Below are 70442 nucleotides of genomic sequence, written 5' to 3'. Positions count from 1 at the left end.
CACAGTGTGGTTTTCCCATTGAGGCCAGAGCCAAAATGAGATGTTCATAGAATAAGTGGTGAAATCCAGGTGAAGTCTATGGTTTACTTAACCCTATGGGACCAATGCTGATTTTGTCATTTTGAGAAATGCAGCATACTCATGGAATACGTTAACATTAGGGGAAGTGGGGTGAAGGGTTCATAGGAACGCCCTGTACTTTCCTTTGGAACTCCTCTGTAAATCTAAAATGATCCAAAATAAAAGTTCTAAAATATGACAGACTTTAATACCACAGCCCCCTCCTGTACCTCCACCACCAGGCACGCTCCTGCCTCGGGGCCTTTGCACGTGACACCCCGCCCCCAAATGCTCACATGGTTGTGTGACCATCCGAACTTCCCCTAGGTCTTCACTCAGTCAGTCTTCCTGGCCAGCCTGTCTGAACAGCACCCCACCTCCTCCGCGTCTTCCTCCCTCTGTCTCACTTTTCTTCATGGCACGTGTCACGTGCTTTGCATGTTCTTACCCGTGACGGTTACTGCCTGTCTCACCTACCAGGACAGCTCCTCTGTCGAGGCAGATCTGTTCGTCTTGCTCACAGACTCCCGGGGTCGAGCACAGCACCTGCGCTTAGACGCCACGTTCTGTGAACGAAGGAAGGAAGGAGGGACCGTGCGGGCTCAGCACTCTGTGCACTGAGCTTGTTATCACACTTCCGTGGGGAAAGCACCGTCTGACAACCGACATGGATCTGGAAATTCTGGGAAAGGAGGGATCACCTCCTAAGGTCAGGAAGTTAGCTGCCGGGATTCATGTGAAACCCCTCCTGGGGCCTCCAGCTGCTGGTTCCCACGGGAGGACCTTGGAATCACCACTGCATCGTCGCAAGAGGAAACCTGAACAGACTGAAAAATAACCCCTGTTCTCGGGGCCACGGAGACCAGAGGGTACAGGGCCCGGGGGCCACGGGGAGCGGAGGGCACAGGGCCCAAGGGCCAGGTGGGCATGGGGGCCCTTCCCCGGAGCAGAGCCCCAGGGGCAGGCACCGCTGTGGGAGCCGGAGTGGGCGCGGCTGTGACTGGGGGAGCTGGGGGCTCCGTGTAGGCGGGCCTGGGAGTTCGCCCTCCTGGGGCCTTGCCTCCAGGAGCTGGACCGGGTTCCCACAGCACAAGTCAGAGAAGATCCCCTCGGCCCTCGGCCAGGAGAGGGAAAACATGTTGAAAAACACCAGAACACTCTGTTCTTCACAAGACCCGTTCTCGGGGAAAACTAGGTGACCAGAGCCTAACCAGCCAAGGTTTTATCGGAGACTAACCAAGCGGGGGGAGGGCAGTGCCCACAACCAGCCAGCTCCAGCCATCCTGTCCTTAAGGGGTGGGGGAATAAATACAGCCTGGGGAGCAAGAAATAAACCCGCCTTGTTCATGGTGACGTGATCATCTATGTGGAAAATCCGGGAGGAAAAAGGCATGGACCCCCGAATATATATATAAAACACGTGTCTCTCCTTCCAGCATGGGCTCTAAACTCTCGCACAAAGATCAGCCACCTGGACTTTCCTCTTTTTTCCTCTCTCAACATAGAAATCTCCAAGATAAAAATGCCAATTCTGAGATGCAAAAATTAAGGCTGCCTGGGGCACTTTGCAAGTATCGGGGAATAAATTATTCCTATTTAGACTCTGTGGCACAGAAAGAAATTTGACCTGATTCCTTTAAAAGAATGATTTCATAAAACTGATCCAAGTGTCTAGAAACTGCCAACCTACCCTTGAATCTGTTAGACCCTCTGAATGAACCCAGACAGGAGCACCGGGGAAAGAAGCTGGTTTGTGACACCTTCTGTGGCTTCAGGGACAGAAGTGACCTTGACATCTGCATCACAGAGATTCCTTAAAAAACTGAAAATAGACTTACCCTGTGATCCAGCAATCCCACTCCTGGGTACATATCCAGAGGAAGCTCTAATATGAAAAGACACATGCACCCCAGTGTTCACAGCAGCACTATTTACAATAGCCAAGACATATAAACAACCTAAATGCCCATCGAAGGATGACTGGATAAAGCTGTGGTATATTTATACAATGGAATACTACTCAGCCATAAAAAATGAAACCATAACGCCATTTGCAGCAGCATGGATGGACCTGGAGATTGTCATACTAAGTGAAATAAGTCAGACAGAGAAAAACACATCTCATAGGATGATATCACCTATGTGGAATCTAAACAAATAACACAAATGAACTTATTTATGAAACAGAAACAGATTCACAGACATAAAAAACAAACTGATGGTTATCAGTGGGGAAAGGAGGTGGGGAGGGATAATTTAGGAGTTTGGGATTAGTAGATACAAACTACTGTATAGAAAACAGATAAACAGCAAGGTCCTACTGCAGAGCACAGGGAACTGTATTCAATACCTTGTAACAGCCTGTGATGGAAAAGACTATGTGCACAACTGAACCCCTGTGCTGTGCACCAGAAAGCAGCACAGTGCTGTAAACCAGCCGTAGCTCAATTAAAAAAATAAGGCTTCATTTGCTCTTCTGTCTTTCTCCGTCCTTCTCCAATATTCCTCAAAGCCGACTGTAATTAGCTGGAGAAAGCCACGCAAAGCTGCCTGGGATCAAGCACTCCTCCCTCCCAGACGTAGACGCCTCCTCACACACGGAAAGAAAAGAAAATGGATGGAAGCGCCTCCGCCACGCTGAACTGGCTCACCAGCACTGTGGGTCCAAGGGGCAAATACAGACCAGATGCGGGCAGGCTTGGAAAGGGCACCAGCTGGAGAGGACGGTGGCCTGGGGCCGCTGCCGTGGAGGACACTGCCTGCGTTTTCCTTAACACGCAAGCTTGAGTCGAAGGCAGGGCCCAGGACAGTCCCAGGAGAGGCTCCCGGCCTGCTCACACGCAGCCCTCCTCCCCCTGGGCTCCGCCCGCCAGGCCTGTCCTGAACTCCCCCTGGCGTCCCCGTGTCACTGCCATTCCTGACATCCCAGACCCCAGACCCCAGACCCTGCCGCCACCCACGTCCCGCTCTTCCTTGGAAGCTGGCCTCCTGCCTGCAGCGCCCATCAGACAGCCCTTCCTCACTGAGGCCTGGCGGCGGGGCCCGCTCTCCCCAATGTGTCCGCAGCGTCCAGGCTGGCGAACACAGACGCAAGGGCTCTGTGGGGTCCAACACTGTGCGTGGAGGACAGAACACAGGTCTTTGGAAGATGCTCGACTCCCCCATCCCACCCCTTCCCGCAGCCCCTCCTCCTCCTGACCCCAGGACAGCTCTCCGAGGGTCCTCCCCTGTCTTTCTCTCCCCTCCTGGTAGGCTGTTCAGTGACCCTACAGCAACCAGGTACAGCCCCAGGGCGCAGAGGAAAGGGCGCCAGCCCTGGACCCCGACGCCTCTGGGCGGTTCTGCCTCTGGAAGGTGCCTCTCTCCCAAAACACCAGCCTTCTTCTGCCCCAAACTCCATGCAGAGATGGAATCTTCACACTGCAAATTACAAGCCTATCCAAATGCTGGGATTTGCATTCAGACCGACTCATCCCCGAATTGTCAGGCGTGAGCCAGGCCCTGGAGCGGCTCCAAGGGGACTCGGGCAGCACCCTCAGGGCTGTGCTGCCCCAAAGTCCCACCCCAGCCCAATCCCAACCAGCGCCAGTCAGATGGGCCCACTCTGGCCAGGGGTGCCCACCTCCCCAGAGTGAACCCCCCAGCCAGGGGCAGCCAGGCCAGTCCAGATGCAGATGTGGGAGCCGGGCTGGGGCTGCTCACCTGCTCCAGCCCAACCCGGGCTGATTCTGTCCACCTCCTGGCCCCAGCCCAGCGCCCACTGCACCTGACGTGCAGGGTTTATCCCGGCCCTTCCCAGGCCGGCCTGCACATCACTCCTCTGCTCTTGTTCTCTGGAATAACTTGTGCTTCCCTCTGGTATTTTGGAAAGTCACACGAAGAAGTCCCAAACGGGTCATTTAAAGTGAGTATTGTCCTAGTCGTCCAAGCTCTTTGCTTTGAAAACAGATCAATAACCTGGAAGAACAGAATGCCCTTTGGCCCCACTGGGCCTTACGGCCAGGGCAGCATCTGTACTGTCAGGGGGAAGGCCTGCATGTCTCCCCCCCTCACCCCGTCAGCCCCGCCCATCTGCCCCCCTCACCCCGTCAGCCCCGCCCACCTGCCCCCCTCACCCCGTCAGCCCCGCCCACCTGCCCCCCTCACCCCGTCAGCCCCGCCCACCTGCCCCCCTCACCCCCTCAGCCCCGCCCACCTGCCCCCCTCACCCCGTCAGCCCCGCCCACCTTCCCCCCTCACCCCCTCAGCCCCGCACACCTGCCCCCCTCACCCCGTCAGCCCCGCCCACCTGCCCCCCTCACCCCCTCAGCCCCGCCCACCTGCCCCCCTCACCCCGTCAGCCCTGCCCACCTGCCCCCCTCACCCCCTCAGCCCCGCCCACCTGCCTCCCTCACCCCCGTCAGCCCCGCCCACCTGCCCCCCTCACCCCGTCAGCCCCGCCCACCTGCCCCCCTCACCCCCGTCAGCCCCGCCCACCTGCCCCCCTCACCCCCGTCAGCCCCGCCCACCTGCCCCCCTCACCCCCTCAGCCCCGCCCACCTGCCCCCCTCACCCCGTCAGCCCCACCCACCTGCCCCCCTCACCCCGTCAGCCCCGCCCATCTGCCCCCCTCACCCCGTCAGCCCCGCCCACCTGCCCCCCTCACCCCCTCAGCCCCGCCCACCTGCCCCCCTCACCCCGTCAGCCCCGCCCACCTGCCCACCCCCACCTCACCCCCCACACCTGCCCACATCCATATTTCTCCTCCATCTGCTCTGCCACCTGCTGTGAGTCTGTGACCCTTCCTGTGGGCGGCCCACCTGTTGGTTCCTGACTGTGCCTTCTGTTCCCCACTCCCCCTGGGTCACGGCAGGATTATTTTCGGGCTGACTCATCTGCCCCGCTGTCTGGCAGCCATCCGCCCTGGCCCAGCTCCACTGGGAAGCAACTTCCACTCAGGGATCTGGGGGCCGGCCCCGCCCACGCACCCCGGGGCCCCACCCTGACGCGGGGCTGCCGGCCCTTCGGGGGACCCTGCATCTGCTTCGGGCTGTACCCGGGTCAGCTGTCCGCCCATCTGCTCTGAAGCCCCAGTGTGCTCGCCGTGGAATCGCTCCCTCTGTCACAGCGTATGGTCCCCAAGGCCATGGCTCAGACCCAAGTTCACAACCACGTGGCCTTTAATGTCCTGTGAACCAAGACAAAGTGTGGAGCTTTAGGACCTACACCAGCCTGTGCACGCGACCGGCAGAGTCCCCGAGGCAGGGCCTGGGCCCCCATCCGGGTGTGACTGTGTGGACCGAGGAGGGACCTGGGGCAGGCTCTGCAGGGAGGGGTGGCGCAGCGAGGGGAGAGACGCAGTACAAACGATCAGATACCAGGGACATGGTAGTTCTATTTTTTATTTGATTTTTTCCAGTTTTATCGAGAAATAATTGACCTGCATCCCTGTGTAAGTTTAGGGTGTCCGGCGTGAGGCTGTGACTTACATACGTCGTGAAATGATCATCGCAGTAAACGTAGTGAACATTCATCCTCTCGCGTAGATACGAAAGTTAAAATACGCATCTTCCCTGCTGGTGAGGGCTCCTGGGACGTCCTCTCTCCACAGCCTTCCCGCAGGCAGGACAGCAGCGCCAGCGCCAGTCCCGTCAGCACCTCACGCCCCGGCACTTCCGTATCCTGTGGCTGGAGGCGGGGACCTGTGACCACCTTCCCTCAGTTACCCTCCCCTCCCCCCCACCTCTGGTAACCACAGATTTAACCCCTTTTCCTATCAGTGTTGTGGGTTTTACACGTTATGTTTGTAGATTCTGTCTAAGGAGATCATACAGTGTTTGCCTTTCTCTCTGACTCATTTCACTTACTTTCACATGGTCCCCTCAAGGGCCATCCGTGTTGCTGCAGGTGGCAATGCTTCCTTTTTCTCCCGGCTGAGTAACATTCCATTGCACGTACACACCGCATCTCCTTCACCCACCCGTCCACCGGCGGGCACCTGGGTTGCTTCCACGTCTCGGCTGTGGCAGACAGAGCTGCAGGGAGTGTGGGGGTGCAGACAGCTAGTGTTTTCATCTCCTTTGGATAAACACCCAGAAGTGGTAGCTCTATTTTTAATTTTTTGAAGAATCTCCATACTGTTTCCCTTGGTGGCTGCACCAAATTACATCCCCACCAACAGTGCACAAGGGTTCCCTTTTCCCCACACCCTCGGCGACTCTCCTTGCTTGCTGTCTTTTTGACGACAGCCGTTCAGACAGATGCGAGGCGATGCCTCACTGCGGTCCTGATCTGCGTGTCCCTGATGCTCAGGGGTGCTGAGCGCTGCTTCAGGCAACTGTTGGCCATCTGTGCGTCTTCTCTGGGAAAAGTACCTGTTCAGCTCCTCCACCCACTCTTTGATTGGATTGTTTGTTTTTCGCTATTGAGTTGCATGAATTCTTCGTGTGCTGGATATTAACCCTTATCAGAAGTGTGGTTTGCAGATTTTTTTTCCCTTTCCATAGGTTATATTTTCGCTGTGACGGTTCCCTTTGTGGGCAGAAGCCTTGTAGTTCGATGTAGTCCAACTTGTTTATTTTGTATCTGCTTGCTTGTGGTTTAGGTGGGATTTCCAAGAAATCATTATCAAGACCCATGTGAAGGAGATTTTTTCCCGTGTTTTTTTCTATAAGTTTCACAGTTTCAAATCTTACACTGAAGTCTTCAATCCATTGTGAGATAATTTTTGTGCACTTCCATTCTTTTACATGTGAGTGTCCAGCTTCCCCAGCACCGTTTACTGAAGAGACTGTCTTTCCTCCAGTGCATATGCGTGGCTCCCTTGTCAAATACTAGCTGACTTTACAGGCTTGGGTTTATTTCTGGGCTTTTGATACTGTCCCAGGATTATTTTAAAGTAAAATACATAAATTCCAGAGGATTTCTCACTTCCAACACGATTTAGGGCAGGCGATGTAAGAAAACTTCTAATGAGCTGATGGAATAATGGTGAATACTTCCCTGCCATAATAGGAACATAGAGGCAGTCACTACACTCTTTGGTCTCTTTTATTAAAGAGCAAGTGCATGATTTTACCTCATTTCTCCGCTTCCCCGATGGCTCACGTGGGGAAGAGGAGGGCTCACCGAGGTCCCCGTGTGTTTTTGGAAAATCCCAGGCCCCCTTCTCAGTCACTGGGACCCAGGACAGGGGCACTGGGGCCCAGGTACAGCGCTGTGACCCCACAGGACGCCTGTCCTCTGCATGTCAACCAGCAGAACATCTTGTTCATGTCTGCACTGAACCCAGAGTCACCTCGCTGCCTCGCTTTCCACGGGCTCACAAAAGCCAAGCTCAGCCAATCCCAAGAACGGAACAAGCATGATGGGTTTCTTCGCCCCAAACAGAGAGCCTGGCACACCCAGCAGGACTGCCACCCGGCCCCGGGCACACGCAGCCCCAGCTGACTCCTGGCTGTCTCGCCACTGGTGCCGAGAGCTGCAGGCTCCCGGGAGGGTGAAAGAATGCTCTAGAATGCACGGGCAGTCACAGCTGGAGAAGTCATTGAAATGCAATATCAGCCCCCAAATGGTCATCAGTTACTCTTTGAGACTTATGAATGGTTAAAGAAATGGAATCCACCTTCAGGAAATAATGTTTCTTTCTGTCTCATCCTATCCCATCCTCCCCTAGAGGCTGTGCGGTGGTGGAAAACCAGGGCTGTGGCCATGAGCGGCCCGCAGCATCCCTGAGAGCCGCGGGAGGAGGAAGGGTCCCAGCGGCGCGGGGCTTCAGAGGGGAAGCCAGAGGAATGGAGGCCGTGTCGGCATGTGGGGCCAGGAGCCCCACTTCCTGACTGCGGTCCACCTGACAGTCCCTACGCCCAAGGAACATGTGACAAGCTCCACCCCTGCTCCCGCGCCTTCGCCCCACAAGCACCTGTGGAGTCCCGGTCACGTGCCAGGTGTCCAGCCAGGTGCTGGACAAACACACCCACGGAAACACATGGTCTGCTCTCTTGCAACCAAAGCAGCAGGAAAAATCACCTCTCTATGACCCAAAGAATATTCTCTACAAATGTGATGAATGTCTTGAAGAAAAGTAAAAGTCGCTGTGAGAGTATAACCAGGGGGCCCTCGCTGGCTGTGGGGAGGTCTGTGAAAGCCTTCCGGGACATCCTCGGGGGAGCAGGGGAGGCGGCCAGGCTGGGAAGTGGCGCTGGGGAGGAAGCAGGCACTCCAAGAGGACAGGGGAGCTCGGGAAGACCCCAAGAGGGGCCTGGAAACAAGCACAGAACAAAGCCCAGAGTGGCTGGCGGGGCCACCAGGCACCGGTGGGCAGGGCTCTGCACCACCCACAGCGTCCACACCGGGAACGGGGCCCCGCCCAGCCTCATGCAGCAGAATGGCTGCAGTGAGCGCGGGATGGATGTGCACAACTCACATCATCTACACTGGGAATCGGGCAGCGGGACGGAGGGTAGTTAAGTGTCTGTGAATCTGCACAACTCACATCGTCTACGCTGCAGTGACAGAGGATGGACAGGAGGCCAAGGAGCAGATTATGAGGGGCCCTCTCGCCCTTAGGAATGTGTTTAGCTGCAAAGACAGGACAAGAAAGCCAAGGAAAGTGGCCACACAAATCTGAACTTGCTTCTCCCAGGCAGATGGCCAGGTTGGGCTCGAGGGGCTGCCCCCCACCCCTGGCTCGTGCACCGGCGGCGCGCTGAGCTCTTCCTCCCGCCCCGAGACGGCTCTGCACCTCCAGGTAGCACTTCCTCGTTCCCGACCAGGAAGGGCTGGGGGGCCTGCCCTTTCCTCCCCGGAAACCTTTCCTCCTCGGGGAGGGACGGAGGGAGAGGGCACGTGCCGGGGCAGCTGGCATCGCGTGTCTCCACGGCCTCACTTGGCCCAGTCGGGACCTGGGGCCTTAGAAGTCAAAGGTCTCAACCTGTCGTCCATCGAATATGGTCCCAAACAAGGCACATCACTAGCACACTTCTGACGAGTGTGCAGGCTTCCCGGAGAGGATGGGCACGGCTCTGGCCCCGAATCCAGCTCCCTCTGGTTGTGCAGATTCTTGAGGACTTGAGGGAAGGGCCTACGTGCCTTCATCCTTGCAGCCGGCGCCTCGTACCATGCTAGGCACTCATTTCGCATCTGTGCCCAGAGCAGGTGCGCACCATCTGCCAGCGGGCGCCGCGTCGGGTCCCAGAGTGGAGGCTCTTGGCGGTTCATCTAGACGCATCCCAGGGGCAGGTCAGTCTCACCAGAGATTCTGCCGGCACCACCCCTCCAGAAGGAGAGGCCCCTGACAGCCCGAGTGACAGCGTGCCAACAGTGACACAGCTCATGCTCTGTCAGTCCCTTAGAGCAGAGGGAGAGGGGCCAGTAAACCACACTCCACCAAGCTGCCGACCTCACGTTGCCTGGAGAACACGGAGATGTGAGGGACTTGCACAGTTCCCTTTCCTCTCTGCCACAAATGGCAGAATTTAAACTCATTCCAGGATGAGCGTGGCCGTTACACTGTGAGAAAGTGTATTCCGCAATAAACAGAGGCTACCAGGTCCTCATCTTGCCCTCCTGCTTCTTCCCCCAGAAGCCCTGACGAGTCTCCCCCAGGGCTGCCAAGTCGGCTTCACCTGCGAACGTTGGCAGAGAGATGACGGCCAGGGCTCCACGTCCGTAAACCCCGAGCCTGCGCAGAGGGTGAGTGCAACAGGCTGTGCGGGGGCACCATTTCCTTTCTAATAGTCCATAAAACGTAAGTCTTACGTGTCTTGAGAAAACATGATGTCGTAGCAGGTGACGCAGTGGGAGGTCGGTCTCTAAGCTCTGACCGTCCACTTCGCTGTCCCCAGCTGACTCTTCTGTTTGCAATGAGACCACAATTAAATGCAGGGTTCAGCTGCGAAGGTCAAGGATAAGCAAGCACTGTCTGAAAAGAAAATGACAAATCTACAGAAAGCCGGAGTAAAATCAGGTGAAGCCGCCCTGCATCAGGTAAATATGGCGAAAAATCAAGTCGGTAGCATCAAAGGAGAAACATAAAATACGGGGTTAGCTGCCATTAGTTGCTTGGGCAGAAACAGGTGGAAGACAGATCGCTGGTTTCCTGTCTCAAAGTGGCGATAATACTGGTGACAAGGCTGCGGAGTCCCTTGTCCTTGTCACCGTCACTGACTTGCAGGGTTGGGTAACTTACGCAGTCTCACGGTGCGGGGGAGGGGGCGGCTCTCTGAGAGGGCGCTGTCCACGCCAACCCCAGGGCCATCCTGCAATTGAACACCACCTTGCTCCCCAAAGGACAGAAGGAGAGACGCCCTTGCAGTCTTCTCCCCCCTCACTCCAACAGTGAGAATAACAAAGGGCAACGCTGAGCACGGGTGTCTTTCCGCTTGCGCCCGCTTCAGTTCCTCTCGTCAGTGTTGCACGCTTTTCCGAGCGCAGGTCTTTTGCCCCCTTAGATTTATTCCTGGGGATTTTATTCCTGTTGATGCCACTGTAAATGGGACCGTTTTATTAATTTCTCCTTCTGACAGCTTGTCGATAGTGCATAGTGTATAGAACACATTTTAAACATGGGCAGAAAACCTGCATAGACGTGTTTCCACAGAAGACATCCGGGCGGCCACCGGGCGCAGGAAAAGAGAAAAGGAAGTCAAAGCCACGAGGTACCACCTCACCCCGGTCAGAACGGCTGTCACGGAGAGACAGCAACCGACCAGCGTGGCGAGGGTGCGGGGCAAGTGGACCCTGTGCCCTGCTGGTGGGAATGCGAATCGGTGCAGCCCCGTGGAAAACAGTGCGGAGGGTCCTCAGAAAGTTAAAAATGGAACTGCTATACAACTCAGCCATCCCAGGTCTGGGCATTTTTCTGAAGAAAACGAAACACTAATTAGAAAAGATACGTGCCCCTGACGTTCACAGCAGCCAAGACACGCGAGCAGCCTGCGGCGGCCACACCATCAAAAGCGGACAGTGGGGGCGGGCGCAGCCCAGCGGGGGTGCGCGTGCTCAGCACGCACGAGGTCCTGGGCTCGGCACCCAGCACCTCCATGAGAAAATGAACTGGGGAGTGTTCCTTCTACACTTTCCAGGGAGAGAATGTGAAGAATTGGTGTTAATTGTACTCTTGGTAAAATGTTTTGGTAGAATTCTCAGGTGAAACCATCTGGGCCTGGAGATTCGTTCCGGGGGTAGACATTTAATTACCAACTGAACCTCAATGACAGTCACGGGGCCATTCTGAGTGTCCCCTCCCAGTCCGCAGAGTGTGTGCTTTTGAAGGAGTTGGTCCATTTCCTGGAAGGTGTGTGTGTGTCTGTGTGTCTCTGTGCATGTGTCTCTGTGTGTGTGTGTCTGTGTGTGTGTCTCTGTGTGTGTGTTGGTCTGTGTCTGTGTCTGTGTCTCTGTGTGTCTGTGTCTGTGTGTGTGTGTCTCTGTGTGTGTGTGTGTGTCTCTGTGTGTGTGTGTCTGTGTGTCTCTGTGCATGTGTCTCTGTGTGTGTGTGTCTGTGTGTGTGTCTCTGTGTGTGTGTGTGTCTCTGTGTGTGTGTGTGTCTCTGTGTGTGTGTGTGTCTCTGTGTGTGTGTCTGTGTGTCAGCACCGGTTCCCCTGTGAGGACCACAGATCTGCGGCAACACCCCGTTTCAGCCCCAGGAAGGAACAGCAGCATCCACAGTTTCTGTCTCGGTGTTGCCCTTTGTCAGTCTTGCTAAAGATGTCCTGAATTTGTGGATATTTTCAGGAAGCCAGATTCTCGCTGAGTTCACTTCATTGTTTTTCTGTTTCAGATTCCTCGGTTCCTGCTCAGGCCCCCACGACGTCCCTCCGTCTCGTGGCTCTGACTTCGGCCCTTCTTCTCCGGGCTGACTGAGACGGGTCTCAGACTGTTAATCTGAGCATTTTCTAGTGTAAGTATTAGTGCTGCGAAGTCCCTGTCGCCGCTGCCCTGGCTGAATCCCACACGTCCTGACACGCTGCACTTCAATTTTCCCTCAGTTTGACGTGTGTTTTAATTTCCTTTGGGACTTTTCCTGAGACCTGTGGGTCACAGGGAAGCGTGCTGTCCGGCTGTTTCCCTGTTACCTTTCTGTCGCTGATCTCTTCTTTCGGTCCGTTTAAGTCGTAGAACATACTCGGGCCGTGTCTGTTCTTTCACACCCCTAGGGCCTCGCCCCCAGCAGACTATGGTCTGTGTTGGAAAACGTCCCTTGAGAGCTTGAAAAGGTATGGACGTCCTGCTGTTGCTGGATGGGGGGTTCCATCAACGTTCACCACGGCTGATGCTTGAGGCTGACTTTAAATTCTTCTGCTGTCTGTCTAGTTGGTCTGTCGGATGCCAAGAAAGGGCCATTTGCAGTCACACCTGTGGGTCCACCTGCTGCCCTCAGCTCCCACACGGTGGCCGGCCCATCCTGGCCCCTGCTGCTCACCGCACACACGCAGAGCCGACAGGGCTTCCTGAGGGCCCGGCTCGTAGCCACCATGTAACGCCCGTCTCCTCCTCGGGGACCTGCTTTGTTCTGAAGTCTGACTTACCTGTACCGGCACCCTGTAATCTGACTCTCACACGATGTCTGATGCTAACACAGCCTCGTTTCTTTCTGACAGCGTTTGCGCGATGTGTCTTTACGGTCACTCTGCCTCCGACCTGCCTACGTCGTCACACTGACGTAGATGTCTTGTCTGCAGTGCAGGGTCTGGTCGTGCTCTGTAATCTACTCTACCAGTTCCTGCCTTTCGCGCATTTAGACCCATTACCTGAGCCCTGTTCTCAGGGCACAGGCCTGACACTGTGTTTCTATCTCTGGTTTGTCACTGGTTACCGTCTGCGTCTTGGTAAGATCGGGCCGGGGAGACAAAGCACCCAGCTGGGTGGTTAATGTCCGCGGGTGTGTGCGTGCTTGTCTCACAGCTCTGGAGGCCGGGGCGCCAAAACCAGGTGCCGGCATGACCATCTCCCAGGGAGGCCTCGCCCAGACGCCCGTGTCCCTCTGGGTCCCACCCGCAGGGGAGGGGCGGCTCCCGGCCCCGTAGCAGGGCGCCCATCCCAGCGAGTCTCCACCCCCAGGGCCTTGTTCCTCCCACAGACCCCGCCCCCGAGCACCATCCCATCAGGGTCTAGACCCCAGTCGACGTGCGGTGTGGGAGCGGCGGGGACGCAGACACTCAGCCCGCCGCAGACCGTCTGTCTTATTTTTCCTGAGCTCCATGGGTGACTGAGACATCCTTTAGGAGCCCACTTCTATTATGTCTGGTGTTCATTCACACGGCTCGCTGGTGGCTGTCGGAGGTGCCCCGCTGCACGACGTCAGTTTGCTGGTGTGGCCACCTCACCTGCTCGGGGACGTGGACAAAGCTCACTTCACATTCCCTGAGTGTCTTCTCACAGTCACAGTTTAACCACCTTCCGCACGGACTCTACGTAAAGGTAGAACCACGTGAGACAGTGGCAACGCTTCTGTTTCAATCATCAAACATATTTCACAAAACTCAAGAGGGGAAGGAGAGCCGACTGTATTTACCCATATTTTTGCCCTGTGTTCCAGCTTCCTTCCCAGTGTCCCAAGGTTCCTTCCTTTTCGTTTCCTTTCTGTTTAGAGAATTTCCTAATGGTCATTCCTTAGGACGCATCTTTGGAAAACGCAGTCCTCTGTGTCTTCAAGGTACGTCTTCCCCCACAGCTTCATAGAGACGTAGCTGACGTGCGACGCTGTGTGAGGTCAGGGTGCGGACCTGCTGGTGTGACGCACTTCAGTACTGCAAACTGACGCCCTCCACAGCACCCACTACGCTGCGCACCTGCCATCGCTTTCTGGGGGTGAGAGCATTCAAGATCTCCACTCTCAGCAACTTTCGAGTATGAACCACAGTATCATTAACTACAGTCACTGTGCTATTATACATTAGCTCCCCGGAGCCTGGTCACCTTGCGACTAGAAGTCCGCTCTCTGACCAGTGTCCCCCCACCACCCCACCCCCAGCCCCCGGTAACCATATTCTAGACTCTGTTTCTGTGCGTTTGGCTTTTTCCGATTCCACGTTTAAATGACAGCATCGAGCATTTTTCTTTCTCTGTCGGTCTTGTTTCACTGAGCATAACGTCTCCAGGTCCTGCCATGTTGGTGCAAACGGAGAGCTTCCTTCTTTCTCATGGCCGATGTTCTGTTATAAGATGCTGCATCTGTATCCATCCATCGACTGCCTGCACTTAGGTTGTTTCCACATTTTGCCACAAATCTGAGTAATGCTGCAATGAATGTGAGGGGTGCAGCTGTCTCTCTGAAGCCCCGTTTTCATTCCCTTTGGGCATGTGCCAGCGAGCGGGGTTGCTGGGGCTTGAGGTAGCTCTAGTTCTAGGTTTCCACGGAACCACCAGACTGGTTTCCATGTGGCTGCACCACTGTTTGGAAACATATTCTTCCCGTTTTTACTTCTTCCAAATGTGTCCTGATACGATCTGCCTGGATATGTGCTTTCATTCGTGAAGAGTGGCTTCGGTGGACACAGAATTTGTGGATGGCAGTGCTTTTCTTTCAGCATGTGAAAAGCCGAGACAAATACAATCCCATAAAAACCCCAGCACGTTATCTCGTGGGTGTTCACAGACCGATTCTGAAGCTTCTATGGAAAGACGGAAGACCCGAAATCACCAACTCCGTACTGAAAGAGGGCCAGGTCTGGGGACTGACACTCCCGACCTCAAGGTTTCCTGTAACGCTGCTGTCATCAAGACGGTGTGGTCTTGGTGAAGGAGCAGACAGATAGATCGATGGCACGGATACAGAGCCCAGAAGTGGACCCACAGGAATAATGTCAACCGGTCCCTGAAGAAGGAGCAAAGACAGTTCAGTGAGAAAGGACAGTCTTTGCAACAAATGGTCCTGGAACAACTGGACATTCAAGTGCAAAAAAATAAAAAGACTAGACACAGACGGTACACCCATCACAAAAATTAACTCAAAACGCATCACAGCAACCGAGACACGGAAACACCCTAAGTGCCCATCACGTGTGAATGGATACAGACAGCGTGAGATACACACACCAGCGTATTATTCAGCCATAAAAAGGAAGCCCTGCCACCTGTGACAGCTGGGATTGGCCTTGAGGGCTCTGTGCTAAGGCCGCCCACCCCAGGCTCCCTCCAGGCGCCCCACTGAGGTGCGCGGGGCAGCGTCATGAAGGGGGACTCCGCAGGCCCACGTCGCGAGGAGGGTCGCAGACTCGCGGTCCAGCAGGGCCTCGGTCTCCAGACGCCAAGGCGCCCTGCTGCTTCCTCTTCCACACGGTGTGGCTCAGGCGAGAATTCATGCCACGAAACGTCTGGATCCATCATTCCGAAAAGTGAGCCGCCCTGACGTCACAGGCACTTTGCTTCAGTGTCTGGACGTTCCCCCTTTCCCCGCACCTGCAACTGCACTGCCTCGGCACCTGTTCCCACCACACGGCCCAGGCACAGACGCACCAGGGAGGGCAGACTGCATCTCCGCATCTGGCCGGGCACCTGTCTGTCCGGCTGTGGCCGGAACATGACACCCGGCTGACAAATGCAGCCTCAGCCCTTTGTTCCACCCGGTGCCCCCGAAGTACAGGGATCCAGGCCTCCGTCACATTAGCCTTTCGAGACACGTGGCAGATCCCAGAACCCAGCAGGTGACGCTCAGCTCAACACGTGTGCCTCCCACACAGGGATCCCCTGCCTGCACATTCCAGGACTCGGGGGGAGCCTGGCAGGCGCGTGTGCACCTGTGTGTGTGTGTGCACCTGCGTGTGCATGTGCACCCGTGTGCGCACACCTGTGCACATTTGTGTCTGTGTGTGTGTCAGTGAACCTCTAGCCAGGAGCCACTTCTGACCCCGTCTCAGGGCCCTGAGGTCCCTTTGGCCTCGGAGCGGCGCATTCCCAGCTACAGTCTGGTCTCCCTGGGGCGGGCCCTTCGGGACGCCTCCGGCTGGGCCAGCACCCGCCCTGACGTCCTCCAAGGTGGCAGGCACTGTGCCCCACCCAGTGTGTGGATACTTCGGGTGGCCTCACAAAACCGAGGCCGTGGGGCACCTACCCCAGTGCAGTTGCGTAACACCAGGCACCACGGAGGATAAACATACGAGACCACAGGGACTTGAGCGACGGGGGCAGTTGTGCGACCTGGCTGGTGTTTGATAACTGGTTAGAACTTCAACAACTGGAAAAAGAGTTGGGGTGGAAACAGCCTGAACAGAAGGCTCAAAGAACAAGGCAGGCCGGGAAGGGGGTGAGGGAGTGCGGCTGAGCCCGGGTCCTGGGGACGTGGCTCCCCGAGCAGGGGGCGGCAGAGGGTGGACACCACCCCCCTTTCCCGGTCCAGTGAGTGTAAGTCCACGTTGTCCCCCAGCGATGGGGTCAGGAGGAGTCTGAGCCAGGGCCTCGGGCACTGGAGGGGGTCCTGGACGCCGTGGGGAAGGGAGATTCGGAGTGGCCAGAACCCAGAGGAACTGGCCGCTGGGCTCTCCCACCTCGGCATGGCCCCTGGGCTCCTCCACAGGCTCAGCCTCCCCGCTCTCCGCACACCAGCCCCGGAAGACTCTGCGAAACAGTCGATTGCCCAGGACCCAGAGATTGCCAGCTGGGGGTCAGGGTGGGGGCCGGTCTGCAAGCTTCTCAGTGGCCGGCCCTGCCCCCGGAAGCTGCCGCCCAGGCCGCCTCCCTGCGGGCGGATTCTAGAGTCTGAGTGACTTGGCGGAGAAAGCGGGGGGGGGGGGGGGGGGGGGGCAGGAGAGCAGGAAAGGCTTCCTCTTCTGCGCTGACGGCTCCCCAGGGAAGCCCCGAAGCCCTGGAAGCCGCCAAGAACGAGGCACAGGCACCAGCTCTCAGACCCAGCGATGAGTCACATCCTCTCTTGGAGGCTCAGCCCTGCTCTCTGAGGAGGCAGCTCGCAAGGAGGAGGCAGCTCACAAGGGCTGCCCGGGGCTGGAGGGCGGCCCGCCCCTCGCCACACCCACCCGAGGCCGGATCGCACAAAGAGCCTCTGTGCTCCCGCCCGCTGCTCACATGCTGGTCTTCGGTTGTGCTGTCCAAACAGAAATTTAAGTTTTGAACAGTGTCAATCGGTTAAAAACGGAAAGAAACGGAAGAAAAGAAACGAAGCCGAAACGACAGAAACTCAAAGCCAAATTCTTGGTCAGTGGACCCTTTTTAAGACTGTGAGAAAACGGAAAAGGCTCCCAGAGATTCCTGTGGTCACATCCAGCGACCACTGATTTTTGTACATCTTGTTTTTCTGATGACAGAGCAGAGTCAGGACCCAGGGGCACAGTGACACGAACAGCTCTCCTCTCACAAAGCCCAGGGGACAAGTCCTGGTCTTTGCAGTCAGGAGGGAAACCCAGATGGAAAGGGGAGCGGCCCTGGGCCGGCAGATGGGGCCTTGCCCCCACACTGTCCCCGCACCGTCCCCCGGGCTCCAATGGGTGGTGCTGCCGGGATGGCCGGGCACTGCGTGGAAGGAGGCTCCTGCTGAGCGGCTCTCTGGCCACGGCCACAGAGAAAACTGTGTCCCTCCCCCGGGCTGCAGAGGCTGCAGGCAGTGTCGGCTGGAAAAGGAGGGTGGAGCGTGATTCATCCTGAGCTGAAAAGTGACTCAAAAAGGAAATTGCCTGATGCGCGGGGATGACACGGTTCACCATGCCCGCCATGACCAGGCCTGTCTGTCAGCAGCCTCCCGTGCACGCGGGGCTCCCTCGGGCCGCGCCCGCCGCCTGGTGACTCAGAGGTGTGCCCGGAGGCCTGGCTGACCACCACCCAGCACGGATCGCAGGGACTCCAGGAAACCATCAGACACAGGGCAGCACGGCAGGGCGGCTGCGGTGTCAGGGGAGGGGCTCAGGAACGAGGAACAGAAGGAGCCCGTGTGCCAGGAGCGCGCAGAGCCTGTGTTCCCACCTCCGGCCGCTGCTCCCAAGTCACACGCAATTCACATGCACCCCCCCCCCCCCCGGTTCACAGGCAAATAGGGCAGGAGCTCACTTTGTTCCAACAGCCGACGCCTTCTCTTCTCCTCCCTTCCCTTTCTCTCTAAGGCAAGAGGACTTTCACTCCTTAAACCTTAAAACAGCTCAGATACTCCATGAGCTGCTTTCAGTCTGAAAAAGAAAGACGAGGGTAAACTGATATAATATTGTAAATCAATAAGTTACAATCAATAACTTATAAAAAGTTTTAGAATAAAAAATAAAGATTAGGGTCAAGTACATGAACTTACTGTGTCGGTAAGTCACAAATGGGCACATGTCCCCATTTTATATAGTTCAGTCCAACAGACTATGAGGAAGAGAAGCCACAGCTTCTTCAAAAACTGCTGTTCCTCCCCAGAAGGCCTCACTGGCAGCCCGGGGGGTTAGCTTGCCGACCAGGGCCCGTGACCTCTTCCTGCTGCTCCCAGGTGGCCTGGGAGGCGCTGGTGGGCGTCCCCATCCTCACCCCACGCTCGGCATGACAAGTCGACCTCTGGGCAAACTCACGCCACACCAGCTTCGTGGGGTCACTGCAGAGAGTGCCACGGTCCCCAGACGGCCTCCTGAGGACTCTCCGCCCTGACTCCGCACGACGTGGACACTGAAGGTCAGTCCAACAAAGCCAGACTTCTCATACCTCATTTTTAGTTTATTGCAGCAAAATGTACACACAGTGAAATGCTCTGAACGCAGGGAATACAATCTGATGTTTCGATCAGTGTTCACCCCGAGAAGCCACCGCTCCACACAAGACAGAGAAAGCCACCCCGTCGAGAGCTCTCGGCCCCTCTCTGGACAACGCCTCCCGTGCGGAGGGAACCACGTCTCCGATTTTCAACACCAAATACTATTTTACCGACTTGACCTCCACACGGTGGGGCCATGAAGCACACACGCTCTGGGGCCGACCCCCGCCCCAGGGGCGAAGAGCTTCGGCACGGGCTTCATCCATCAGTGCTTTCTTCCATTTCCGAGTAACTAATGCAAGGTTTTGGCAGACGTTCCCTTTGTTGGCCATTCCTACCTCCTTGTCCTTCTTGTTGACATGTCTTTTCACCCGATGTTCATTTTTAACCGATGGTCATTTTATGTATACACACATGTAATTTATGTTTTGATAGAAGTTCTTTGTCAAAAGCATACATTGTAAACAGGTTCCTTCCAGTCTGCACTTTGCAATTTCACTTTTTCCCTTTGTGTTTAGAACTTTCTCTGTTCTCCTGAAGAAATACTTGCCAACTTCAAAAATGCAAAGCCACTCTCCCTCGCCATCTTCTAGACGTCGTAGACGCTTCGTCTGACGGACAAGTCTGAGAGACTCAGGCCGTGAAACCCGGATGCAGCCGTGCCCCAGCGCCAGGCCTTCTCATTCACAGTCTCGATTTCTCTTTCCTGCAGAATCTCTGGATTCCAACACAAGTGACACACTTACCAAAGGCCCATCAGGAAAGCAGTTAAACTGCCCCCTCCCAGTTTTTGTCCCCCGGACGCAAGCCCGGGGACATGTTCCAGAGTGAAGGCACAGAAACAGGCGGCGTCTTGGGCTCCGTCTGCCTGCTTTTCGGCTTTCTTTTGCCACGAGGGTTTTTTATTTTTGCTTTATTTTAACAGCAAAAAGCAGCTGTTCAGCAAACACATAACGTGGAGTGTCGGCATCTTTCTTGAGTAACGGTCTCCGCATTTTCTGTCCTGTGAGATTCCAGACCCTCGAAAATCATTTAGTAAGTAGAACGCTCTTCCTTCCCGCAAATCCACCCGCTCAGCGTTTACTCTAGCATGAAAGCCGTCGCCGGTTATCAGACAAACACACAGGAAGAGTTCGGCTGAGAACAGACGCTCCTCCCGCCAGTGACCGCATTTATTCACGCCATAAACATTGCAGAAGCGGGCCCTGTATTGTGAGCCAGACGCTCGGGTAACTCAGCTGAACGACTGTCTTTTACTGCCTTCAGTTTAGAAACGCAATTGGGCTTCTCTTCCCTGAAACTACGCGCACGCATGTGTCCATGCCATACGCGCACACGGACACACGTGCAACTAACGCTCTCTGGCTGTAGACCGTCACCTGCAGATTATCAGAAAGCCGTTAATTATTATTCTGCACAGGGTTTTCAAGGAGTCTAGATAAGAGATGTAAGTGCCTTAAGAAAAGCACGTTAGCTACTTGGCATCTTGCACAATAAATTACATCGCGAAATCTTCACACGTGTCTCCCCTGGAATAAATCCACCATGTAAAAAAGCAGGAAAAATGCTGGGGAAAAAGGCAAAATGAACGTCTGATCACACTCTTCTCCCGGCCTGAGTGCAGGCCAGCTGAACCCTTGTGATGGTCTCAGGGCGGAGCCCTGCACGTGCGCTCCCTCCGTGACTAGTAACGCGGCTTTCCTGTCTAGAATAGTTTCGAGGAGATTCGAGTAAGAAATGATTCTCTCAAAAAGGCAGGAAGCAGTTTGAGAGGCTCTTCACGGACGTGTCTGTACTGGAGACTCTTCCTTCAGGGCTGAGCCTCAAGCTTCCAGCCATTCTACTCTGACCAGCAGATTTTCGGGCTTTCTCCGCAGACGAGAAGAAGACGGCTCAGGGGACGCCAGCGCCTTCTGCAGCAGGGACGTGACAGTGATCAGAAATGAGCTCAGGTGATGAGCATGTGCTTTTTTCCTAAGACTGTTCACGTGAGAAATGCTAGAAACGTCAGAGAAGCACGAGTAAGACCAAAAAGTCACAAAATTTGAGTCGGGGAGTAGAGAGGATGACACTGCCCTGCATTTGAAAGCGAGTTACATCGCGCCCCCAGGGCTCTGGAACCGAGACCAGACTGCCCACAACGTAAGAGACGTCTTTGCCCAGGTTGCCCCAGCAAGAGGAAACCGCACCTGGCAGCATCCTCAGGGGAGAAGACTCATGCACACTGGTCCCTGGACTCCAGGCTGATGCGCAGCGCCACCTCCCCACCGGCCAAGAACCCAAACCCAGACTCAGAACGCACAGTTCATGTTTCCCACCCTGGGCGCAGCCTCGTCTGTGCCGTGGTTGTGACACGCATGCTCTTTTCCTTGGGACAATCTAAACCCTCTGCCTGCCCCTCTGCACACTTTCTTTGACTTTTACATTTGCAAGTGCATATTCCAAGGGAGATGTTACTTTTAAACCAGCAGAGCAATTACGACGCAGGATGGATGCTCGACACAAGAGTGACTGGACGAGAGCCGTGGCCTGGGAGCAACGCAGGTTTACGCCGACGGTCCACGCACAGCTGCCAGGTGTCACGTCCTTGAGCGCTGCTAGGCCCTAAATATTTGTCTGATTCTGGTACATAAGGAAAGCCTTCATCAGTTTCTCTTGCACGTTCCTAAAGACCAGTTGGCTCTGACTAGGGCAGAAAACGTGATATTTCAAAGATTATTTGGCCCTTTTGGCAAAAGAATAGCCTTTTTGTAAATGGGAGTTTGTCAAAGGGGAAATCTGGATCGAACGCCCAAGTCAAGATGTGATTCCGTGTCCAGTTCCCCTCCAGGTGCTGACACGCTTGGGAAGTACGACCACGATTACGTCAGGTCACGGCGAGAAAACCCCACAGACGGTGAAATGAGAACCTGGAGTGCGAAGACGTGCGGTTCCCGCTGGAAGAGGGTGCGCCGGGCCGAGCTGCCCCGTCCTCTTCCCCTGCGGCTGAGATGCCGGCAAGCCCCGTCCAGCCCGCCCTCCGAGGGGCCATCCTGCGTTCCCTGCACGCCACCACTCCCTCGGCTGGACAAACGTCGGGGCTTAGGAGAGGGCGAGGGTAAATTCAGTCCACAGCAGCACGTGTTTCTTGAGCTCCCACCGTACCCCCGACTCTCGCTGGGAGCCAGGCAGGGAGCCGGGAGGCGGGCGACTTGGAGGCGAAGCACAAGACCCTGGAGACATGGGTTGGCACATCTGTCTTCAGAGCCGCGTCCCAGGGTCACTGCCCTCCTTCCCCGCCCCTCAGGGGGTGCAGGCCCCGCGGGCCTCCAGACCTGGGCCGCCTCCCTAACGGCTAGGACTCCCACCTCCCCGCCTCGGCCACCCCCGGTGAGAGCCATGCACCACGTTACCAGGTCTAATCCCAGCAGCAAAGCACGCTCTCTGAGTGTTCCAAACGTATGTGCTCATTTTAAGGAAGGAGATGAATGCACCAAATGGCCAGCAACTCTGCCTGCTGGTTGGTCAAGGGAGTGCTCCCAGCGCCCTTCACATGGGAGCCTTCGGCTCCGGGAGGCAGGTCTGCAGGGCCAGAGACCCCAGGGAGCCTCAGCACAGCTGCTGGGAGCCGGGTGGGCTGGGCGGGGGAGCTTTGCAAGGGGAACGTAGGGGCTCCTACTGGACGCAGAGGTGGCAGTACCGGGTTTCGGGGGTGGCCCGGGGTGCCTGATTTGGAGAGAGCAGCACCATGGGGACAGCGGTCGCAGGTCCCCTGGGTTCATTCCAGGGCTGAGGAAATGCAGGGAAAGCGCCCTCCTGGGCAGTGATGCAGATCGGGGGGGGCAGGCGTCCCACCTCCAACAGGCAGGGCAGGTACAGAGGGCACACGGACACACGGAGACTCAGGAGGGGCTGAGGGCTCGTCCGGCAGAGACCCCCAGCGGGAGGGGAGACAGAGCCCCTGACGAGCAGCCTTGGAGGAGACGCAAACTGCGGCCACGTTTTACAAAATGGCTCAGAACTCATGCTGAGCTGATTGTGTCACACGAAATAAACACACCGACCCCATGGCTGTGCTCCGTCAGGGAGACAGGATTCTGCCCCCACAAACAGGCCGTCAGGAACCCGCGATCCACACCCTCGTGGCTGGATGCGAGGAACGGTCGGACAGAGCTCCCGTTTTGTAGCCCCCCAAAACGCGACATGAATTTTCCAATATTTCTTCTGCCGCCGAGTAGGAAGCGTGTATCCGAGCGTACAGGCACTTAAAGTGCATTTAAGCACCGCCGCAGGACGCACGCCCGGCGGCCGCTGCTCGGCCGTCACAGGAGAGCGTCGCGCAGTGTTTTCACTATTGTGATTGTTGAAGTACAGTCAGTTACAATGTGTCCATTTCTGGTCCCTGGGAGCTTCCTTCAGTGCCTCCCATGGCACCTGGCATCGAGATGGACTATGTTTCAAAAACCAATCTATTAATTAATTTAAATTACATAAACTCACTGATACTTACTGTACCTTAAAGTTTCAAGATAACAACAGAGCAGGTTACGTTTGAAAGACACAGAATCCAGTGGCTGCTCTTTCTATTCCCTTCCTTTTCTTTTTTTAAGGTTTTTCTTGGTTGGGGGCGTGGTAATTAAGGTTATTTACTCATTTATTTTAGAGGCAGTGCTGGGGATTGAACCCAGGACCTCGTGCGTGTTAAGCATGCGCTCTACCACCGAGCTCGACCTTCCCCATCTTTCTGCTGTTTTCTACGCTCTTGTTCCAAGAGTCCAGGAGACAAAGGTCAACAGAGAGAGAAGAGCCGGAGGTAGTCAGCTGTGGGGACTTGCTGACTTGGAGGAGAAAGTCCAGGATTCCGCGTGTTTAACGTGGCGCTCGAAGAAAGAGGGAGGGGACGGAGGTGGAAGGCGCAGAAGTTTCCTGTGCATCGTGGGGCCGGACCCAGCGCCTCCGGGAGAGCCTTCCGGCCAGCGTTCCCAGCGCGGGTCAGCTCCCTGGCGCTCCTCACTTGGCTCTGTCCAGAGGACAGAGCTTTTAGAAGAATTAAGAGATGCCTCAGGTTTCAGCTGGTGTTTATCAGCCACTCCGGAAAGTGAGGACTTTGTGTGAAAATCATCTCTTTGAAGGAGTCCCAATACCACTCATCTCTCTTTTGGTGTTTAAACTTGAGTCTTTTTTTTTTTTTAATTCAGCTTTATCGAGGTACAACTGACAAATAAAATTGTAAGGGATTTAAAGTGTACACTGCGGTGGTTGGATGCACACACACCCTGAGAAAGGACTTCACTCACCTGATCAATTAACACCCATCACCTCAGGTTTATCTGTGTGTGTGTGGAAACACTCGAGTTCTGCTCTTCTGGCAAAGTGCAGAGATACAATGCAGGTTTCAACCACAGTCACCACTTACACACGCTCCTCGGGACTTACTCGGCTTGTAACTGCAAGTTTCCACCCTTCACCAGCCCCTCCGCTTCCCCACTTCCCCAGTCCCTGGCAACCACCATTCTACTCTGTTTCCATGATAAACTCAAGTCTAAAATGGAAAGAAAATAACCCACCAAATGTAAACAACTTAAATGCTGGTCTTAAGACAAAGTATCTACAAGAAGCAGTTATGTTTAGAAACTGTGTTATTAATAAAATAGAAAGTTCTATTTACTAATAATAAACCACTCCAACTTTATGTATTTTTTTGAAGAGTCAGCCATTATTTGATATTCTAAACCCTGTAAATTTGGGATGGGCTGAAAATGCAATCCACCAACTAAAAGTGCATTATAATAAGAGAAACATTACATTGTATTTACAAGTAACAGAGGCAGGATTTGAACCTGGATCTGATTCACCAGCCCTTGCTGATTCCAATAGAATCAGCTGTCTTTCTTAGTTGACAGGTTGTAACAAATTGATCTACTCGAGTTACAATTCCCAAACTGTGCATTGCCCTGGTGGACTGACCTGGGACCTTGGTGGATTGACTTGGGGAACTTGGTGGACTGACCTGAGACCCTGCTGGACTGACCTAGGAACTTGGTGGACTGACCTGGGGAGCTGGATGGACTGACCTGGGGACCCTGCTGGACTGACCTGGGGAACCTGGTGGACTAACCTGGGGACCCTGCTGGACTGACCTGGGGACCCTGCTGGACTGACCTAGGAACTTGGTGGACTGATCTGGGGAGCTGGATGGACTGATCTGGGGACCCTGCTGGACTGACCTGGGGAACCTGGTGGACTGACCTGGGGACCTTGGTGAACTGACCTGGGGAGCTGGGTGGACTGACCTGGGGAGCTGGGTGGACTGACCTGGGACCTGGTGGACTGACCTGGGGACCCTGGTGTGCCCTCAATCCCTGCCCAGCTCAGCCCCACCGACCACTTGCCCACCAGGAAGGCGCCCAGGCACTGAGCGCCTGCGCCCTCACACTGCTGCTCCTGGGTGTGACACCTTCCGCAGGCACGTTCTCACACACCGGTGGTCTGTGTTATAACCAGCCAGCACGCAACCTTCTTAAGTCAGTCCAGGTCGAATGAAAGGCCCTTTTAGTGCTTACTGTCAGCTTTGCATTTTGCCTATATTGTATTTCTGAAATTTATTATAAATTTGGGGTACAAAATAATTTCTTTTAAAATGAGTAATAAATTGCTGTTTGAAAACAAGATATTTAGAAGAAATTGTGAATACAGACGTGATATTACTGGTTGGCTGGCTATGAAATCAGCTCTGTCAAATGAGCGGGTTTGCTACCTGCAGAGAACCACAGGGACAAGATGTGAAATGACACAGTGGCCACTGACCTTCCAGCCAAGTCGATGGCAAGAAAAGATGGCAAAATATATCCAAAGATGGGAGGAAAAAGACCTAGTCCTCAAGGCATTTGTACAATGAAAGTTTACAAAATAGCTGAGGGTCCCTGCCTGGGGTCCACCTACAGCAGAGCACACTGGGAAGCATTAAAAAAACTTTTTTAATGTGCAAAGATTTCATGGCTTAATATTATTGAGAATGTATACAAAGTCCAAACCTTGTTAAAATGAGTTTGTAGGACTGTTCAAATTTGCCGCACAGACCTTAAGAAAGAAATTGTCGGTTTATAAAGAGCTTACTAAAGCTTCCGGACGTTGTAATGAGAGTGACAGAGGGTCAGACAGCCATACAAACACAGCCAGAGCTGAGCAATCCAGAAAGTTATGACACCTGCTGAGTCAGTTTGACGTTTGGGCTACGTGACATCTTTACAACCACGCACAGGTGTCTCCTTTCTGGTATTTTCATATGAAATCACACGCAGACAACGAATACACATTATTTTGCTAAGCTTTTGACATCTATACAAGAGAAGAAATAATTCTAAGAATTTATGATAACTTCAAAAGCATCACCTGTAAGTTGACAGAAGTGCCGTATGCATCCATTGTGTTGCATCACGAAGCACACCAGGGAGAAACGCTCAGGGGGCCTTTTAAACCCTCCAGGAAGACGGACTTGGCTGTATGTACAAAGACGTGTTCAAACACTGTTAACACGATAGCATCTTTCAAAACCACTGAACAGTGACACACCAATGGTCATTTTTACTGGCTATCGTCTTTAAATTTCATACTTTTCCTTGGGTAATGATTTCGTTTGGCAGTAAAGAGGGTCTGGCAGCTGGAAAGTTTGAAACATTCAGAACTTGAGGTTGTATTATCTCTGGAATGAAATGTCGCTTCCTGAGGCGCTGCCTGTGCAGGTGAGCGGATGGCATCCAGGTAAGACAGGACAACACAGTCAGTTACTGACTCTGCTCCCGGCCCCGTGTGGGATGCGTGTGCTGGGTACCCCTGGCGATCACGGGTCTGAGAGCAGGGATTACGGACCCCAGCCCTTTGCAGCCAAGGAAGCAGGTGTAGGTCCCCTGTCCCCGCCAGGGTGGCTGGGTGAATGTGGAGCGGGCACCAGCCGGGCCCCCACCCACCCCATGCCCTCTGCCTCCCTCCTCCGCAGGGTGACCTCCGCAGGTTGACCTCCGCAGGGTGACCTCTGCAGCGTGAGGAGGGCTGGACGCTGTCAGCTAGTAGTCAGTCCCCAAGGTCTGAAAAAGGGCAAGTAGCCACTCCTCCTCCAGTCCGACCCCCGTGAGTTTCAGGACGTTCTTGAGGAGAAAGGGAAGAGATCCAGCTGGCTGGACGGCACGGCGTGGCCTTCGTGGTGGTGAGAACCACTCACACGTCCCTCTGTGTTGCAGCAGAGAAACAGGCAGAACAAAGGCAGGTGAGAGCCACCAGCCATCCAGACCCCTTGGTGGGGCAGGGGAGGGGCGGCCACCGGGACAGAGGCCTGGCCCCCGGGCTGGGGTGGCATCTGGGCGCAGGCCACTGGGGCATCGCGTCGGAGCTACGGGTCCAGGGTGGGCCTTTTCAATGAAAGCCCCTACAGCGGCAAGGACAGTTCTTGGGACAGAATGAGGAATCAGTATTCGTCACAGCAGGTAGCCAACCCAAGGAAGCCGGGATCCTGTGAGAGGACCCTCCAAACGAGGCCAGCGCGGGTGCGCAGGTTCACACAAGGGCCACAAGGGCCAAAACGCTGTTCACATCGGACCTCACACAAGTTGCACAATGTCACACTGGTCACCCTCTCTGTTCATGAAATGGAACTACTGGCATCCTCTAGGTTAGTTTAAAAAAATTTTTTCAGAGTTCTTTCTATTGAAGTACAGCTGGTTTACAACGTGTTAATTTCTGGTGTCCAGCACAGTGATTTAGTTATATACACACACACACACATACTACATATAAAAGAGATAAACAACAGTGGCCTATAATGAAAAAGAATAGGAAGAAAATTAAAATCTTAAAAACATTCAAGTGTCTTTGAAAACGTACATACACGCCTTTTCCACTGTTTGGACAGGACGGTGCTTTGTGCCAAGTCAGCTTTACGCTCCCATCTGGAGGTGTTTGTTTGTCTTTCCTTTGGTGCCTTAACAATTGTCCCACAAGTCCCTCCCAGATACACTGCTGGCTCTCATCTAAATAATTAAGGTGCTGATAAGAATTAACAGAGCAAAGATAAAAGGCCACCATTTGTTGCTTGAGGAAGAGAGCGGGGAGGAGGAACCAGCCACGGGAGTGAGTAATGTCGCTGAACCCGGGGTTTTGAAGTCAGAGCCTCCAAGGAGGGTGCAGACACTCCTCAACGTCCATGAGCCACATGCACACTTCACAGAGACCTCCACTGATGGAGAATATTCTCCTGCTGTAAAACGACCCGCAGAAAAACACCACGAGCCTTCTTATGAATGAGCCCAGTGCCCGCGGTCCCAGGGGCTGTGAAATAAAAAATAAATAGATGGAATTGAATAAACACATAAATGTCGAGCAACCTGGCTTCGCCTTAAACAACTTTTCCTTGTGTGAAAACTTTCAGAAAGGATCTGCTGTGAAGTTTACGTGAGCGCTCGCCCGCCGGGCGGTTCTGTAACATTTTAACCGACAGTTACATGGAATGGGGACTGCGTCCAGTTACAGAAAGTCCCCAGGGCCGTGTGCTCCCACGCCATCCTCAGGTGCACACACACAGGTGCACACACACACACATGCACGCACACACATGCATGCACACACTATATATACTTAAAAACTTAAGTGTACTGAAACACTGATGAGAATTCAGAAGCATCTCTCCCGCCCCTCTTGGTTTTTAAGCCCTGATGCGTGTTTAGACACACAACAGGCACTATTTACTCCAGGCTGGCAGACCCGCAGGGATGGGGGCCCTGCCTGCAAACCGAGGATGGGGAAGAGTTACAGATAAAATACGACTTGATCCAAACCCTTGCCCATAGCAGACGCCGAAGCCAAACCAAAACTGCTTTGAAGGGCATAGTAAGAAGAAACTGGGCTAACTGTGGGTTTTGCTGCTTTTAAACGATGGTTAGCCTGCACGTCTGCCCTTCTGAGTCCCTGTCATAGCGAGGCGCTGCAGGAGGCCCAGGCCACCCAGAGCTGCCCGGGAACGCTCGCGAGTGCCCACTGCACACCATGCACAGGCCGCCCACACGCAGCGCCTCGGGGGTGCCTGATGCGGGATGCCTCCAGCCCCGGCGGGACAGGGCGCAGCGTTCCGCCTACGACGCCGGTAGGGGAGTGGGCTTCCCACATTCCCTGTGCTTTCCAGTTCCCTCTCTTATAGAAAAGGGTCTTAGCGCACGGCCCTCTTCTCTGAGAAGTCTGTGGCCACAGTTACAAATAATGAGCTCTTTGCCACGACGAGCGTTTTGTGGGAATCCATGGCTGGCCAGGGCCCCATCCACCACCCTCAGAAGCACTGAGGGGTCAGCAGAGGGACGGGGCCTCCATCAGGGAAACGGAAGCTCAGCACAGCGCTGGCAGAGTGTGACGGTCACTCCCAGGCGCCTCCACACCGTGTCCGTGAGGTTGGGGCACTCACAGCCCCAAGGACCAACCCGGCTCTGGGACGGCGAAGCATCGCTGGGCCCAGCGGGCATCTGACGGCCACCCGCCGGCACCCAGAGCAGGGGTCACACTGGCCCAAAGCCTCCCCTTCCCTTAAACGATAGTAAGTGAATTAATGTAATGGAACAGTTATTTGGACAGTGCAGATCCACAAAGTCGCCCCTGTCAAAAGCGAGGCTTTGGGGAACAAAGACGGTTCTGTGTTTAAATTCTCTTCAGCGCCAGCCCTGCCCTCACCAGTCCAGCGAGGCTGTTGGACTGACCACGGCGACACTTCCCCGTCAACCCGCTCACCCCACGAAGCCGCGGCAGGGGCGGCCCTTCTCAGCACCAGACCCTCCTCGCCCCCCTCACAGGTGGCATTTTGGAAAGCCAGCCTCCTGTCACAAACTCCACGACTTACCCACTGTGACACGTGGAATCTGAATAGCCTCTGAGCTATTAAGGAAATCCAACTTGTAACTAAAAGCAGCCCCAGAAGGCAATCTCCAGGCCCAGTTAGTTTCCCGGAAGAATGCTACCAAACCGTCACAGAAGAATTAACACTAATTGTACAAAGTCTACCAGAGAAAATAGAAGAGGAAAATGTCCTTTCCAACTCATTCACTGGAATCAAAGCCAGACAGAATCGTGCAACAAAAGAACAGAACAGACTGACATCCTTCAAGGATACAGACTCAAAATCCTTAACAAAATTGTCATAAATAAAATCAAAATTACATAAAATGAATTATAGACCACAATCCACTGTGGAGGCAAGGCTGGTTCAATACTTGAAAACAGATCTAGATTATACACCATATGAACAATCTAACGAAGGAAAATCACGTGGCCGTATTAACTGATGCAAAAAGAAGGATCTGATAAAATTTGACATCCAACCATGATAAAACCTCTCTGAACTCTAGGGGCACAGGAAAGCTCCTTCAATTTCATCAGGAGCATCTGCAAAGATCCTAGAGCCATCAGCGTCCTGATGGGAAAAGACAGTCTCCCCGTAAGTCAGAGACCAGGGCAGGGGGCCCACTCTCACCACCTGGTTCAGCAGAGCTCAGGGAGTTCTCACTGAAATAAGGCCAGGATGGAAAAGAAAAAGCCCCAGGTTGGAAAGGAAAAAATTAAAGATGTCCCTAGGTACAGATGACAGGGTTGTCTGCTTGTAAAATCTCAAACAATCTACCAGAAAACCCTTGGACATCCACGAATCCAACCAGTTTGCAGGACACAAGATGGACATGCAAAGTCAGCTGCATTTCCTCATACTGACAATGACCACATGGACAGCACAATTACAAAGAGAGAACAACTTTCAAAGCACGCCCTTTGTGCCAAACCGAGAAGGCTCTTACAAGAGAAACCTAAGATCTAAAAAGCGGAGACGCACCTGGTTCACACATCAGAGGACTCAAGCTTTAAAGGTCCCAAATTGCCCCAGATCAGTGTATATGTTTCTCATGCTTCCTATCAAAGTTCCAGGAACATTTTTTTGTAGATATAGACTGGGTTATTTTTAAATGTACATAGAAAGGCAAAACAAAGACACTAGCCAAAAAAAAAAAAATACACTTGCTAAAACAATTTTGTAACTCCCAAAACTCCACAGTGAAAAAACAAAAACGCTTTCATTAGAGAACAGGTAAAGGACAGGAGCAGAAGTCTCACAGAGGAGGGAGTGCAGGTGGAACACAAGGGCACGAAAAGATGTCCTAACGTTACCCGTCATCAGGGGAATGCAGATTAAAACCACAAGGAGATGTGCCCCTCTACACCTGTCAGAATGGTTAAAATGAAGACCAATGACAGTGCCGAATGCTGGCAAGGACGCAGAGAAACTGCTCCCATGCTGACAGCAGACAGGGACGCACAGGGAACATCTACCCTCGCACACGGTCGGCAGCTTCTTGAAATGACAAAACTGCACTGATGGAGAACAGATTCATGCTTGCCAGGACTTGAGGACGAAGCAGGGCCAGGAATGTGGGCCGAGCAGAGAAAGGCAACAGGAGGGACGTCTGCGGTGACGGAGACGCTCCGTGTCTGGACGGTCTCTGCGTCCTGGTGGCGATGTTGTGCTACAGTGTTGCGAGATGTAGCGCTGGAGGAACTGACGACAGGGCCCCCATCCTCCACGCTGTTTCTCATCACTGCCTGTGAATCTCCACTTATTTCAAAGCAAAGATTTTCATTTAATTAAAAAATGGTATTCTGCCCTGGTGCAAATCCTTCAGACTCAGCTTCATGGAGTAACCTTGGCCAGGACCTTGGCAACAAGCATCAGTGGTGTTCTCTGAGTCATTACGGACGCTTCTGTCTGCAAGTCCATAGAACCCCTGAGTCAGTCCCCAGACGAGGAGGACCTCGGAGGCGAGGTGCACAGACACTGCAGGGATATACTGAGATGTGGGTTCCTTCCACTTGACGTTCCTCAGTATGTCTGTGACGACATTCAGCCTCAGCCGTCAGATCCAGAGGGACACGAGGGCTGCTGCGTCCTGTCCCACCCCCACCCCCAACCTGGTCCTTCTCTTGGAGAAAAACTCCTGCTTCCAGACGCGATTCCCCCACCCCACCAGCAAGCTCCCTCCTTATCTTACTGGCCAACGTGGGTGGCGAGCCCTCTCCCCACAAGGCTGGTGGTCCACTATCCAAGCTGTCAAGCGGGTGTGTGCAGACTGGACCGTTTCGGTCCCGGTTGCCATGCTGACACCTGCAGGATCTGTGGCAACACCCCCTCACTCCTGGTACCGATACACTGACAATTCGTGTCCTCCCTTCTCTTCTCTTTGTAGGTCTTGCTAGAGGTTTGTCAGTTTCGTTGATCTTCCCAAAGAAAAGGCTTCTTGCTTCATGGTTTTCTCTGTTGTTTCTGTGCTTCTAACTCCACTGACTTCTGTCTCTTCTGTCTGTTTCCTTCCTTCTGTTCGCTTTGTGTTTACTTTTCCGGGTTCTCGAGCGGAAGCTTAGATCATTGACTTGGACATTCCCCTCTTTTCTGACATAAGCATTTAGCGCTACACACGCCCACACGTTGTAATATGTGGCATTTTCATTTTCGTTCAGTTCGGTGGACGCTTCATTTCTCCTGAGACTTCCTCTCTGACCCACGGGACGTTTAAAAGTGCGCTGGTTAGTTTCCAAGTGTTTGCGGAGACCTTTCCATTTCTGATTTCCAGTCTGGTTCCACTGTGGGCAGCAAACATTCTGTATGATTTTACCTCCGCTCCACTCACCGGTTTTGTCTTCCGGCCCAGGATACGGTCTCCCTCGCTGTGCTGACTAGATCCTGCGGGTTGGTGGTGGTGCTGCGTTCAGGGTCTGCTCCCCCACTGATGCAGCCCTGTTGTTTGGTGCACACACGTGTGGGATTGCTACGTCCTCCCGGTGGCCTGACCCTCGTGTCATAATGTCACAGGTCATTTTTTTTGCTTTGAAATCTACATTAGCTGGTATGAATATAGATTTGACAGCTCCTTTCTTTTGATTAATGTTCGCATGATACATCTTTTTTCCTTCTGTCTACCTATATCATCGATTTGAAATGAGTTTCTTATAGGCAGTATATCATTAAGTCATTTAAAAAAAATCACTGCCAATCTCTTTTAGTTCATGCACTGAGATCATGTAAGTTTAACATAATTACTGAATTGTTAAAGCTTAAGACTGTCACTTTATTTGTTTCTGTTTATTCTGGTTTTCCCTTCTCTTGTTTTCCCTGTTCTTCCATCCGGTGGCTCACTTAAACCCATTTTTAGAATTCCAATGGCAGCGCACCCTTTTGAACGCCCTCCCAGTGACGGGTGTACAGAAATTCCCACAGTCTCCTGGGGCAGCCAGTTTACATTTGAGTGAAGTGTAGAAAGGCTGGGTCCCTTTTCTATACCTTTATCCTCCGTCACTAAGAGTATTATTGTCTTAAGTATTTCTGCTTCTCACTTAAAGCTGTATCGAGAAGTTTTATAACTTTTGCTCAAACTGTCAAGCATAACTTAAACAAGTCAATAAGAGAAGGAAAACACACTGGATTTTCCACACTTTCACTCTTCCTCCTCCGTCCTGGCCTGTCCCTGGTCCCCCAGGGGCTCCAAGTACTCAGTGCTCGAGCTTTCGTTAGTCGCTCTGGCCCCCCTAGCCGGGCTCCCCTCTCGGTGTCTGCTGGCGTGGGTGGGTTTGGGCAGAATCAGTGGTTACTGTCGAAAAGCTCTCTGTCCTGCCAAGCTCCCCTCGCTGGTCCTTGTCTGCACCTCCAGATTCCGGATTGTCCTACCCCCAGTCTGTGGTACGAGAAGGAGAGAAACCAGGGCACCTACTCCGCTCTGCTCACAGGTGCCGGGTCCCCACCCGACCTGCAGTCCCCACACTTCAGAGTCTCCTTCTGTGTGTTAGCTGTTCGATGCCCACTGATTTCAGCCTCATGCACCCCATGGGAGGAAAAGGAGTCTAACTCATCCTCCCAAGAGCAGAAGTGCGGCTGTGACAGCCCAGCCTCTGCAGCCAACACCGGGGATGACGAAGACACTTCCCTCCTTCCATGCGGCTCAGCGTGGGAGGGGCCCTGACACTGTCCCCAGCTCACAGCCGCCACTCACCCCCCGTCCCGTCCACTGTCCTTTTGTCAAGATGGGGACAGGGTTTTGGTTTAGCTTTTTGATTGTTTGGTTTAGTTTGCTGTTTTTCAAACAAGGGTCACAGCATTTCTGAGCAGTAAAGACTCAATGTTTTCCCAGTTGTAGAGTGAATTCCCAATTTTTTTGAATGAAGCTGAGAGGCATCACATAAATAGGTCAATAATTCAACCAGACTACCCTAAACAAGTAACCCTAGTTCATTAATAGCTCAGTCCAGCTCCCCCAGACAAGAAAGTCACATAAACAACAGGCAAATAAGCAAGGAGAACGTGAATAAATAAGTGGAGTCCTTGAGCTGAGGTGCCCTGGGCCTGGGGTCCCCAGCTACCAGCCAGCACCACAGGCCACGCGCCTGGCTGGGGCTGCCTCTGCTGCCTCCTTCACTGCCGCCTGCGTGTCCGAGGGCAGGATAAGTTACTTGTTTTTTCACTAAAATGTGACTAGTGAACGTCTTGTATTATTCACATCTCATAACAAGAGGCTCCCACCAGAGACACAGACTCCTCCCACTGCACAGGTGAGAGAAACATCCAGCACAGGTGACAGGTGCCTCCTCATCTCACCAGATTAGGAGAACTCAGCTTAACAGAGATGTTTGTGGTACTCAAGGTGCTAGACTCCACAGAGAATTTTTTAATTGAGGCCCCTCGGGGAAGCAGGATAGACTCCCGGGGGCCTTGCTGACTGAGCCATGAAAGTGCCTGGCCCCTCGTGCAGGTCCTGGGACCGGGGTTCACACTCCACGGGGCTCGGTGCCTCATCACAAAGGGAGGACACTCGGGCTGGACGACGACTCCTGTGCCTCTTTCCGTCCGGGCGCCTGTTCCTCAGGGCCACTCGGAACGTCGAGATCCACCAGAACCAGTGCTCCCGGGAACCGCCCATCCCGGGAGGCTTCCCCGCGCATCAAGCGGACTCTGCCGGGTCAGGGGTGGGGCCCGACGATGCCGAGGAGCCGGGGGCTATGAGCGCAGGTCCCGCGACGCCTCACCATGCAGGGCGCCCAGCCGAGCAGCCGCGGCGGCACAGACTGCAGCCTCTCCTCCGGGCACCCACAGCCGTCGGCCCAGGTTCCGTCCCCACGCGGGCGCACCTGCAGAGGCCCTGCGGCGCCCCCCCCGCCAGGCCCGAGCGGTGGCCGTGGCGCACGCGCCGTGCTCGGGGCCCGCATCCTCCCCTGCGCGGGGGTCCAGCCTGGACCAGGCTGAGGGCCCGGGAGGGCGGCGCGGCCGGCCGGCCGGCCGTGACAAGGCCCCGCCCGCGGAGCCGGGGCCAGTGCGGGGCGGCGGGCAGGACGGCCCCGAGCTCGGCGTTCTCCAGCGAGGCCGGGTGGCCGGGCCGGGCCGGGCCGGGCCGCCAGGCGCCCGCTGCCCGGACTGCGGAGAGCCGTCCAGGGAGCGCGCGCCTCCGAAGGCCACGCCGAGCTTCCCAGGCCGGGCGTGGGTGGGAGCGCCTCCTTCCTCCCCTGGGCCCCGCGGGGGCGCCGCACGCCCCTCCCGCCGCGGCAGGAACCCCCGCGCAGACAGCCAGTCTGCGGCCGGCGGCCCCACAGAGGGCCGCTCTGTTCCCGGGCCCGAGGCGCGCTCCGGCCTTCAGGGCGCGCTGGGAGGAGGGCCTGAAAGCCGTGTTTTTTTTCCCTAGAATACACAGCGCTCTTCTCTCCTCAGGGGTGCAGGGACAACGGGCCCTGAGCAGACTGCCAAGCGCAGCCGAGTCAGAAAGAACATTCATCTCCCGGGGCCGGGGCGGCTGGGCCGGGGCTCCGGACGGACTCCGAATACTTCAATAAATCATAATGAAAGATTAAAATAAGACCGCGTTTGCTAAACACGTCTGGAAGGAGGCTCTCGGGCGGCTATTTTTTTCCTACCAACTGCTGCTGGGAGAGTCCACGGGGTTCTTTGAATCCAACAGAAAATGTGTTTGTTTGAGGTGGGAGACGGAAAAAAGCAGTTTGTGCTTGGAGTCTCGGTTTACATGGGGTTTTGAGGTCAAAGGAAATTCAGTTGGTAAATCTAAGTGTGTATGTTGTATTAAGTGTAAAAAAACAGCAATAAAAAAACCAACCAAGAATACTTCTCCAGGACATGTGAGTTCTTATAACAAAAACGGCTACTGACAGGTACCCCGTCATTTGTTTTCCCTTTCACTGAAGTATCAGAATCAATTTCCTTAAAAAATCTATGAAAAAAGCCATCTTTCTTTTAGGAAATAATGAAACTCGCTTGTGAGCACTGTTGACCACCATGGACACAGAAGCCTGGAGCTGGCCGAGGACACAGGAGACACCCCAGGTCGCGGCGCCCTTCTCCAGAAGCAAGCATTCCCAGTTTGTTTGGAGCAGGAGGTGAACAGAGTGAGAGCAGAGGCCCCTCTAGCCTGGCAGCCGTCCCTCCGTCCCTCCGTCCCTCCATCCCTCTGTGAAGCTGGCCCAGCTTCCCGGGGCCCCGGGGTATCGCCCACCTGCACCACCACCTCTGTTTGCAGCCCAGGCCCCGCCACTGCCTCTGAGTCAAGACCAGGACCGGGGCTCTTCCCTCCACTGTCTGTGCCCCGCTCCCTTTAGGAGCTGAATCGTGTCCCCTAAACAGTCATGTCCTAGTCCTACCAGCCAGGACCTCAGAAGGGGACTGTTATCTGGAGATGGGGTCCTTAAAGAGGTAATTATGGTAAAATGAGGTCACTGGGTGGGTCCTAACAAAATGAGTGGTGTCCGTGTAGGAAAAAGAGATTTGGACCCAGACACCCACACCATGGGAGGACGCACTGAGAAGACAGCCATCCCAGCCCAGGAGAGACCAGCCCTGTTGGCACCTTCTTCTGGGACGCTCCCTCCAGAGCTGCAGGGACAGACATCTGTGCTGCACTGTCACTGTCACCCTGGCAAACGATCACATCCTCTCCTGCTCCGTGACACATGGCTCCAGGCCGCCAAAAAGAGGCGTCAAAACTCGTTCATTGGTGAGTCAGTTTGCTGTATATAATGCATAATAATGTAAACTGTGCAGTGGCGTGTGTGCAATGACACTGTGTACAATACATTTAGATGCTATGAATTAATACATTAATATACTGTATAATTAATGTATAATATATTACATAACATATTCTATACTGTAGTGTAACAATGCATTCTATGTGATACAGATAGACTTGCACATTGTGGGACACAATATGCATTACACGGCATAATATTAAATGTATACAAAAACGAAGTATGAGCGTGAACAGAGCTCCTATTTTATGCAAACCATGAAAATGTACTCGGTTCTAAAAACTTTCCAAAAGTAAGATGCTTATAAAATACTTCAAATAAAAACTGTAAAAATCAAGCTGCCTCCACTGGACTTGCACTTCTGGGAAGATGTAAGGGACACGTTTTCTTCCTGCTAAGTATGAACAAAGGCAGCGAAGAGTCTCTACACACGAACAGAAAGGCAGAGAGGAGAAGGCAGACAGCGGAGACCTCAGGACCCAAGGGGAAATGGGGGTGAAGTCCTTGGGTTTCTTTTTGCCTTACATCCCAGCCCCGGAGCTGCAGATCCCGGCCACCCAGGAGTGCAAACAGGCGCGAGCCGGAAAAGCCCCCAGAGAAGCCTGCGGTCTCAGCACAGGACCAGGAGAGGGGCAGCCGGACAGCACGGGAACGTCTAGACAACGCCCGCTGCGCTCCCTCCAAACCTCCAAGGGAAACCGCGGCCCTGGCCCCACCAGCAAGGGCCGAGCAAGGGGGGACCTGCTCCCCAGGCCATCCAAGTGCAAAGAGTTGCCCCGGACGCCTGGCCAGGGTGTGTCGCAAAAGGCCGGGGAGTGGGTGGGCTGAGAACTCATCCCCAACGGGGGCATGGAGACCCCTCCTCCCTGAGGTAAGGAGGAGTCCCTCCGACTCCCTATGGAGTGATGTCAAACTTTCATCACCCCAGGCAGTGACAGCATAGTCCGAGCAGGGAGCAGTGACACGGCACCCCTCTCCATCCAGCCAGGGTGGAGGCCAGAAGCCCCACTCCCACCCAGCAGCATGAGAAGCCCTTCCTCCCGCAGGTGCCAATCAAGTCCAGAGGGCGGCCCTGGGCTTCTAGCTCACCTGGCAGGGACCAGGCCGAGGCCCCTTACCCCTGCTGGAGTGATGTGAGAGGAAGTCAGATAAAAATAGTTTTCATGAACTTGCAGATTCTCATTATGTAATACCTAACATGTCCAAATTTCAGCTGAAAATCACTCATCCTACTGAGAATCAGGAACATCTCAACCTGAACACAAAATAAGACAGTCTACAGACAGCAGCACCACCACGCCAGCACGCGGGGATTATGTGGCAAGGGTTTTACAGCAACCATCAGAAACGTGCTTCAGTGAGTAATTACAAACACACTTGAAACAAATAAAAGAACAGAAAGTCTTAGCAAACAGAAGATACAAAGGGAAACAAAAGGAAATTTAGAACAGAAAAGTAAAATAATTGAAATTTTTTTAAACTCAGTACACAGACTCAACAACATGAAGACAGAGGAAGAATCCATGAGCAGGACAACAGAAATTACCCAGTCAAGACAGTGAGAAGAAAAATTAGGAAGGGGGGAAGAAAAACGGACGTCACAGGCCCTGCAGGTGGGAAAAAACCTCGCATTCATGGCAAGAGTCCCTGGAAGAACGGGGGACGAGAGCGAGTCTGAAAAACTATTCAATGAAATGATGACTAAAAAATCTCCAAATTTGGCAAAAGACATAATCCTAAAGATTCAAGAAGCTGAGAAAATGCCAAACAGGATAAACTCAAAGACATCCATTCCAGAAAACATCACGGCCAAGTGACGAAAATATGAGAACAAAGAGAAAAATCTTGAAAATAGCTGCAGGAAAGAATACCTTTTCTCTGCGGGAAACACAGTCTGAAGGGGAGTGAGTTCTCTCCAGGAATTAGAGTCCACAGCACTCTTGACACAGCGGAAGAAACGCGCTGTTAATGCAGCCCCCGTATGCGTAAGACACCTTCCAGGAAGACGGGAATTCAGGACTTCCTCAGGCGAAGAAAAAAGAGGAAGTTACTGCTCACAGACCTAGCCTGACCGAGGAGCTGGACGAAGTTCTCCGGGCAGAAAGAAGGCTCTAGAAGAAGAGCCTTGGGCAGCAGGAAGTGAGAACAACGGAAAGAGTAAAACCACGTGTCCAGGCGATGCGCTGCGCCTCGCCTGCTGAGTTCTCTAAATTACTCTTAGTGGTTGAAACAAAAGCTGCAACACTTTCTGATGCGGCTCTCAAAGTACGTGGAGGGAAGATTTAAGACAATTGTATTTTAAGCGAGGTTATAAATGGGGCAGAGAGGGAGGAGGAGTCTCCAAATGTTACTCAAAGTGGAAAATATTGGCACCAGGAGCCTGTGGTTAAAACAACAACAACTTCTATAAAGAAAGAGATACATTTAAAAACACAGAGATAAATCCAAATGGAAGTCAAAAAAAAGTGTTCAACTAACCCAGAGAAAGCCATGAAAAAAGACACAGAGAAAAGAAAATAAACAAACAGAAAAGGAAAATAAAATGGTAGCTTTAAGGCATAACAATGAATAATTTCATGAAATGCAGTGGTCTAAATACATCATTTAAAAGACAAAGATTGGCCCAGTGGGTTGAAAATTATGACACAACTACATATTGCCAACAAGAAACGATACAGAAAAAGACATACCATGCAAACATTAATTAAAAGAGATAAGAGAGTTATATTAACATCAGATAAAGCAGACTTCCAGCAAAAAAAAAAAAAAAATTACCAATGACATTATGATACGAGGGTCAGGCCACCGGGAGGACGTAGCAATCCCACACGTGTGTGCACCAAACAACAGGGCTGCATCAGTGGGGGAGCAGACCCTGAACGCAGCACCACCACCAACCCGCAGGATCTAGTCAGCACAGCGAGGGAGACCGTATCCTGGGCCGGAAGACAAAACCGGTGAGTGGAGCGGAGGTAAAATCATACAGAATGTTTGCTGCCCACAGTGGAACCAGACTGGAAATCAGAAATGGAAAGGTCTCCGCAAACACTTGGAAACTAACCAGCGCACTTTTAAACGTCCCGTGGGTCAGAGGGGAAGTCTCAGGAGAAATGAAGCGTCCACTGAACTGAACGAAAATGAAAATGCCACATATTACAACGTGTGGGGCGTGTGTAGCGCTAAATGCTTATGTCAGAAAAGAGGGGAATGTCCAAGTCAATGATCTAAGCTTCCGCTCGAGAACCCGGAAAAGTAAACACAAAGCGAACAGAAGGAAGGAAACAGACAGAAGAGACAGAAGTCAGTGGAGTTAGAAGCACAGAAACAACAGAGAAAACCATGAAGCAAGAAGCCTTTTCTTTGGGAAGATCAACGAAACTGACAAACCTCTAGCAAGACCTACAAAGAGAAGAGAAGGGAGGACACGAATTGTCAGTGTATCGGTACCAGGAGTGAGGGGGTGTTGCCACAGATCCTGCAGGTGTCAGCATGGCAACCGGGACCGAAACGGTCCAGTCTGCACACACCCGCTTGACAGCTTGGATGAGTGGACCAATTCCTTGAAAAGCACAAACTCCCACGACTTACCCTCTGACACGTGGACTCTGAATAGCCTCTGAGCTATTAAGGAAATCCAACTTGTAACTAAAAGCAACCCCAGAACGTAATCTCCAGGCCCAGTTAGTTTCCTGGAAGAACGCTACCAAACCATCATAGAGGAATTAACATTAATTGTATAATTCTAGAAAATTCTAGAATTGTCTATTCTAGAAAAATAGAAGCACCAAGTCACTCCCACCAAGTGTGAGCCACTGCCAGGGGCCAAGAAGACCCGGAGTCTCCCAGCATCTGGAAGGGCCGTGCTGGGCCTCTCGAATGAGTGACACAGCCGCAGAAAGCAGAGAACGGAGGAAATAATTAATACAGATTCTGACAAGCACACCAACGTGCACATGGGAAGGACACTGGGGGGGACCCAGGACCGGCAGGGGTACAACGTGAAGGACAACTCTGGGTCACAATAAACTTCAACGTGCTTTACTGCCAGACCCTCCGAGGAATTGCACAATCAAGGGATCTGAACTGTTAAGAGGCTGGAAGATGTTCGTGAACAACCGAGTCTGTTTTGCAGTGAACGTGCTGATTTGCATGTAAGAATAACTGAACACAGAAACATGTCTTTAATGTGCTGTGTCGCCCCAAGCCCTGGGTGTGTTATCCATTTTAAGCAAATGATTCTTCACGTGCTTTACAAACGTAATTACAGCTGCACTAGGATGTGTGACGTGGAGCAGTCGGACTTGATGAGGTTTTGCTATAAACACGGATGAACTTCCGATGATTGGAAAAAAAAGATGATTCCTTGCCATGAAGTGAGGTCAAGCCTAAAACAGAATAGAAAGTGTGATAAAGCAAAGTCATCAAGGGTTCACAAGTACACAAGTGTACAAACAGGTGTTCACGTCTCAGACCTAGGCCCCACCTTGAACGTCTCCGGCAGGAAGACGTCTGCTTGACCACACACATAGTAACGCAAACTGAACCTGCCCTCGGCCAGGAAGTCGAAGCCTCTGCAGAGCAGACGCGGAGCAGGACCGGGGCTCCAATCACAGCGTCTCCATGTCTGCTGGAAACACTCAGCCTTCAGGCCTGTGGAAACCGCATTCTCTTTACCAAAAAGCACTGTTCACATCCATCTTCCAGAGGAAATAGCTTTCCAAGGACTGCAGGCCGATAAGAAATGGCGAGTGAAAAATGAAGCGCCAGTGTCAGAGGACAAATGGTCCCTGGGGACGGGAGAGCCAGTGAAATCGGGACTGGAGTTCTGCCAGCAAATGCACGCCTGCCAAAAACAGCCCACGCGTGTGCAAGCATGTGCACACAGGCACACCCATGTGGCACACACAGCCACCAGGCCGTTTGGAAAGGAAACAAAGATGCTCTGAAGTCAAACTCCACCCCTGCTCCCGATGTTGAGCAACTTAACCTCTCTGAGCCTCGGTTTCCCCAAATGAACAGAGCAGGTGACAGCCACTGCCCAGGGCTCGAGCGAGGTCGGACGGGCTGACAGAGAAAATGCTCAGAGCAGCACCCGGCTCGGAGCAAGTCCTCGGTGGCTTGGCTTATTCTTAAAAGCAAGGTGTAGATTCTTCACTGCCACCTTTCTGGTGTCTGCCCTCCAGCTCCAACTTTTACCTGTTAAAACAAGCTTCCCTGATTACAAATGCTGGCAAACTCCAGTTCATCAAGCTCAAAATTCGTTCTTGGGACAAATCTTTGTCCCTAACCGTCCTGTCCAGTGCCCCCAGCTGTGTTTTCAGCAGCTCGTTCAACACCAGCAATTCCACCGTAAAAGGGGGGGGGGGGAGCCCTCCCTTCCTGCGGGTCTCTGCCCCTGTCCCTGCCTCCGGCCTGCAGGAGCGATGCAGCAATGCAGGGGACCGCTCACAGCCCCAAGGCTCCTCTTGGAAAAGCACCAGCTATTTTTGAAACAAAGTACTTCCTCAGGACCGAGAAAGTCCATATTAGTCAAAGCACGGGCCCGCGTCCTTGTTCTTCCTCTGCGATCTCTTTCCTGGTTATTTTTAGTAGTTCCTTTCCCCAACCCGCCCACGAAAGTGAGGAAGCGGGGCGCGTTCCCAGGGCGACTCTGGGACTCCTGGTCCCTGCGGCTCCAGCCGGGATCCGAGGCCACAGGGCCCCCGGGAGGCTCAGGACCTGCCCGAGGCCTGCGTGGACCCTGAGTCACGTGGCAGGCAGACCCCAGTCTCAGGGCCCAGCCCAGGGCCTGTGAGCCCTAAAACCCGGGGGCCAGTGGCGGAGCCAGCAGTGCGCTCCCGCCCGGCTCCCAGCCGCACGGCCCCTGTTGTGTAACACCCGCTCCGGGCCCTATTTCCCATCATTCCTAGAGATTTCCTAACATACTTAGCCAAGACCCACCAGAGCGCGTCCTGGCAGCGCCAGTGGGGCCACAGGACTCGCTCACCAGGCCCCCCACCCAGGCCTCTGCCCTCGAGGCCTCTCCCCGGCAGCGGGGCTTCAGGAAGGTGCCCAGCACCCCTCCACGCCCCTCCCCCCGTAAGAGGGGGACACGGCCTGGGGGTGGGGTCTGAGCTCCCTCCCTTTGGGGGAGAGGTCACCCTGTGCCGGAAGCGCCAGGCCCACTGCGTCCCAGAAGACCCCCAGAGGGATGCAGAGCCAGGCGGAGATCACCAGCCACAGACCTGAGAGCTGAGGCTGGCTGTGGTTCTGGGCCGCGGGGACGGGTGACTTGTCCACGGACAGGGCAGCACCACCCTGCTGCAGCTCCACAGCCCCGGGCCGCGTCCCCCCAGGCCCGTGCCTCTGACCGCCTGCTCCCTAGTCCGGCAGTGCCCCCGTGTCTTCCACATGGGGCCTCCTCCCTGACCCCCCGCCCGCGTCAGTATCAGGATCCCACAGGGTGCACTTGACATGTGAGTCGTTTGCAGTGTCTCCCGCAGGTGTCGTGGGTCAGGTCCCAAGCCCCATGAGCACCCCGAGCTGGCAGAGACCTGATGACAAGCTGGTGGATTAAAACAGGTGAGGCTGTTTCTCTCATCTCCCAGGTGAGCTTTCCAGGCCACAGGTCGCTCTGCTCCAGGACACCCTTCCGAGACTTGGGTTCCTCCATCTGAATTCTCCGCCATCCCCTGCAGAGTCGAGTCCAGTGGCAGGAAGCCTCTCTATCCCGTCTCATGGGAGGGGAGACACGAACCCCCTCAGGGACCTTAAGTCACAGACCCCAAGGTGGCACAAACATGGCCACTCCTACCACCAGGGAAGGCTGAGGCCAGGGTCTGTCCAGCTGCACACCTGTCACCACAGGGAGGCCAAAAACAAGTCTTGGCCACCATTCCATTGAAATGGACAGATTTCCCAGGAATTGTTCTTAAGGAACTTGTATTCAGATGGCTAAGGCTGGAGCTAACAGTAAAAAGGAGATGAGTGACGAGCACGCACCGTGCTCTGGGAGGCCCCGGGCTCTGGGGGGGGGCGCGTGGGGCCCCGGGCTCTGGGGGGGCGCGATGCGGCCCCGGGCTCTGGGGGGGCGTGATGGATGGGCTGGTGGGACCCTCGGCCAGGCAGGGCCAGCAACTGACACTCACGTCCGGCAGGAAGTTGGGATGACCCAGCTGTGACGCCGGGGAGAGGGCAGCAGATGAGAGCAAGTCCTGGGTCCACCAGCCCTGCCTCTAACTGGCTGGTCTGTGCACCAATCAGTTAATCACTCTGACCGTCCGCTTCTTCCCCCAGAAGATCAGGAAATACTTTCAGACGCTATTGCTGAGGATGAAATGAGATAGTGAGTGTGCAGCCGACCGGGGGCCAGAGGCTGCAGGAGCGCGGGCCTGACCTGGCCAGACAGACGAGGCACCGGCCCAGCTCCGGGCACGTGGGGTCAGGGGGACCTGCGCATCTCTGAACGAGCCCGTGCCCTTCCCGTACGGCAGGCACACCCCTGACCACGTGGTGGGCACTTTGTGACCATCCTAGAGGCAACATTTGGATTCTTTCAGTGTTTTTTGTTTCTTACCGCTGCTGTAAATGTGAACACAGACATCACCCAGGCCGACGTCTGAGCCTCAGGGGGAAAGGAACAGGGCACGCACCCACGCAGGTCTGTCCCAAAGATGCCCCACGAAATCAGAGGCGGCAGGGGAAGGGGGCCAGCCAGGCTCGACCCATCGTCCACACCGCAGGAAAGCCGGGCCCTGCCCTGAGAGGGGGGCGGGGATTGCTCCCAGAGCCAGCTGGACAGGCCCCTCCTTCGCTGGAGCTGAGATCACACTTTGAGGTTCTCGTTAAAGAGCAATTTTTCAGCAACGGTTAAGAGAACAACCCCAAAGGCGCTTCAAAATACATTTGTTTACGGTAAGTCCTACTCCGGAGTGGCGTGGTTTTCAGGGCAAAGCCTCCCACCAGACTTGTGCCAAGCCAAGGTCAGGGCGGGACTGGCGCTCCCGGCGTCCCAGGGGCTTTCAGGGGTCCATTCCCCTTGCACTGAGTTTCTACATCACCCGGGTCTTTGCTCTCAAAAAGGACGCAGGGAAACGAGCCATTTCTCAACCTAAGTAAGGAAGGACTTGACTGCCGACTACGCGGTCATGTGGACACACAGAAGATAAAGTCATTGTGACACGTGTGTGAGAAACATCAGCGACACAAACGAGAGACTTGGAAACAAAGACCTCACTTAAGAACTTGACGCCGATTTCACGTTCATAGTCCTTTCGTTAGAGGTCACACAAGACACTGAGAATGAAGTGTGTGTACACGTATGCCTGAAACATGGTGCTGCGCAGCAGGAATGGACACCACATTGTAAACTGACTCGACTTCAATAAAAAAGGAAAAACAATACAACTATAAAGTTAAAAAAACAACAAAAAAAAGAGAGCGAGAGAGAAACACTTCAGGATCGAATTAACATAAAAGGCCCTGCAACCTGGACCAACTTTTGTTTGAAGGCAGGGTCCTCTGCCCCCTGAAAGGAGACAAGAGCTTCGTTCTCAGACTTAATTGGGATTCCAGGAGCCCTGGCTGGTCCCCGAGAGCCGCTTCCTGCCCAGCCTTGATCAACCCCAAGCAGATTTAACCTGAATCCCTCTTTGGGCTGAGACTTCCGGCCTCCTCTCCCCTGGCGAGTCCCTGCTGGCCCCGCAGCCCCCCAGCCCAGCAGGGCCCTCGCTCAGCCGCGGAGCAGCGCCTCCTGCAGAAGACCAGCCTGGTGCCTCGGGGAGCGAACGCGGTGCTGGCCTCTCTCTCACCCACAGCAGTGGTGTTGGCCTCTGCATCCTCTGAAACCAGGGTCTGTCACACTAAGTTTCATGGATCCGCTGGGCCGAACCGAACGGCTCTGCTTCAGGGGAAGGCACAGCCATCACGCAGTTCCACCGACACGGACTCAGTCGGGAGGACTTCCCACCAGCTGGCCACTCTGGGGGAAAGCATCAGAAACTGGATCCGGCTTTGTCCCTTGACCCCTCGCTTGCGGTGGAGAGGGTCAAGGGACAGCTTTAACCAGAGACGCTCGGGTTGGCCGGGGAGACGCTCACCCCAGCCAGGAACTGGTTTCACCAGGGTCCGTGGATGAGGAGGAAGAGGGTGTATCTGATGCCTCCTAAGTGCTCCCTGAACAGAGCAAATTCAAACGCTTGAAACCGGTGTCTTATCAAAGTGGAGACTCTGTTGGCTCTGACCCCCCGAGGGGAGCGAACTGTGCTCTCTGTAGTCAGTGTAAAACCCCGCGTGACACGCGCGAGAGGAAGGGAAGGCTCCGTGACTCGCCACGGAGCGCTCAAAACTGTAGGAAACCCATTATCTACAGACTGCAAGCAAACTCTGACACGCCGAGTGATGTCACCGCACCGAAGCGCTCGCTGGAGCTCTTCATTGTTCCACTGGATGTGCCTCTCGCACGGGACGTGATGTCACCTCACAGAACACAATGTGGTTCAGGGAGGCAGATGCTCAAACACAATGGAAATGGAAAAAATAGAAAACCCGCTTCCAAAGTTTCAAGGATGTCATTGAAAAGGACATGTGGATTTAAGGTAAACAAGCTGAAGGAAGTTCGATGGGCCTTTTGGAAACAGGGCTGAGGCGACTCCTCTCGCCAGGGAGAAAACGCTTCCTCCGCTCTGGCGGGAAGGCAGGGCAGGGGGACGCCCCCGTGGGACGGGGCGCGGTGACCGTCCAGAGGCTTCACGCAGGATGGCATGGAGCGTCCATCTTCTGTTTGAAGTAACACCTACAGGGCACCGAGGGGCGCGAGGAGAGGCAGCTGCAGAGTCCACAGACCGGAGAGGAGCCCTCCCGCGTGGGCTGTGACCAGGACGAGCTGTCGCCGCTGCTGAAGTGACGAAGGGGAACCTACAGCTGGCTCGCACAACCACTGTCACTTGCGTGTCCCAGGGCCGGGATGCTGGGAGGCGGGGACGGGCCCCTTCGCTTATCTGCTTTCAGAGTGCCCTGGTCAAGTGGATTTGGGGGGTACATTGTCTAGTTTTAACTGAACTAGCCCTGAAATAGAGCACAAGTAGGTTCAGGTCATTTCTTCACAGAAGCCCCGACTTGAGGGTGACCCTCACACAAAGGCACAAGCCCACGAGGAGAGGACGACAGAGCAGCCCCACCCCCTCCCACCCAACCCCCCGTCCACCATGTGACCACCTAGTCAGACCCACAAGAAGCTGGCGACAAAGAAATACACATTTATTAACTAGAGAGACGAGCCGATTCATGAGATAACAAATGAATCACTGAAGAGAAAACGAGCGAAGTGTGCACCGTGATTTAAATCCAGTGACAGCACGGCCAGTGAGACAGTCAAGCATCAGTACGCAAATACCAGTTACATTTTATGTACCATCAAAGAGCAACTGTGACCTCGAACATCACAGTTACATTAGCATCAAAAATACTTACGAACACATGTAACAAAAGATGCTCAGATGTGTAACTTTAAACCTGAACACAGTACTGAGAGACACAATGAGGACCTAACAAACGGAGAGACACACCATGTCCACGGGTCAGAAAAGCAACCCCGTTCAGTTCTACCCTGATGGCTACACAGGAGCGATGCAGCCCCAGTCAAACCTTGGCAGGATTTTTGAAACTGACAGGTTGATTCTAAAATTCACATGAAATGAAAATGATGTTAATTAGTCAAAACAACTTTGGAAAAGAACAACATTAAAGAATTCACGCTACCTGATTTGAAGATTCACTGTAAAGCTACGGGAATGAGCGCAGTGTGATGTTCCGTGAGAATGGACACAGCGATCAACGGGGCAGATTAGAGCCCAAGACGCAGCTCACACTACATGACCACTTGACAGAAACGCCAGGGTAAGTCCACGAAAGATGAACCGTCTCTCCTGCAAACCAGAGGCCCACGTGAGAAACAATGAGCACCGACCCTTTCCTCACGTGTACACGAGAATTAACTGCAGGAAACCAGAGGTCCAAATGTAAGAGATAAAACCGTAAACCATGTAAAACATACATGAAAGAAATCTTTATGGCTTTGGATCAGGCAACATATTTTTAAGCAGCACATGCAAACTATGAACTATAAAATTAAATTTTGGTAAACTGAACTTTCTCAAAACCCAAAACTTTTGCTTTCCAAAAGCCACTAGTAAAAGCATAAAGTCACCCACTGGTATCCGATAACAGCATTCCATCCATAATACATAAAGAATACTTACAACCTAATATTAAGAAGACATTCGGGGGAAGGTATAGCTCAGAGGTAGAGTGCATGCCTGGCATGCACGAGGTCCTAGGTTCAATCCCCAGCACCTCCATCAAAAATAAGTAAATAAATAAGTAGACCCATTTACCTCCCCCCAGAAAACAAATAAATAAAATAAACATTTAAAGACCTTTTAAAAAGACATTCAGTTCACTAGTAATAGGAAAATGCAAATTAAAATCACAGTGAGTCCCCACTTACACCCACTAATGACTGAAACCAACAAGGCTGGCTGCACTGGGTGCTGGTGGGGCCCGGGGCAAATGGCTCTCTTATCCCCCACCGCTGGTTTCAACGCGGTGACCGGCCACCCTGGGAAACAGGTCGGTCCTTCCTCATGCAGGAAAACCTGTACTCACCCAGCAGGCCCTCTCCCAGGTGGTCACTCAAGAGCAAGAGACTCGTGACCTCACAGGCGTCACCCGAACGAGCGCAGAGCAGCACTAGCAGGAGCCAAAGTCGAGACCCAGTGTGCACGTCCAAGCGTCGCCTGCACCAGCACGTCCTTCACGGAACTGCACCGCGCGGAGGATGGTCCCCACCGGTGCGCGCCCTCTTCATCACGTGATTGGGGGTGGCCGGAGCCCAGCAGCAGGACCTGGGCATAACTCAAGGGACCTACTGTAACCCTCAGCATGTGGCCAGCACTCAGAACACTGGCTGAAGGCAGGGACCAACGCGACAGGTGACTGACTGCCACGCGCAGGCTAATTCCTGGTTTCCTGGCATTTGTGCCATGAAGACAGTCTTCCCCCGGAACCAGAATGAAGGCAGAGCCACGTGGATGAGAACACTGTTGGCCAAATCCCTGCCGCAGTTTTAACTGTGAATTGCCTTTCCTGGGTTGCCTATGTCTAGTCCCACCAGGACATGCTCCCCCGGACTCTCCAAGTGAGCGCCACACTAGGGATGAGGTCAGGGCAGAAAGGACGTCTGCACACAGCGTCACACTTCTCGTGTGCCCAGGGCGCCTTGGCGGCAACGTTCATCTTAATGAAAGGCCAGGAAACTCGTCATCAGGCTAATAAGTACCTGCTGTCCCCGAGAAAGATCAGCAAGATGGTAGAGCGAGGTCAGTTCCACAGGCCACTCTCCCGGGGAAGAGGGGGACGGGGGGATGCCTCACTGAGGTTCCCCGCAGGTCCAGGAACTTCTGCGGGTAGAGCACATTTGACTCAGCCACCTCCTGGGGCACTGCCCTTCCATAAGCTTTTCCACTTTAAGGGAACGCGGCTGGTGGGGCCCAGGCTTGTGGAGGAGGAACCCACAGGGCTCCGACAAGCTTCCAGTGGGCGACAAGTGGCTCCGATTTGCCTGGACACGCCAGTGAAGTGCTCCCACCCATGGGGCAGGCTCCCGAGACCAGACGTGCCAGCAGGGCGTCCGTGTAGTCCGCTAGGGAGAGGAAGGGCTCACGGCTTCTCCTCTGAACCACCAACAACCCCTCTTTCAGCTCCTTGTCTTTATAACAGCACTGCAACAATCTCTATGAACTAAATATTTGCCACAACTCGGTCATCTGACCAGAGTCACTAGGTTTCACAGGTGAGTGTAATCTGAATACATCCCCCCATTTGTTTCCTACGATCCTGTTAGAAACACAGCACCTGTTCCTTAAAACCTAAAGATAGACTTACCCTATGATCGAGCAGTCCCACTCCTGGACATGTATCCAGAGGAAACTCTTAATTTGAAAAGACATATGCACCCCAATGTCCACAGCAGCACTATTTACAACAGCCAAGACATGGAGACAGCCTAAGTGTCCATCGACAGATGACTGGATAAGAAAGCTGTGGTATATTTATACAATGGAATGCTACTTGGCCATAAAGAAGAATAAAATAATGCCATTTGCAGCAGCATGGATGGACCTAGAGATTACCATACTAAGTGAAGTAAGTCACACAAAGACAAATATCATATATCACTTATGTGTGGGATTTAAAATATGATACAAATGAATTTATTTACAAAGCAGAAAGAGGCTCACCAACATAGAAAACAAACTTACGGTTACTGAGAGGGAGGGATAAATTGGGAGTTTGGGATTGGCAGATACAAACTACTATGTATAAAATAGATGAACAACAAGATTCTTCTATACAGCACAGGGAACTATATTCAATATCTTGTAATAACCTAAATGAAAAAGAATATGAAAAGGAATATATATATATAAACTGAATCACTATGCTATATACCAGAAACCAATACAACATTGTAAATCAACTATGATTTAATTTTTTAATCTTTTTGAAAAAGAAACAAAGCACCTGCTGGATATGAGTACATACAGGGATACCCTGTAACCATTAACTGTCGCAAACTCATAGTCACTATCCTTTCATGTTAGTTAACAGTTCTCAGGGAATTTGCATGAGGATAACACAGTGCCTGCCTTCACCAGGTATCCTCCACTCCACTCTCAAACAGCATCCCAGTCCTCCATCCAACAAACAAATAAAACAAGGAAAGAAAATCGAAGACCTCATTTTGAACTGTTACTCCTGGTTGGCAGAATTTTTCTGCTTTCAGTGTAGCAAGGACAGTACATATACTGTAAAATAATTTGTATTCAAAGGCATTTTCCCTTCTGAAGCTAAGCCAGTGACACACTGGAGAATATTACAGGTTTTGTGCTCTGTGCTCAGCTAACCCATGTATTGCTTAACTCAAAGAAGGTGTCCCACCTGGGTTAAGAAGAGCAGCAAGTCCTTGGTTTGCAGTCACAGAACCTGACTTTCAAATAAGCAAAGGGTCCCTTTACTGGGGTATTTTCCAGAGCAGCAAGGTCGGGCTGCGCCCGGAGCCAGGGGCAGCTGTTAGGTTGTCTTTATTTGGGAGGCTGCCTCTTAACCAACCTGAAAATTGCCAGGGGCTTTTCTCAGATTCCACTGACAGCCTCCACCCCCACCCACCCCCGAGAGCGAATGGAGGCAAAAAAAAAAAAATAGCTATTCCAAGTTCCTCTTGCTCTCAGTAACATCACCAAAAACTTGAAGGTATCTTGCTGCAGACTCCCTCCTGGCATCTGAGCAGAAGGACTGACAGCTTGAGAGCCAGCTCCTCGCCCTCCTGCACCCGCAGACCAGTCGTCCGGGCAACACACCTGCTCATGCCTGCAGCCCCTCGGGTTCCCAGACCTCCCTGAGGCCCCGAAGCCTCCCTGGTGTGACGCCCCCCGACCCAGACATCCCCACACGGCACGCACACAGATTTCAGACCTTGAGGACTCACGGTGCAGTCCAGCCAAGGGGCTGTGAGCCCAAGCCAGCAGCACCTGGAGGGTCAAACCCGGACGTCACAGTCAGAACACGGTCCGACGCGACGCGCCTGCTGGGCTCTCCCGGCCAGACCGCGCCCGGCCCGGCAGCCAATCGGCGGCCGCCGAGCCGTTGCCATGGCCACACCGCGGCTTCGGCGGCGCAGGGCCCGGCCCGGCAGCCAATCGGCGGCCGCCGAGACGTTGCCATGGCCACGCGACCTGTGAGAGCCGCGCTCGCCCCAGCCCGGGAGCCAATCAGCGGCCGCCCGGTGTTGCCATGGCCACGCCGCGTGTGAGGGCCGCGCACGCGCGTGGTGGAGAACCGCCAGCCGCTCCGGGCGCAGGGCTCTCAAGGGCCCCCGCAGCCACCCGCGGACACCCGCCGCGAGCCGGTGCCCTGAGCGCCCGACATGAACCGCAAGAAGCTGCAGAAGCTGACGGACTCCTTAACTAAAAATAGCAAGCACTGTAAGTAAGAATCAAGCGCTGGGCGGCAGAGGCTCCGGCCAGGTCTCCTGTCCCTCCCGGGGCGAGGGTCCCGCCCGCGGACCCCGAGTGCGGGCCGAGCCCGTGCACGCCCAGCCCTAACGAGAAATCTGGGAGGGAGCCCGACCGCAGCTCCTTGGGCCGGCACCCACGCCCACCCGGGGTCCCAAGGAGCGCTTCCGGGCATCCAGGCACCCAGTTCCCCACAGGCACTTACTCGCTTTGCAGACCCTCATTTAACGTGCCTCTGCGGCACAGAGGTGTGGTTTGTATGCCCAGGGGACACGTGAGGCTTTAGCCTCAGACGCAGACGGAAGACAAGGACGAAAAACCGCCGGACTCACGAAAAGTGGCACAACCAGCAGGCACCTGCTTTCTAGCTCTTCTTAGAGCAAATCAGCCAGCACAGGCCAAGTGCTGGGAACCTAGCAGGAGGCCCACAGGGGAAAGCGGGTGTCAGTGCCAACAGCCTCAGGAGCGATGAGCTGCGGGGGCACGGAGACCTGTACCTCGGAGCGAGGAGGTTTGCTGGGAAACCAGGCTGATCTGCTCCCAACTCTAGAGCCCACTTTCCACAGTTTCCAAAGCGAAGGAAACTTGGCAGGTGGCAAGAGGCCCCTGTGGAAGACATCCGCTCTCATCTCACAAGCACTCTGAAAGGTGGCCCTAAAATTTCAGAGGCAACTTTAGAATTGTGTGCAGACTGAGGGGCAGAACTGTGCGTGGGCTGTGGATGTGGCTTAGATGGGGAAGGGACTGTCTGACAAGCAGGTTTATAAGGTGTGTGCTGATTGCAAAGCTACTGGCTTCCTGAAGAAACAGAAGCCGTAATCCCAAGGCCATTGGTGCAAAACAGGAAGAACAAACATGTTTTGATGTGGTTTTAGATGTGACGGGATCTACTCATATTTCATATCTAAAATAATGAGTGGTAGGAGATGCTTTCAGGATGGCACTGGGAATAAAAGTTCCCGTGGACATAAGCATCCTAAACTTCCAAAAAAAGTCATCCTATAATTAAGATATTATTATGATTATTATAATCTGATGAGAATTTTGTTCTGTCGTTATTTTTCTTAAAATACTTCCATTTCTGGGAAAAGACCAGATCTCCTTAAAACATCTACCGAACTTTGAATAAACAATGCGAAACTGCTATCTATACACAATGCTGAATTTGATTCAGTCTGTTTAGTGAGTTTACAACATGTCGCAGACATTCCAAGAATGTATTTAGAGGTGAATGTACTTAAAGATAAGTGAAACCATGGCAATAAAACCAGTCTTGATTTTTGTTCCTACATAAAATTTTTAAAGTGTTTAAAAAGTCATTCATAAGAACCTTGATGATTATTAGTTAAATTCTATAGAAATAGTGACAAATCATGGACATTATAATAATTCTGAGTTTCTTTAAATAGAAAACCTTTCTCCTGAAGTCAGGTTTCCTTTTAGTTGCCAGGTGATAATCCCAGCAGGGTGAAGTGGATAAATTTTGTAGAATCAGAGAAGAAATTCCCTTAAGTGGAGGCCTAGGTAATCCACCACACTACAGAACAGACTCAGACCAATCCAAAAAGAGGAAAGCCAGTTCTTAAATTTCCTTAACTTCATTTAGTTTTGTATTCTTGAATTTAAGAAACATTTCAGCAAAATAATTTATCTTACAGAAAAAATTACCCATCTTGGAACTTTTGGGTAAAAATTTAAGTTAATATATATTCTTTCACTTTTATTGCAGCCGAGATAGAAAAGTGGCTAATCTACCTTCCCTCAGCTAGCGTTTCACACTCGTAAACAGACTGTGTCATTCTTCGTGCAAGTTTTTCTTCCCCAGCCATTAACTTTGTTTTAGAATGTTTTATGTTTTAGAATTTTGTTTAATTTTTAGAATATTTTTATGTGGGTAAATATACATAACATAAAACTTACCATTTTAACTACGTTGTGCCACTACACAGCCTGTGGCACTAAGCACATGCACACTGTTGTGCAACCATCACCACCGTCATCTCCAGAACTTTCTCATCTTCCCCAACTGAAACTCTGTCCCATTAAACTGTAACTCTGCACTTTCCCCAGCCCCTGGCCCATCATTCTACGTTCTGCCTCTGAATCTCCCCACTCCAGGTACATCATGTAAGTGAACTCATACAATATTCGTCCTTTTGTGTCTGGCTTATTTCGCTCATAATGTTTTCATGTTCATCCATGCCATAGTGTGTGTCACAGTTTCCTTCCTTCTTGAAGCTGAATCATAATCCATTGTCTGGACAGACCACATCCTTCTCGCCCGCTCATCCATCCGTAGATACCTGGTCGCTGTGAGCGCCGGCGTACGGGTGTCAAGGCCCCTGTTGTCCATCCTGCATGGTCCATGCCTAGCGGTGGAGTCACTGGATCTCGCCGTATTTCTCTGTTTCATTTTTTTTGAGGCAGTGACATACCATTTTCTATGGCAACCACTAACTCTTTTTAAAATGATAACCATTACATTCTTTTCTACTATTTAATCAATTTACTTATCAATCATTTATTTTCCAAAGTTTTCAGCCTTCATCTTAAATTGTGGTCCCCAGAGCTGGAAATCGCCCTGGCCTGCAGGATGTGGTGTGATTTCTCCGTTCCTTTGTGCTGTCTTCTGTTGTGTGCATGCAGCCTTCACCCGTTTTTAAAAATACTCAACCATAATTTTGTCGGTTTTGAAATAAAATCTTCTCCATCTTCCACCTATACCTCCTATTTAACCTCACTGTCGTGTTCTTAATGCCAGACACCAACGCTTCCACCCGCACACCTCAGACAGCGATTGGGACACAGTTAGCCCTGTGTTTATAAACACCGCCCGCCCACAGTGACATGTGTGACAAGCTCAAGTGTGTGTGCACACCCTGGAGATAACAGTGTCCTTCCTCCAAAGTGCTGCTGGACAGTTGCGTGTTTTCACATCATCCACCATGAGAACTGCCATGGGTGCTAAAAGATGCTCAAGTCCTTCCTTATTGGGAAGTAGCTGATTCTGGTTTCCAAAGTCTGGATTACGGATTCACCAAGGCTGATTGGAATGAAAACTGTTCCCTTGTTTTCGTGAGCCTGGTATCGTATTCCCAGGGGAAGGTTAATTTGCAAGTCTCATCAATGCTTCTCATCAAAAAGTACCTTCTTAACACCCCCTTGCTTCCTTTGACTCATCCCTCTATGGCTTTGTCAAGCTTAGAATCTGAACCCACAGTCGCTCTGCGGGTAACTTGGCAAAGCTCTCTTCTTCTCTCCCAAGTGGGGCTGAACTTACATCTGCCTGAGGGAGGGGCTGCTGCTTCTGCCTCCATGGGGCCCTCAGGAGTGGCGTCCTCTGTTGACCTGGCGGGTCACGAAACTCAACCCAGGACAGTCGCCTGTCGACAGCAACATATTTATGGCTTCAATGTTGTTTGTCTATAAAGTCTTTAATGCAACATTTAAGCTAGAAACTAAAGATTAAAATGCATTTTGTCATGTCTTGGTTTTACTCTTTCGCAGTTAATAAATTTGAAGTGAAATGTCTCATCAGTCTTTTCTATAACCTGGTGGGAGATGTAACCGAGCGGCAGGGTGTGGTCATTGGACTCGATCGCAATGCGTTTCGAAACATCCTGCATGTGACATTTGGAATGACAGATGACATGACCATGGACAGAGGTAAGAGGACAATCTTCAGATGGGCCAGATCCAGCCATAACAGGGAAAAGTAGTTTGGGGTTTAGACATGCTCTTGGTGAGAAGCTTAACTTCTGCATTCCCAGTTCCACCTGAAAATAAACCTCGGTTTATATTCATGGGGAGGGAGATGGGGGCCATAGGGGAGGAGATGGGGGGGCGTAGGGAGGGAGATGGGGGCCGTAGGGAGGGAGACGGGGGCGTAGGGAGGAGATGGGGGTGTAGGGAGAGAGATGGGGACCACTCTTTCTGTGTTTCTGTGTATTTAAGAAGAGGACAAAGTCAGCTTGGCTAACTAGGTTTCCCTTACTTTATATCAGAAAACCTGAAATATTTCTCTTTCTACTTCATAAATATAGTAATAAAAAATTTGAAAAGGACATGTTTATTTCCTTACATCATCAAAAGTATTTCCATAAAAACTAACATATAATCTTATCTGTCACGTAATAGCATTACTCTTCTTGAGTAATAAAGACATAAAGTCATATATTTTATGTTAATATGTCAACGTATTTAATACACCAGTGTGTTCACGTGTGAGCTGTTGATCAATATGCTTAGACATTCAGAATTTACTTGTTCCCACAAAATGTGAAGGGACTCTTCCCAAAGCTTCAGTGAAAGTTCCCAGTGTTTCGACATCTCGGTGTCCTCCGTGGTCAGATGAGGGCACGGGGCCACGCGGCCCTGTGGTCCTGCCTGAAAGGTGGGCAGCACCAAAGCAGACGCATCGCTGAGAACAGAAGCCCAGCACACGTGTCCTGCCTGCTTCTCTCTCTCCGCAGTTTTCCGAGGTTTTGACAAAGACAACGACGGCTGTGTGAGTGTAACGGAGTGGGTGTGTGGACTATCAGTGTTTCTTCGAGGAACTCTGGAAGAAAAAATGAAATGTAAGCCTTCACGTTGCCCTCTCGGCTTGTTCACAAGGTCCCTAAGGAGTCTAGCCCGGCACCCTCCGGCCCAGCTGGGACGGTGGGCTTGTCTGCTGTCTGGTGGTTTGAATTCCCAGCAGCCTCTTTTATGGAGTGAATTCAAATCAATGATAAGGATTGGGGAAAAAAATGAGAAAGAGGAAAATCAGGAGATTCCAAGGAGGAATCCGTGCCAAGCAAGACCATGCAGGCTGACCACATACGCACACTTGCGTACGAAGGTGGGGAGCGCCTTACATACCTCATCACTGGAGTCGGAACCACAAAGGGAGAGAACATGGGTGCAAGCGTTCCAACTCCTAGTTAACTCATTCACTCCAGGGGGCTCCGTTTCAGTCAGTTTCCCAACATTTTCAAGATGAAATGTTAACTTGTGGGTGTTCCCGGCACGCTCTCTGCAGCTGAGTTTGAAGAAAGTTGTTCTAAGATTGTCGAGTAGAGTCGACAAGTGGGCCTGCAGCCCTTTTTACAGAAACCGGGTTGCACGGAGGCCTTTGGCCTGAGAAGGACATTAACACTAGAGCCCTGGGCTCTGACCACTTGATCAGAGCGAGTGTCCCCTTGCTGACAGTAGCAAATTCTTGTTGGTTATCTTTTTTTCAAGATTGCTTTGAAGTGTTTGATCTGAACGGCGATGGATTCATCTCAAAGGAGGAGATGTTCCACATGTTGAAGAACAGCCTTCTCAAGCAGCCGTCCGAAGAAGACCCTGACGAAGGAGTTAAAGATTTGGTCGAAATAACACTCAAGAAAATGGTAAGTATGGGTAAGCTAGGCCACATAGGGGAGAGAAGTAAGAATTCAAATCACAGTGCCCACGTTTCCCACGTAGTGAAGTAAAGCGCTTAGATCGTGCTCTTTTGTTACGTAAAAGTTCTCTTTGACGTTAGTATCTGCCAGCTTTCCCCTGCTGACACTTGAACTGGAGGAGCAGTAGGTATTGGTGGTGGTGTCTGCATGTTAACCGATGCATGGCTGGCCCCCCAGGACCGCGACCACGACGGGAAGCTGTCCGTCGCAGACTATGAACAAGCCGTCAGAGAAGAGACTCTCCTACTGGAAGCATTTGGACCATGTCTGCCTGACCCAAAGGTGACAGTACTGCTTTTGCTGAACAGTGACCAAAATATACCGTAGGGCCAGCAGCCCAGGGCTTCCTGGTTTAGGGGGTGATCAGGTGAACGACATTCCCCTCAGAGAATGGCTTCAGAAGAGAGAAAGCCCACTGAAGACAACAGCTGGTTCATGGCCTGGTACCTAGATGGATGGGTGGGTGGGTGGGTGATGGATGGGTGGCTGGAAAGGTGGGTGGATGGGTGGACAGATCTCATAAGTGCCTGGTGCAGAGTTCTGGATCTCTGTCCTTCGGTCTCCTCAGGAATTTCATCATTTACCTTCATCTTTACATTTTCAACCTCTTCCCTCACTACTAAAACCTTTCTATCAGAATTTAAACAGATCTAAACCTGTCCCATCTGACAAACAAAAGAGAAGGGAGGGAGGGAAAGAACGTCCCCGAATCCCACACCTGCTCCTGTTTGCTGTCTGAGGCTTTTTCACAGCCAAGCGTCTCAGAAGAATTGTCCGTATTCACGACTTGCGCGCCCACCACTTTCTCCTGTCTGCCCTTGACGCTGCTCTTGCCAAGGTCACCACGCCCGCCTAGTGAACAATCCCAAGGGTTCAGCTCTTGGGTTCTTGTCTTCCTCGACCTCATCCCTTCCCCACCCCAAGCTCCTCGTCCAGCTTCTCCTGTCCAGGAAGCATCTGCGCTGCCCACCCCAGCCTGGCTGCGACGTGGTCCATCCTCCTGGACCCCCACTGTGTGCCCACCCTCCGGCCCGCCCTGCGGGCTCTGGCCTGTGAGCCGAGCTCAGTGGGCGGGGGTCCCGGGGCTGGACCATGTGGTCTCACCTGCCTGAGACCCCAGAACTGCCCTGGGCCGGAGCGGAGTCACCCTGATGCCAGCTGTGAGTGGTTCCTGACCCTCACTCTTCCCCAGTTACTGCCGTCTCCTCAGACATTAAGGAGACACGGAGAACATTTCTTGTTGCTGATCCCCCTTGTTGGAAGTCTGTACTAACTTGAGCACTTTTACTTCACAGAGCCAGATGGAATTTGAAGCCCAAGTATTCAAGGATCCACACGAATTCAGCGAGATGTGAATCCCTGAATGTCTGTGTTGTCTCGAGCGAGTGAATAAGGAGGCACGTACAGACTGTGTGTTTTTCCTGCTCCGCTCAGGAGGTGACTGCGCACTCGAGGGTGGGGGACAGGGTTGACCGACACGTAGCACCCTGCTTTGGTTAAGATGCAAGTAAATCAGCCGAAGACAGGACCTATGACGCGTTGTTGGGTCGGCCGGACGGGTTACGTGCTAGAGACGCCTTATCACCCAGACTTATCTGTTGACACACGTAACTGTCATGAGATGTTTGTATGAAGGAGATGAACAGAGAGATTACATAAGCATGAGTTATTTTCTTCATGTCAGAAAGATGCTGGGAATACATTTAAAAAATCACTGAAGCTCCTGAATTTCCTTTGGAGCAGTAAAGAGTCAAGACAACATCGGAGAGTAAGGATTCTGGCAGCGGGCCCTGGAAGGTGTTTCCACTGGGCACTGAGGGGGCTCAGGGACACAGAACCTGCATTCGAACGACCCGTGTCCCTGCCTGAGGCCTCAGCGTGACAGCCTGGCTGCCCGCGGCCAGAATGGGCCTCCATGAACACTGTGGGTTGAAAGTACAAAGAACCCCAGACAGACCCCCACCAGGGGCAGAGGGGCAGTGGGCCTTCCTGGGCCTGATGGACAAGGCCTGGCCTCTGGGGTCACCCCAGTGACCCTCGCAGGGGGATGCGAAGCCCCCTCTCTGTTCTGTCTCCCTCTGTCTCCACTGCCAGCCCCTCTCTGTCCTCTTGGACCTGCCCCCCAGGATTCCTCTCCTGCAGCCCCTCATCCCAGGTCACAGCCCACGGTGCCCGCTTGCCAGGGACTCCTGCGGCCACCGCTCCCCTGGCCTCCTCCTGCCCAGCAGGTGTCTGTGGCCATAGAGGGAGTGTTGGGAAGGCAACCTCAGTCTGGTCCTGGGCTGCGCTCTGCCTCCCGCAAAGGCTCCCGGGCAGGCCGCTGGGAGGGGACACCACCAGAAGCACTCAGAGGCTGCTCCAGATATTAAGTCCCTTTTGTGATTGCATGTGCTCTGCTCTGTTTAAGCGAAGAACACACTGCGTGAAACAGAGAAGTGGACTGTTAACAACCACTGTATAGAAAATAGACAAACAGCAAGGTCCTGCTGTGCAGCTCAGGGAACCGTATTCAGCAGCCTGGGGTCACCTGTCAGGAAGAAGCCTGGGAGCAGGAACAGACGTGTGTACACACACGACCGCAGCACGCCGCCGTGCACCAGAAACCGGCCCCCTGTAACTGACCGTGCTTCAGTAAAAAAGGGGAAAAAAGGCTGCTACGAGTAAATGGAACATGCACCTTCATGAAATAAAAGCTCTTTTGCTGTCCATGTGTCTTCTTAAAATGTTAGAGTCTTGGACTGTGACAAGATTTTTCTGTCTTTTGTCGGCAACACAATATACTTTAAATTTTTTATTGTATTTCTCTGAGTGTCCATGATACAGGATCACTGAAGAGTATTTCAGAAGTTTAGGAAATACAAAAATCAAAATTAAAATATTAATATTCTGGTGTAGACTCTCAGCCTTTCTTAAGGCGTTTGTAAGTCTCCCCGCGGTTATGCACGGAGCACACCCGAGTGTTTGGGCGAGCGCGCTGGATCGCGCTCTGTCAGCTGCTTTTTGTGTCCCACTGCCTCAGGAGCACTGGCCTGGGCGGGCAGACCCTCGTCCGGCACCGCTTCCCCGCCGCACACACTTGCTTATTCCCACGTTTTGCTGTTACGAGTAATGCCCCGAATAAACTCTCTTTGTAGGTAAATCTCTCCGCGTGCTCACTTACTGGGGGTGACTCTGCAAAAGCCAGAATGTCGGGTGAAAGGCCTGCATGATTTTGTGATTTCCAGCATATGTTAGCAGGCACCGTCCAGGAGGGCCTGCCAGGCCCACGCATGAGAAGTGCGGGTGCACAGCCTTCGAGCTCCTCTGCCAAATCTGTGCACTGTGGGTGACCAGGATTTTAATTTATCATGTAAAGAATTTCGTACTTTCATGCACCTGTACCTAACCTTTTTATTGCAGGCTGAGTAAAAACGGACTTCCATGTGAATAATCCTGTTTTGTTACTTGACTTTTTCTAAAACTAAAAAAGCCTTCCAAAAAGTCTAAATAATTTTGTTGAAACTGAAGATGCTGTCCGCCCTGGACGGAAGAACCTGGGGCTTCCCATCCAGTGCAGGGCTCGCCCCCAACACCGTTCCTCCCCGTGATCTGTCCCAGTCGCTCCGTTCTGCTCTTCTCCTCGTTTCACTGCCGGAGCAACTCATAAATGATCTCAACACTGAGAATTCGCTCAGCTTAACAGCGGGGTGTCCGAGCGCAGCAGGTCCCTTTGAGGACGCGTCCATCCTGTCTTGCTCTGCGCCTCCCTTCCCGGGCGCAGCCAGTCCCTGCCGTTGGGCCCCGGGGTCAGGACCGCAGGGGAGCAGCCAGCTTCTGGAGGGTTGAACAGAGCCTCCCCCAGCTGGCTCCTCAGAGCGGGGCGTCCCTCCTCCCGCACTCGGGGGGCCCCTCCGGGCAGGCTGCACGCCCCCACAAGCAGCATGGAAAGACTCTGTTTGGGAAACAAGTACTTTTTTTTTTTAACTGCAGGATTTGAAAACCACCACTGAAAACTGGTAGTCCTGCATTCTTCACCTGCAAACATCTCTGGTGCAAGACTGCACTTGTAAGAAGCCAAGCCTGCAACTGCTTGTACCGTAAAATCACCCCGAGCATCCACAGGTCCCCGCTGGAGCTGAGCCACTGGTTACCAGCCTCCAGGCCAGTCCCTCTGCCCTCGCCGGGCCGGGACGGAGGGCTCTGCCACACGGCCACCACTGCCGTGGCCTGGATCCACCGCGACCCCCCCACCCCCCAACACGGTTGTGTCATTTTTAATGAGAGAGATTGTGGAGGGAATTCCGGTCAAATCTGCTTAAAACCCCAAAGACAGCCGTGTCCAGACGCCTGCTCTGAGCCGCTCCTCGGAGCGCCTGTCTGCCCGACGCGCCTCGTCAGCTACATTCACCCCACCGTGGAACCGTCCCCGGTCCCCCACGGCCACCGGGGCTGCGGGCCGGCTCTCGCCGGGTGTGGCCGAGACAGGGTGAGGACTCACAAGGAGCTGCCGCAGGAGCGACACAGTGAAACACACCTTCCCCCCAGACCCTGTTCACGACGACAGGCAGCTGACGGCTCCCAGCGCCCTGGTCCTGACGCGTGGCTTTCTGTGCCCTCCCGCCTCCCAACACACCGTCAGGAAGACACTCCTCCGCCGAGACACACAGCCTCCTGTCTGCCTTTGCCTCCCGCCCGGCAGCCACCCTGCCCTGTTACGTGGCCCGGCCGGCCCCGCGGAGCGCCGCGCCGGAAGGCGTCAGGTGACTCCGTGCCCTCAACCTGTGCCCCGTCCCCTGTCCCGTCTCCAGGGGCTCGGTGTGGACGGGGGACGCAGCGGCTCAGAGCCCGGGGCAGTGAGCCGGCGACGGAGAGGCACACCAGGTGGGCCGAGAATCTGCCGGTTTCCTCTGCAAGTGGCTTTCCAAGCTGAATCACTGCCTCCCGCCAGGGCGGTGAGCCCAGGGCCGGCTGCAAGACAACTTCAAACCATGTGATCAAGGCTTCCTTAAATCCTTCAGGGTCGGAAGAGTCAGAGAGCAAAACAACCCCCGTGACCTCGACTGCACGGCGCACGAAGTCCAGGGAGCGCTCCGTCCAGGTTTCACGTAAACGCAGCTTCAGGCCCACGTGCCCCAGGCTGCTCCGTGGCTCACCCGCATGTGCTGAGGGGACCCTGGCTCCCTGCAGGGCTCTTCGCGTCTGAAACCCCTTGGAATTTTCTTTCTTAGTTGCAGTTCCCAGTTTGCACGTAAAGGCGTCCGTGTTCAGTCCCAAGAGGAGCCTGGACACTAGGCTGGGGCCTCGCCTGGCCACGCGGTCGGACTGTGGCTCCGAGGCCAGCACGTGAGGAGAGGTGGGGCCGCGGCTGGCTGTCGGGGGAGCGGCAGAAGTCCTCCTGGGAAGAGGAGAGGGCTGGACTCCTCCAGCAGGGGACACGGAAGGAGCCTCTGGGCCATCCTGGGCAGCACCTGGAAGTCCTCCCCATGGAGAAGCAGAAGGTGCCGAGGCGGGTGGCCACGCGGTCCAGCAGCAGACACAAGAGCCTGGTGACGATGTGGCTCTTGCCAGATGCCAGGACCCAGCCCGAGGACCTCAGCGAGTGGAGGTGGGTTTGCGGCCAGGCCCCAACCACATCCCCCGACCTCACCAGTCACTGGACTTTGAAAGTCTGACGTAAATGAAACATGGTTTGTAGACCGGGGGGGGGGGGGTTGGGGGGCTGTAGTTACAACAAGACCGCAGGATCCCGGCGGCCCCAGGCGAAGTCGGACCTGTGGCCACCCTATTCACACGCTATAAATTACTCCAGAAGTGACATCGCATGTAAAATGGGGAAATGCCTGCTCTCTCCCCCATCACAAAGGGTTTTTGGAACAACAGAATGAGATCAACCTGCGACAGCATCTTGTAAACTGTGAAGTGTGATAAAAACCTGGAGGTGAAGGACGTTTGCCGCCGACATCAGCGTCCCGGGGCCTCCTGAGTTCTCACGAGGAGCTTGTCGGTGACGAGGAAGGACGTGGCAACCAGGGCTCGAAGAAGTGGCCCTGGGCCCTCGCTCGTGACCAAACGTGGGGCTTTGCTTAAGCCAAAGGGAGCTGAGGGATGTCTCTAGGAGTAGCCTCAATAGCCTGATGTATTTGGAGACAGGACTCCCCTGAAACCAGGGCAAAACCCCAAGGGGAACTTTCACGAATATTGTTCTCTCAGAGTCAGTTTTTGTGACATCTCCCCCCATTAACACACACGCGCACACACGCACACACACGCACCGCCCTCATCACAGACTCACAGGCGTACACATGTAGTTCATTCCCTTTGAGAGGCACACTCGAGTTCCTTGAATTCCCCTCTCGCCCAGCAAGACACCACTAATTCTGAAGCAGTCGGCGCCGTCCTGCGTTCCCCACTAGCCAGCCACGCTCGAGGCTCAGCGTGTTTGCTGTGCTGGCTGCAAGGTACTGGAGTGTTACCGAGAAGTTAGCAGGATGCAGGGTCGCTGTGAAAGCACCGAAGCCTACAAGCCGCTGAGTAAACACGGACTTGCTCCAAGTTCTGTGAGCATCAGCCGGCCAAACGCAGACCTTGGCCTCCTTGCCGTGCTCTTAAATTGGATCATGTAAATTTGACTAAGTGCAAAGCAGGCCCCTTGTCTCTTTGAATTTCTAAATACGACTGGGTGCTGATTTTGACTCATGTAAACGCAGGAAAGGACACAGTGGCCCTAGGGATCAGGGCCCGTCGTCGCCTGGGAGGTGGGTGCACCCCTTCTTGTCCAGGACCCTGAAAACTGTCCTGTTTGGCTCTGCACACAACGGGTGGCCCCCACGTCCAGTGTCTGCAGACAGAAGTCACACTGTCCCGCCTGCAGGGAGCACACAGGCCAGGAAACTGGAGTCGCCGTGGTCTCGGGAAGAAGGAGGGGGAGGAGATGGAGGGAGATGGAGGGAGAGGGAGGGGGCACGGTTTTCAGCGCATGAAATGTTTAAGAAAACAGAGATAAGACTGAGAGTTAAGGGGGTGGGGGTTGCCCCTCTCCCTTCCCATCGCTGTAGGAAACCCTCGGGCAGAGTCCCGGCCTGGCTGCGGGGGGCAGACGCGCGCGGGCAGGGCAGGATGTGGAGCAGGCCGGGGCCTGCACGCCCGGCACCAGGTATGTGGCCCAGAGGAAGGCGCGCCCACGGCAGGTGCAGCGCAGCCAGTGCCCGCGGCCCCGGGGGAGGACCTGCAGGTGCAGTCGGGACATGCCCCGAGTCTGCAGGGCCACGCGTCTCTCTGAATAGCTGGGCGGCTGCCCTGTGCGCCCGCAGGAGCACAGCCGGGGGAGGGGGAGGCAGAGGGTGGGTGCACTTTGGTGGGGCCCACAGTTCTGGCGGCTTCGCTGGCGCAGGCAGCAGCCCCCTGGGGTGGGGTGCGGCAAGGGAGGCTGAGCCGAGCAGGGAGGGGCGGGGTGGTGGGCCCGGGCTCCGGCTCCCCTCTCCAGAGGCCGAGCTGGACATGGAGTCCGTGGCCCCTGCTCAGCCCTGGCCTCCCGGCCTTCACACTGGCGTCCTCTTCCATCCACCTTCGTCCCTCCCGGGGCACGGTGGCTCCCCGAGCATCCCAGAGCCTCCAGCTGCGTCTGGGTCCTGTTGGCTCGTCCAGGGGCCGACAGGGGTCCAGGCCCACACCGGGCCCAGGGATCTTTGCCGAAGGACTGCTCAGCCCATCTCGTGACCTACAGTCAGAGGCAGGTTTGCAAATAAGCAGCTGAGGCATTCAGCTGGAAACAGGAGGAGGGACTGGAGCCAGGTGATGTCTTCAAGCCCCCACACTTGGTTAAGGAGGCGCCCAGCCCTCTGGGCCGGGCTGTTAGATTGCGGAGAACGGGACGTGGGCAAGACAAGGGTGTTTCACGCTGTCGGAAACTCCCCCCAGGTGACAGTCGGCGCTGTGAGGGGAGGGCTCGCTGCAGGGCTGCAGGCAGGGTCAGGGAGGGAGGGAGGCTCCCGGCAGAAGTCAGTCAGGACAGGCTGGCCTGGCCTCCGAGCTCCGGAGCAGCACCGTTCAGGGCCCCAGGGTGCTGCGTCCACTGGGTGGGAGGAGGCCCAGGAGAGGGGCCTGGGCGGGGGGGTGGGCGCACCGAGCTCGTCACGGCCGACACCCTGGCCCCGGGAGCCGCGTGCGGGGAAGGCCCTTGGGTCTCTCCTCTGACGCCTGGCGGGCGAGTAGCACCTGGGCAGGTGGGCAGGGGGCCCGCGTGGGGGCCAGGGTGACGGGCTCCCTCCCTCCTCGCAGGTCCTGCATTCTCAGGCCCCCCAGTCACCTGGGACAGCGGCTCCAACCACCTGAGCCCTGTCGGGACCTGCTGCTGCTTGAGGCGGGATGTCAGGTGACCTCGTCCCTCCAGGAGCCGTGCAGTTGTAGAGACGTGGATACGGACAATTCTGGAGCCCCAGGGGGGTGGGGGGCAGGCGCACCACAGCCCCCACCCCATAGGGCTGCCACCCCTGAGCTGCAGTGGCCCCGAGCCCCTGCTGTGCCCCCCCAGAGCTCCTGGCTGCCTCCCCAGGGTCTGCCAACGCCCTCTGATCAGGCAGGAGCCCCTCTGCATGCACAGCGCTGGGGGGCTGCAGGGGGCGAGGCCCCCAAGACCCTGCCCACAGGGGTGGGGACTGAGCACACAGGGGTGGCAGGTGGACACCCGTGGAGGGCACAGGGCACGTGCTGACCTGGCCAGGCCGGCCCCGGACTCAGCAGTGCAGACGGTTTCCATCGAGGTTTCGTGCGACCTCAGGGATGCGGGCCCCACAGGAGGTGCAGTGAGGTGGGTGCTACTGGGCACCCCTCAACAGGCAGACCCCACTCTGCAGCGGCCCCTCCAGGGATGGGCGTCCCGCTGGGTCCCCGGACGAACCATGCGGAGGGGACAGGAGGGAAACACCTTCCTGGCAAAAGTCACGCTGTCGGACAGTGACACGCTCTCCTCCCTGGAGGCCGGCTCTGGACACGGGGAGTCACCCTGTGGCTGAGCCCCGCTCCCTCCTCAGGGCCCGTGTTCTGGGGCCACAGGTGACGTCCAGGGACGTCCTGCCCCTGCCCTCGACCTCCGACTTCGTCACTGCTGTGCGTCAGAGCGCTTGTCTCTGGTCCCGAATTAAACTGAGGTTGTGTGTGTGTATGTGTGTATGTGTGCATCTGTGTGCCACTGTATGTACGTGTGTAGGTGTGCATGTTGTGTATGTGTGTGTTTGTGTGCTTGTGTGTGTATGTACATAAGTGTATATGCTGTGTATGTGTCTGCATGTATGTGTGCCTATGTGTGTGTGACTGTGTGTATTTGTGTATGAGTGTACATGTGTGCATGTATGTTTCCATGTGTATATGTGTGTATTTGTGTCTGTGTCCACTGTGTGTATGTACATGTGCACGTGTGTGTAAACATACGCATGCAGGCGTGTCTGTAACACACACGCGTGTGCACATAGGAACGTACACTCACACCAGCTGTGCTTTCTTCCTCTGACCTTGGCGGCCTTGTCCTCGGCCCGGGCGACCCCTTCTGCCTGGGGACAGGCCGTCTCTCACTGTCCCCTCGCAGGAGAGGGGTGGGGCTGGGCTGTGAAGGGGAGCAGAGCTCAGCTGGGGCTCCAGGACACACGCGGCCAGATTGTGGGCCCAAGGACGTCGGGCAGAAGCGGCTCTGCTCGGGTGGGTGGAGGGGGAAACTGAGCAAGGGCCCCGGGAGCAGGGAGGGGCCCCTGCACCCCGTCCCCGGGCACAGGCTTCATGAGCCCGGGGGCAGGTGGTGACGTGCTCAGGCGTGGACTCCCCCACCCCCGCCGGTGACACAGGAGTGACAGGGAGCCAGTGCAGGCAAGCGCAGATGGACCCTGGGGTGGAGCATCCCTGTGCCGTCCAGGCCCAGCCGAGACCAGAGTGTCCCCCCGGAGCCAAGCCCCCTGCCTGCCTGGAGGCACCTAGGGCCGGAGGCACCTAGGGCCGGGAGCGTCGGCTGAGGACGCAGAGCCCTGGAGCGGCCACGCTGGACGGAGCCCTCCTTCCCCGGCCACAGCCACGCCGAGGCCTGGGGAGCTCCGCTCTTGCGCTGGACACCAGCCGAGCTTGGCGGGGATCAGCAACACCGCACAGTCTGCGAACAAAGTCACAGGTTTGATCAGAAGGATTGAAAACTGAGGTTTGGTTCGGTGGCGTGGAGTCTTAGAAGAACAGTGACCAAAAAAACAGGCAGGACATTCCCCCAGGCATTAACCTCACCTCACCCACAGCTACGGACGCTTTTTAAAGGAAACGGTCCTCACTGCGGGAGAAAGGATTTGTCAAGACCCAGCGAGGAAGAAGGTCTGACAGACCGCCGCCCTGGGGAGTGGGGGGCGAGGCGCTCTGCCCACACGTGCAACCGCAGACGTGGACGCCTGCATGGAGATGCCTCTGGAGACGCCCCAGTGGTCCCCCGCCCCCTACGTCCCCATGCTGGCCGCACCTCTGGGAGCCAGACAGCCCCAGGAACGTGCAGCTGGCTGTGCCTTCCTGGCGCGGTTTAATCCCTCCGAGCACACTCCTCCCCCAGGACACGCGGCCTCCTGTCTGCCTCCGCCGCCTCCTGCCCGGCCTGCCCACGCTGCCCCGTCAGGTGGTCCAGCCACACACACACACACTCGCAAGTGGAATGCGGGCCGTCTGTTCCACCACACCCCCGACGGCCCCAGCGGCGAATCCCCTGACAGGGTCCAGCGTCCCACCGTCCCACACAAAACAGAGTCTGAAGGAAATGCAGATGCCTACGAGAAAAAATTCCAATAAAGCAAGAAGCAAGATTGCAGCCTCCCGCTGGTGGAGAAGCTCTGAGCACGTGAGGCCCTGCAGCGGTGGCCTGTGCTCCGTCACTCACAGAACGCCTTCCCGATGCTCCATGACTGAGTGACAGCTCACAGAAGCAGCTGACGGAAAACCAGGCAGTCAGATCCGGGCCAGCGAGGCAGACGGTGGGCGGAGCTCAGAGCAGGTTCGGGGGCCCGGGTGGGGAGAGGGCCTGCACCCCTTGTCCCCGCACACTGCTCCCACCATCTACGCCGTTTCTCTCACCTCCTCCTGGTCACTCTGAGCAAATCCACCCGTCTCTTAGAGCTTGAAAAAATTGCTAAAATGTTCAAATTTCCAGTAGCAAATAGCACTTGGTTTTACAAAAAGCTTATGTGCTGGTTCCGATGGGAAAGGACAGCTGGCCATCTCCTCCGAAGAGCCATCTAACCTCAGAAAACCCCACTTCCCTGACAAGCATCTCCCCTTCCAAGCTCGCTGGTGCACCCGCATTTGACCCCACGACTGCTTCTTGAGAAACCATAATAAGCAAAGGGGTTGACAAGTGACAGTCAGGTGAAGGCAAGGTCCGAGGGGGGCTGAGCAGGAGGGACAGGCAGCAGGTGGGTGCCCCTCTGTCTTCCTGTCGCTGTAGGAAACCCTCGGGCAGAGTCCCGGCCTGGCTGCGGGGGGCAGACGCGCACAGGCAGGGCAGGATGTGGAGCAGGCCGGGGCCTGCACGCCCGGCACCAGGTATGTGGCCCAGAGGAAGGCGCGCCCACGGCAGGTGCAGCGCAGCCAGTGCCCGCGGCCCCGGGGGAGGACCTGCAGGTGCAGTCGGGACATGCCCCGAGTCTGCAGGGCCACGCGTCTCTCTGAATAGCTGGGCGGCTGCCCTGTGCGCCCGCAGGAGCACAGCCGGGGGAGGGGGAGGCAGAGGGTGGGTGCACTTTGGTGGGGCCCACAGTTCTGGCGGCTTCGCTGGCGCAGGCAGCAGCCCCCGAGGTGGGGTGTGGTGGGAGAGGCTGAGCCGAGCAGGGAGGGGAGGGGTGGTGGGCCCGGGCCCCGGCTCCCCTCTTCAGAGGCCCAGCTGGACATGGAGTCCGTGGCCCCAACTCAGCCCTGGCCTCCTGGCCTCCACACTGGCGTCCTCTTCCGTCCACCTTTGTCCCTCCCTGGGCACGGTGGCTCTCCGAGCATCCCAGAGCCTCCAGCCGCCTCCAGGTCCTGTTGGCTCGTCCAGGGGCCGACGGGTCCAGGGCCACACCGGGCCCAGGGATCTTTAGGGAGGACGGGGCCTGGGACAGCTGTGCGGCCAGCTGGCCAGCCCCATCACCCAGCTACTGCTCTGCTTTTAAGTCTTCTGTTTATGTGTTCGATGTTCTCCTTGCAAATCCATGGACCACAGATCCCGCCTGCCTTACTCAGCCTCGCCCTCTCCAGCCTGCACTTCATAAATACTTGCTGAATGAGTCAATGGCTGAACCCAGGCTGTGCTGCTGGAAAGCCTCTTCCAGTGTGAGTCTGCATGATCAGGCTAAAGCTGGTTCCTGAGAGAGCGGGCGGGCCCCCACTGCGTGCTCAGCGGCAGAAGCTGAGGGTCCGGGTCAGCTCTCCAGGGTCCCGGGCAGCCCGCCAGCCTACAATGTGCTGCCCACGATCGGGGCAGGGGTCCGTGTCTTCATCCCACCCAGCATGTCTCGGCGTCAGTGGTGACCTGTTCCTTCTGGTCACCAAACAAAACTGCAAATGGCCCCTCAGAGACAAGAAGCAGGTACCCGGGGACACTGCGTGCCAGGGAAGGGTGCAGGATGAGTATGTCTCTGCCCCGAGGAGACGAGCTGACTCAGTGCGTTTACTTGACGCCCACAGTGTAAGCTCATTACTGGGCAGTATCTCCAAAATGGAACAAAAGTAAATGGACTCCATCGGAGTGCAGAGGAAGTCTGGTTTGAGTTAAACAAAGGTTATTCGGCCGAAAAGGCTGCACAAGCTGCGATAATCTGGTAAGAAACCAACACTGAGGTGAGACTTAAAAATTGAATGTCAGGCGTTTTCCGATTCCTCAGATGAGACCCTAGAGGTCGGTGACCGCAGGGCTCTGCCCAGACGGTGACCCGAGCCATCTGCAGGCCCCGGGCAGAGTTTTAACTCTGAGGGCTTCAGAACTCACAGGTGTTTAGCACACTGCTGGCCGCAAAATCTCGGCTTTTAAATGCGGTGAATGTGCAGCTCAACAAGGTGAGAAATTAAACGGTAAAAGTTACACAGTCCAAGAAAAGGCTTCCTTTCGAAGCAGGTATCTGTCATGTTCTTAGAAATGGGCCGTCTGTGCTAGCGAGAAGGTTCTGGCCATCCGCTGCTTCTGAGAGGCTGCGGGGCTCCGACCAGCGTCCAGTCTCCCTTCTC

General features: G+C 54.3%; 1 protein-coding gene and 1 long non-coding RNA gene across 4 annotated transcripts; one reads left to right on the top strand and one right to left on the bottom strand.

Annotated features, from left to right (window-relative positions):
* Nucleotides 1–14034: 14034 nt before the first annotated feature.
* LOC116149674 (uncharacterized) lies at nucleotides 14035–51398 on the bottom strand. 3 transcript variants are annotated; one of them, XR_010378462.1, is made up of 4 exons: nucleotides 48419–51398; nucleotides 47513–47679; nucleotides 41259–41425; nucleotides 40798–41160 (listed from the first exon to the last, which is right to left on the bottom strand). It is a non-coding gene; the product is annotated as an uncharacterized LOC116149674 (long non-coding RNA). The 3 variants fall into 3 exon arrangements; XR_010378463.1 differs by lacking the exons at nucleotides 40798–41160; nucleotides 41259–41425 and adding an exon at nucleotides 14035–14854; XR_010378461.1 differs by having other exon boundaries at nucleotides 40798–41425.
* A 251-nt stretch (nucleotides 51399–51649) lies between these two features.
* Nucleotides 51650–60393, top strand: CLXN (calaxin). The gene is made up of 6 exons (XM_010988131.3): nucleotides 51650–51795; nucleotides 55333–55491; nucleotides 56298–56402; nucleotides 57049–57200; nucleotides 57432–57536; nucleotides 58550–60393. The coding sequence occupies exons 1-6, from the start codon at nucleotides 51738–51740 to the stop codon at nucleotides 58607–58609; spliced, it is 639 nt and encodes a 212-aa protein (XP_010986433.2). The 5' UTR covers nucleotides 51650–51737; the 3' UTR covers nucleotides 58610–60393.
* Nucleotides 60394–70442: the final 10049 nt, after the last annotated feature.

The sequence above is a fragment of the Camelus dromedarius genome, chromosome 30 (genome assembly GCF_036321535.1).
Source record: "Camelus dromedarius isolate mCamDro1 chromosome 30, mCamDro1.pat, whole genome shotgun sequence".
In the NCBI taxonomy this organism is placed as follows: Eukaryota; Metazoa; Chordata; class Mammalia; order Artiodactyla; family Camelidae; genus Camelus; species Camelus dromedarius.
The sequence above is the reverse complement of the archived record's forward strand: the minus strand, read 5'-3'. Positions and strand labels throughout refer to the sequence as shown.

Bases quoted from the DNA above. Each gene is read 5' to 3' on its own strand.
- CLXN (XM_010988131.3), top strand. From the start codon at position 51,738: ATGAACCGCAAGAAGCTGCAGAAGCTGACGGACTCCTTAACTAAAAAT. The intron at 51,796-55,332 runs GTAAGTAAGAAT...ACTCTTTCGCAG, and splicing joins AACTAAAAATAGCAAGCACT to TTAATAAATTTGAAGTGAAA. The intron at 57,201-57,431 runs GTAAGTATGGGT...CTGGCCCCCCAG, and splicing joins AAATAACACTCAAGAAAATG to GACCGCGACCACGACGGGAA.